Source organism: Aegilops tauschii, chromosome 7, assembly GCF_002575655.3.
Source record: "Aegilops tauschii subsp. strangulata cultivar AL8/78 chromosome 7, Aet v6.0, whole genome shotgun sequence".
In the NCBI taxonomy this organism is placed as follows: domain Eukaryota; kingdom Viridiplantae; phylum Streptophyta; class Magnoliopsida; order Poales; family Poaceae; genus Aegilops; species Aegilops tauschii.
In genome coordinates, this window is record NC_053041.3 from 534,063,400 (window position 1) to 534,135,488 (window position 72,089).

General features: G+C 45.9%; 1 protein-coding gene across 3 annotated transcripts; it reads right to left on the reverse strand.

Annotated features, from left to right (window-relative positions):
* Positions 1 to 25,814: 25,814 nt before the first annotated feature.
* On the reverse strand, positions 25,815 to 35,512 carry LOC109765247 (uncharacterized). Of its 3 annotated transcripts, XM_045230879.2 has the most exons (7): positions 34,874 to 34,962; positions 34,302 to 34,379; positions 34,114 to 34,199; positions 33,923 to 34,012; positions 33,734 to 33,820; positions 27,053 to 28,742; positions 25,815 to 26,432 (listed from the first exon to the last, which is right to left on the reverse strand). In XM_045230879.2, exons 3-7 carry the CDS (start codon positions 34,114 to 34,116, stop codon positions 26,107 to 26,109), a joined length of 2,196 nt encoding a protein of 731 aa, XP_045086814.1. In that variant the 5' UTR covers positions 34,117 to 34,199; positions 34,302 to 34,379; positions 34,874 to 34,962; the 3' UTR covers positions 25,815 to 26,106. The 3 variants fall into 3 exon arrangements, with proteins under 3 accessions (XP_045086814.1, XP_040250485.1, XP_073361128.1); XM_040394551.3 differs by lacking the exons at positions 34,114 to 34,199; positions 34,302 to 34,379 and adding an exon at positions 35,057 to 35,512 and having other exon boundaries at positions 34,874 to 34,960; XM_073505027.1 differs by lacking the exon at positions 34,302 to 34,379 and having other exon boundaries at positions 34,874 to 34,960.
* Between the last annotated feature and the right edge of the window lie 36,577 nt (positions 35,513 to 72,089).

Here is a 72,089-nt window from a genome sequence, read left to right on the forward strand (position 1 = left end):
AGTGTGTGAACACGATTTGGTAAAGGTAGCGGTGAGAGGCCATGTAGGAGTAAATGGTGGGTTGTCTCATTGAAACCGTCCTCGGGAACTGAGTTATGTGTTTGTGATCCAAGAACAGCTACTACCACATGTTGGGCCCTGAAATATAACCCCGCTCGACTTATGAAACCCCCTGTCCTCTGTCCAGGAGTTGCAAGTAGTTTTTGGTGTTTGTAGTGTGCTGGAGGTCGTGCGTAGCGCTGACCGGAGGGGTGGGCTATGATGCAGTAGGCAATTGGTGCGGTGTACTGAGTCGCCCATTTGGTGCCTCGGGAACCCTGCACACATCATTCGGGGCCGTAGTGAAAACCTCGGCCAGACTCCCTGCGGATGGAACCTGAATAGGCGATAAACCTGGACTAGAGACTTGTGTGGTTAGTCAGGTCGTAGTCTACACCCACGTCGGCTTTCGCTTGAAGTCTGCCGAGCACATGTCGTGTACATACGCTAAGTGGTGGAAACATGTGTGCAGAAGTACACCCCTGCAGGGCTATAAATGATATATTCAAATAGCCGCATATGCGGTAATGGACTACTAGGTTGCTTATGTAGTTCATAGACAAGTGAAAGTGAATACTCTAAAATGCGCAAGATAAGCGTGAGTGCTATGGATGGCCTTCTCGTAGGGAGACGGGAGCGGATCCATAGTGGTGTATTGATATGGTGAATATGTGGACTCGTGTGCGCCACCTCAAAAGAGTTACCAGCAGTCGTAGTACAGGATAGCCACTGAGTCAAAGCTGGCTTGCTGCAGTTAAACTCCACCACCCCTTCGTTGATACTGATGCATATGTAGCTAGTTCTGATGTAAGTCTTGCTGGGTACATTTGTACTCACGTTTTCTTAATTTATGTTTTTGCAGAGAGACTTCAGTCTCACTAGTAGTTCCGCGTGGACTTCGACGTATAGCTTGTTACCTCAACTACGATCTTGTACCCTTGGGAGGGTCTTGTAGATAGTCAGGCTTCATATCCTTTTCATTTGTAGTTGTCTGTAGTGAGACATGTTATGCTTCCATTGCTTGTATGCTATGTATGTTGGGTCATGTGACCCCTATTTGTAATAAATGTTATGTGGCTCTTATGGGCCTTTATCTGTATGAGTTGTTGAGTTATGTTGTGCAACACATAATTGCATGTTATGCATACGGGTAACGTGTATTGCTATGTGTGGGATATGACAATCTAGTTATTTATTCTTGGTAGTCTCTCTTATGGGGAAATGTCTCCTAGTGCTTCCACTGAGCCATGGTAGCTTGCTACTGCTCCGGAACACATGGGATGATCGGCATGTGTCCTTCTTTGCTCATGTGTCTGTCCCTTCGAGAAAATGTCATGCGGTGTCTTAATGGAGTCCTTGTAGCTTGCTACGACTCGGTTGCACATGCTGTTGACCGACACGTGCATTGCTGGGTCATGTATGCCTGTCCCTGTAAGTTAGTGCCACCTTGGGTTTACGACTAGTCATGTCGGCCCGGGTTCTCCGTCATATGGATGCTAGCGACACTATCATATACGTGAGCCAAAAGGTGCAAACAGTCTCGGGCCAGGTAAGGTGGCACCCGTGGGGATACCGTGCGTGAGGCCACAAAGCGACATGATGTGTTACATGCTAGATTGATGTGACTTAGGATCGGGGTCCTGACAGCATTGGTATCAGAGCCAGACTGCCTATAGGATTACCAAGCCAAACTGGTCGAAGTCGAGTCTAGAAATGCTTTAGTTATATAAGGGAATTGATTGTGGAAGGGAACATAAGGCTCTTTTTACTCCTTTACCTTATGTCCTTCTGATCTGAGTCATCCGCTTCTTTTCTACGGGGTTAAGTGATGCGTCCATTTTGCATCATGCTTTTATATTGATATGTATCGCATTATGGGCTCTTATTACACGTTATGTCACAATACTTATGCCTCTTCTCTCTTATTTTACAAGGTTTACATGAAGAGGGAGAATGCCGGCAGCTGGAATTCTGGGTTGGAAAAGGAGCAAATATTAGAGACCTATTCTGCACAGCTCCAAAAGTCCTGAAACTTCACGGAAGTCATTTTTGGAATTAATAAAAAATATTGAGCGAAGAAAGTACCAGAGGGGGCCCACACCCTGACCACGAGGGTGGGGGGCGCGCCCTACCCCCCTGGGCGCGCCCCATGCCTCGTGGGCCCCCTGGCAGGCCTTCGGTGCCCATCTTCTGCTATATGAAGCCTTTTACCCTGGAAAAAATCATAAGTAAGCTTTCGGGAAGAAACACCGCCGCCACGAGGCGGAACCAATCTAGGGCTCCGGCAGAGCTGTTCTGCCGGGGAAACTTCCCTCCGGGAGGGGGAAATCATCGCCATCGTCATCATCAACGATCCTCTCATCGGGAGGGGGTCAATCTCCATCAACATCTTCACCAGCACCATCTCCTCTCAAACCCTAGTTCATCTCTTGTATCCAATCTTTGTCCCAAAGCCTCATATTGGTACCTGTGGGTTGCTAGTAGAGTGTTGATTACTCCTTGTAGTTGATGCTAGTTGGTTTATTTGGTGGAAGATCATATGTTCAGATCCTTTATGCATATTAATACCCCTCTGATTATGAACATGAATATGATTTGTGAGTAGTTACGTTTGTTCCTGAGGACATGGGAGAAGTCTTGCTATAAGTAGTCATGTGAATTTGGTATTCGTTCGATATTTTGATGAGATGTATGTTGTATCAACTCTAGTGGTGTTATGTGAACATCGACTACAGGACACTTCACCATTATTTGGGCCTAGAGGAAGGTATTGGGAAGTAATAAATAGATGATGGGTTGCTAGAGTGACAGAAGCTTAAACCCTAGTTTATGTGTTGCTTCGTAAGGGGCTGATTTGGATCCATATGTTTCAAGCTATGGTTAGGTTTACCTTAATACTTCTTTTGTAGTTGTGGATGCTTGCAATAGGAGTTAATCATAAGTGGGATGCTTATCCAAGTAAGGACAGCACCCAAGCACCGGTCCACCCAGATACCAAATTATCAAAGTAACGAATGCGAATCATATGAGCGTGATGAAAACTAGCTTGACGATAATTCCCATGTGTCCATGGGAGCGCTTTTCTCTATATTAGAGTTTGTCCAGGCTTGTCCTTTGCTACAAAAAGGATTGGGCCATCTTGTTGCACCTTGTCTACTTTCATTACTTGTCGCTCGTTACAAATTACCTTATCACAAAACTATCTGTTATTGATAATTTCAGTGCTTGCAGAGAATACCTTGCTGAAAACCGCTTATCATTTCCTTCTGCTCCTTGTTGGGTTCGACACTCTTACTTATCGAAAGGACTACGATAGATCCCCTATACTTGTGGGTCATCATTAAGAAACTAGGCTTCCTCGTCTTTCTATCAGGATCATGTGTTACTAACTCGTAGACTCATAGGATTGATGGTTTCAAGCCTCAATTCAGTTCCTACTACTTCCGTGTGTTCATAGATGGCCTTAGAACCTTGATATTGCGATGTTAAGTGGTTATGCCACCATTTTGCAGGATGTCCCAAATATTTGGAGCATTTACAGCCATTATGCTATCCGAGTCATCCCTGGTTTCCAAATAGTCTGATGCATTTGCAAATCCCTTCTTCCGTTCCCGATGTTCCTCTGGGTCAGATTAACCACACTAACTAGTGTGTTGAGGTACTTCATTGCCTCGGTGTATATGTTGGAGCTATTATTATGACCCTACGTGTCTTAGAGAATCACCTAGTAATCTAGCCATGTTTTGTGTTCCCAGTGTGATGATTCTGGCCGTCATTCTCGAAAGCATCCCATGATGCCATTTAGTTAGTAGGCATTCTATTCCTGGGTTCTTGAACCTGAGATTCACCCTACTTAATTCATGTTGATAGTGTTGGCTAGCTCCTTTAGGATATTAGTAACCTTTTTGATAGTCCTCGAGGTCCGTGGCATATCGTTCTCCCAATACCATGAACCAATATGGCAGAAGTTCTTTTGAACCAAAAGATCACAACCAGAGCGCTCTTGATGAGTTCTCCATTATATTTGTGACTTCCAATCCTACTTTTCTGCATGGGTTATCCCGGAATAAATGTTGAGCTTTGCTCGACATACTAATCTATGCATCCACAACACAGAAAGCTATATGTTCCTTCGAGATGTCCCTTCCTAACTGTATTCCATCCTTAGTCTATCAAGTGATAGTCAAGAGTAGTCACGCATTCGTGTCATCGATGCCTGTTATTCTTATAGCATGTCAAGCCATTCTATTTCATGACTAACTAGGAGAAACAAACTCCAGTACCTCATCCATATCTTGGATTGGGTCAAAGTAGTTGTATTCCATAGATCAAATTGCCAATCCAGCGTCTGTTCTGTTCTACCTTGGAGTGTTGCCCTCTTTATGTCAGGAATGTCATGAGAATTGCACCAACTCTTATGAAATTCTCGATTTAGTGGCACTCTTCGCCATCATTGTTCATTCCTTGGTCCCTGTGCTCTTGCAACCGGGATACCAACAATTGAAATGTGATGTGTGAAATCAATACTCCTAGCAACCCCGTTGCTTGGTAGCTAATGGACAATAATCTCATTCTTAGTGTATTGGTTATTGAATCATCATCCTAAGATTGATCGTGCGACCTAGTCCATTTTCCTGGTGCACACTTCGATCAATGAGTTAGGATTTTGTAAATCCCATGCTTATTTGATCACATCATTGCCTCGAAAGCAAGATTATTCTCGAGCTTAATAACATAGCGGTGGTCCGTGATTTTCTGAATAACAAAACGGATCTACTCAAACATCATAGGATAGCCATACATCATTGGGAAATAATATATAGCGTTGAGCACCATGTTTAAGTAGAGATTATAGCGCGTAAAAGAGGGGTTACACCGCTGCATAGAGGGGGGGAGAGTTGGTGATGACGGCGGTGAAGTTGGTGTAGATTGCAGTGACGATGATGGCCCCGGCGGCGTTCTAGCGCTACGGGAGAGAGGTGGAGAGAGCCCCCCTTCTTCTTCTTCTTCTTCCTTGACCTTCCCCCTAGATGGAAGGGTTTCCCCTCTGGTCCATGGCCTCCATGGTGGCGGAGGGGCGAGAGCCCATCCGAGATTGGATCTCTCTCTGTGTTTCCTTCTGTTTCTCCGCTCCCTGATTCTGACCTTTCACCGTTTCTTAAATTCCCGGAGATCCGTAACTCCGATTCGGCTGAAATTTGGACATGATTTTTATCCAGATATTGGCTTTCTTGCGGCGAAAGAAGGGAACCAACCACCTTACGGAGTGGCCATGAGGGCCCAGGGCGCGCCCTACCCCTTGGGGGGCGCCCCTCACCCTTGTGGGCCCCTCGGGCATCGTCTCACGTTGATTCCACTTCCCAAATTTCACGTATATTCCAAAAAAATCTCCGTAAGTTTTTATCCCGTTTGGACTCCGTTTGATATGGATTTTCTGCGAAACAAAAAACATGCAACAAACAGGAACTCGCACTGGGCAATGGATCAATATGTTAGTCCCAAAAATATAATAAAATGTTTCCAAAAGTATGTAAAAGTTGTAGAATATTGGCATGGAACAATAAAAAGTTATAGATACGACGGAGACGTATCACCGCTCAAAATCACGTCGTGACAAAGACAGCAATACCGGCACCAGAGACAATAATACTCCGGAGAATGCCGAAGACCCTGTCGAGCCAACATCCGAACAGGATGATTGGGAGGATGGGCAAGTTAACCCTGACGGTCCTGCCGGGAACGAGGGCTCGGAGGACAGTAACTACCTACCGATCTCCGAAGAGGATGTGAGCCTCGGCGACGAAGATTTCATCGTGCCGGAGGAACCCCTCGAACAAGAGCGCTTTAAGCGCCGGCTAATCGCCACTGCAAGAAGCCTGAAAAAGAAGCAGCAGCAGCTTCAAGCTGATCAGGATTTACTCAATGACAGATGGACTAATGTTTTGGCAGCAGAGGAATATGGCCTCTAACGCCCAACTAAGAGTTACCCGAAGCGCAAGCTACTACCACAATTTGACGACGAAGCCCTGGAGCCCATACTGCCAATGCATGATGCTGCTGACAGACCTAACTGACCACCACGTGGTGAGGACAGAGCGACAACTCAAGCCGAACACCAGCCCACACCACCTCGCCGTAGAGGCAGAGAAACAGCGGCTCCAGGATACACCTATGACCTACGACAGGACCTGGACAATAGAGCCGGTCAGACCAGATCAATCTACGGATCAAGGGGGCGTGCCCCAGCGCGAGAAGACAGCCATCAGGCCTGGCACGACAAGCACAACCTCGCCCGGGCAGAAAACCGCATACGGGCTTCATCCGAACTACGTCGTGACGTTGCCCGATACAGAGGCGTTGCACACCCCCTATGCTTCACTGATGCGGTGATGGAGCACCAGTTCCCAGAAGGGTTTAAACCCGTTAACATTGAATCATATGATGGTACGACGGATCCCGCAGTCTGGATCAAAGATTTTCTTCTCCACATTCACATGGCTCGCGGCGACGATCTACATGCATCAAATATCTCCCCCTAAAACTTAAGGGACCAGCACGGCACTGGTTAAACAGCCTTCCAGAAAACTCTATCGGCAGCTGGGAAGATTTGGAAGATGCCTTTAGGGACATCTTCCAAGGTACCTATGTACGACCCCCAGACACCGATGACCTCAGTCACATAGTCCAGCAACCCGGAGAGTCGGCCCGGAAACTCTGGACCAGGTTCTTAATTAAAAAGAACCAAATTGTAGATTGTCTGGACGCCGAAGCCCTCGCGATCTTTAAACACAACGTCCGCGATGAATGGCTTGCCAGACACCTCGGCCAAGAAAAGCCGAAGTCCATGGCAGCCCTTACCGCACTCATGACCCGCTTTTGCGCGAGAGAAGACAACTGGCTAGCCCGTAGAAGCAATAGCACCAGCGACCCCGGCACCTCCGAAGCCAGGGACGGCAATGGCAAGCCACGACGCAACAAGCACAAGTATCGAATCAATAATGACGGTACCGAAGACACGGCGGTCAACGCCAGATTCAGTGGCCCTAAATCCGGCCAACGGAAGAAGCCATTCAAAGGAAACAGAGATGGTCCATCTAGTTTGGACAGAATACTCGATCGGCCTTGCCAGATTCACGGCACCCCCGATAAGCCTACCAATCATACCAATAGAAACTGTTGGATTTTGAAACAGACCGGCAAACTCAACGCCGAACACAAGTGGAAAGGGCCGCCCAGCGAGGACGACGATGAAGAGCCTCGTCAACCGAGCACAGGGGGACAGAAGAAATTTCCCCCAAGGTAAAAACGGTGAATATGATATATGTCACACATATCCCTAAGTGGGAGCGCAAGTGTGCATTACGGGACGTTTACGCCATAGAGCCGGTCGCCCCAAAATTCAACCCATGGTCGGCTTGTCCGATCACCTTCGATCAAAAGGACCACCCAACAAGTATCCATCATGGAGGTTTGGCAGCTCTGGTCCTCGATCCAATCATCGACAGATTCCACCTTACGCGAGTCCTTATGGACGGCGGCAGCAGTCTCAACCTGCTTTACCAGGACACTGTCCGCAAAATGGGCATTGATCCGTCAAGAATCAAGCACACTAAAACTACCTTTAAAGGAGTAATACCTGATGTAGAGGCCCGCTGCACGGGCTAAATAACATTGGAAGTCGTCTTCGGTTCGCCAGACAACTTCCGAAGCGAAGACTTGATCTTCGATATCGTCCCCTTCCGCGGCGGATATCACGCACTGCTCGGACGAACTGCTTTTTCCCGTTTTAATGCGGTCCTGCACTACGCTTATTTATAGCTCAAGATGCCCGGCCCACGTGGCGTCATTACAATCAATGGAAACACAGAACGCTCCCTCCATACTGAGGAGCATACCGCGGCCATCGCGGCCGAAGTACAGAGCGGCCCTGTCAAGCCGCATACCTCATCGGCCATCAAGCCGCCAAACTTTATTAAACAAGTCCGGTCAGTTCTGCATGCTAACAGCTCGGTAATTCCAGAGTTGGACTAGCAGTTTCGCCTCCGTCGATCGCCACACACATCCATGAAATTCGTACCGCGCGTGCATAATTATGCACTCAAAATACCTTGGGCATCAGCGGAGGCACAATATGGACAAGCCCATAGTACAGTTCGACCCTATATGGCCTTCCCCTTTTCTTTAATTATTTTTTCTCTTTTACCACTGGTGAATTAAAACCTATTCATCCTACGGACTTACAAGGACTCTTTTCGGGCCCGGTTTTGTATAAATAGCCGAAGACCATTCCTCTCAAGGAATCTCTCTCTCCAAGGCGAAAGCGGCGCAGACGTGCGGCAGGAGGTCCAAAGGATTTTGTAGACCAAAACTTTATTCAAGAACTTGTATAGAGCTTTTTCTCTTCTTCTTAGACCCCCGGCATGTAAAATGGCCTTGGTGATTATGGTGCCCTCTGTAAGATCACGTTTTGACATATCAATCAGATTCCAGTGAAAACAATTTTTATTCGGTATTGCCTTTATTCATAGACTGTATTCCGTCTCCTCAGTTGTCTCACTCACACACCTCGGCACAAAGTGATAGGGGCTCTATATGGCCACACACGTGTTTCCAAACAAAAGCCCGAATAGCTTTATAGCAGAATTCGGCGTCCCGAGCTTGGCATTATATGCATCGGCATCGAATCATGTCTTTGGTCAATAGTTGGGTTCCCCGGCTCCTGTGTTTGCTACCTGACGTTCCGTTTGTTCGGCCAGCGTAGTAAAGGGAGAACTACTGCGATTGTGTTTCTGGTTCGTCCGGTCAAGCACCTCAGTAGAGAAAGCCGAAAACTGACTGTCGTGATGCGGCGAGAGCTGGTCAGCCACTCGGCGACTTATTAAAATCTTTAGCGATTGTTTCTGTATTACACGAAGGACTGTTTTTCCGGTCACATACGTAACGCATCCGCATCCGGATAGCCGTGTACATACCAGGGACTATCTTCTAGCCCCATCGTCAAACTCCTATGGCTAAGTGAGAGTGGTAAAGCCACATAGTCCGATTGCCTGGTTCGCCGCACTGACACCTCCTTCACGGACCAAGACGTTGGGTCAAGTGTGATCATGTGCTATTCTGAACACCCCCATAGTATCTACGTGGGGGCCAAAGCCGACGACTGGAAAACTCTCAGGAATACAAAAACGTCGCACAGGAGGGAAGAACTTTCATACATTGGCACAAATCTATCACAAAGCCTTAATATATAATGAAACCATCCGGGCAGTTCGGGTACATTCATTCGAACATAATGTCCTTTGAGCATTGACCCTCTCGAAAGCGGGCGCCCTCGAGGACGTCTTCTAAGTAGCGCTCCGGCGTGCGGTGGTCCTTGCCTCCGGGAGGGCCCTCAACTGCAATATCGGCGGCCTTCATCTTCGCCTAGTGCATCTTGACGCGGGCGAAGGCCATCCGTGCACCTTCTATGCACATTGACCGCTTGATTGCGTCGATTCAGGGCACTGCATTGACATGTCGCCGCACCAGGCCGAAATAGCTGCTCGGAATGGGTTCGGCTGGCCATAGCCGAACTATGACGTCCTTCATGGCCGCTCCGGACATCTTATGCAGCTCGGCCCACTGCGCCATTTGGACGTTTAGCAGCGCCGAGCGCTCCTACACCGCGAGCTATGACCAGAACAGCTTCTCCATCGCATGTCCCTCCTGAGCCTGGAAGAATTGCGCGGCGTCGGCAGCACTCTTCGGAAGATCCACAAAAGCGTCTGGAGAAATCCAGAGTCGATTAAGCAAGGCATATCTCTGATCGCCAAACTTAGTCTGTAAAAGAAAGGGCTTACCAGCCGCTATCTGTCCGGCCTGCCGGATCTCCTCGCGAGCCGCTCTAGATTCGGACCACGCGTCTTTGGCCTCCTGAAGGGCTTTGGCGAGTTTGGCTGCATTGGCTTTATCCTCCTTCTCGAAGGACTCGCACTTGCGGGCAGCATCCTTGAGCTCTTGCTCTACTGCAGATATCTGCTCCTCGAACTAGCGCCGTGTGGCCTATTCGGCCTTCAAATCTGCAGCCGCCTTATCAGCGGCGGCATTGCTCACCCTGGCCTGCTCCTCGGCCCGGGCAAGTTCACCCGTGAGGGTCTCGACCTCGGCAGCGCCATCTGCAATTATGCACATAACAGCGTCTAATTTTCAACCTAGTGTTCGCACATTCATATAGGCACAAACGGTATGTTCGAAACATACCTTGCGCCTCGTCGAGCCGCTTGTTAATGAGGACAATGTCCTCATCGGCCAGCTTCAGTTTCTGCTTTAGTTCGGAAACCTCCGTGGCCTGGGCAGTTGCCGCTAACAGTGAAGCCTGTTTTTTCAATCAAATAAGTATGTTACTTCCTGCGGATCTATAGATCCTCGGTTCGCCCTTCTTCATGGGCTGACCAGAGTCTCAGGGGCTACTATCTATATACAGGCGTATTGTTCATATGGAAAGTGGCTAAAGACATTACATCGCATACCTCGAAGCCTATTAGTAGGCTCGTGAAGGCTTCATTCAGCCCACTTTTAGCGTACTGAATCTTCTCAACCACCGTACCCATCAAGGTACGGTGCTCCTCCAGTATGGACACACTTTGCAGTACATCCATCAGAGTGTACAGCGCCTCCGGATTCATAGAGGTCGTCGTAGGAATAGGCGCTCCCCCCTCCCTTGAAGGGGGCCGCTCACCCGACTCCGGATCCGTCTCCGGAGCGGTATTCGGTTGGGGGCCGAACAACCCAGGACCCCCATCCCCGGTTTTCAAGGGGGTCGCGCCCCCCGTGTCCCCAGCGGTCGAGGTATTACCCTCTAGCGCCGTATTGGTGGTCCCCTGCACCTCTTGATGATCCGTAGAAATCCTCTGGGATGACACCTCGATGTCATACGCCCTAGGGGGCGAGGAAACTTGTGGAGGCGTCTCGCTCTCCATCATCTCTGGCAGCAAATCCCCTGACGAGGAGGATTGTTGAGGGAGATCGCGGGCATGACTGAAACACATGATTTAATATTATTCCCACAATTCGTAAAGGAGTGGATGTATGTAAAGCATCCTCAGGTACTTACGATTCGGCAAGGGGCTTGGTCCGGGGGCGGGGCTTGGGCATATCCTCGGCGTTCGAATCCGAGTCATCTGAAAGGGATAACTTTCCCCTCTTGGGTGCCCTCGCCTCCGAGTTTGCGGAGGCCGCCCTCTTTTTCCCTTTGAGAGGAGGGTTATCTTCTTCCTCCTCCTCCTCCTCGTCCTTGTTTTCATCTCCCTCGTGAGAGGAGGGAGCCTCGGTCCCTCCGAACATAGCGTCCGAGGTGCCTTCGTGGTGGAGGCCACTTTCTTCCTCCTTGTTCTTCTTCTTCTTGTCCTTCTTTACAGGCACTTGGTATGGCGCCGGGACCAGCATCCTCATTAGGAGAGGATCGGCTAAGTCTTTGGGAAGGGGGGCCGGACACCTGATCCGCTCCGCCTTATTTGTCTAGACCTGTTTAAAGGGTGGAATTGTTAGTGTATCCCCTGGGATTAACGAACCAAGCTATAGGCGGAAGCTTAGCCCTTACCGGGAGGGATGGTTGCAGTCAAGGCCAATGTCTTCGGACGTCTCCGGCCATGACTTTTGAGATTTAAAGAGCAATTTCCAGATCTCTTTGTGCGTCATGTCGAAGAATCGTTGCAGAGTTCGCGGTCCTTCCGGATTAAACTCCCACAAATGGAGAGGCCATCGCTGGCAGGGAAGAGTTCGGCGGATGAGCATCACCCGAACCACGTCAGTGAGGCAGGTGTTCTTCTCTATGATACTTTTGATGCACTTTTGCAGCATCAGCACCTCATCGGTTGATCCCCAGTCTGGACCCTTGTTGGTCCATGACGCGAGTCGTAGAGGGGGTCCGGATCTGAATGCAGGAGTGGCCGCCCACTTGGTACCACGGGGTTCGGTGATATAGAACCACTCCTGCTACTATGTCTTGATGGTGTCCACAAAGGCCCCTTTAGGCTAGATAGCATGAGGAAGCTTGCTCACCATGGCCCCGCCGCAATCCGCGTGCTCCCCGTCGACCACCTTCAGCTTCACGTTGAAGACCTTGAGCCATTGGCTGAAGTGTGGGGGGATGCGAAGAAATGCCTCGCACATGACGATGAACGCCGAGATGTGGAGGAAGGAGTTCAGGGCTAGATTGTGAAAATCTGACCCATAATAGAACATGAGGCCATGAGCAAAGGGGTGAAGGGGAAAACCTAACCCACGAAGGAAGTGAGGGATGAACATGACCCTCTCGCCAGGCTCTGGAGTAGGGATGACTTGCCCCTTAGCCGGGAGCCTGTGTCGATTTCCACGGTTAAGTACCTCGCCTCCCGGAGTCCCTGGATATCCTTCTTCGTCACGGAATAGGCCACCCACTTGCCCTAAGAGCCGGATGCGGACATGGTCGGAGAACGTGGTGGCAATGGAGAAAGATTGAGACTTGGGCGCTGGAGCTCAAAGATGGGAGGACTAAGGAGGGAGAAGGCGTGGGGTAAAAGACGGGTCCTTATCCCTTTATAAAGGCGACGAATATCAAGCGACCTCGCGCAAGCCTTAAAATTTTCCTATTCCCAAGGGGTCGGGTGGATGGCATGGTTGGATTACCCAAGCCCTCATTGATGAAAATCCCGCAATAAGGGGACACGATCTCTGCCTTGACAAGACGTGTCACTGGAAGTTGCGTCTCGAAACACGAAACGGGAGGTTGAAAACGATTCTAAATAATGAAGTGGCCAGACATAATGTCTCACCGAAAAAGCTGTCAGAAGACATGACCCATTTTTGTTTAAGTATTTTGCCCTTGTGATTCAGGGTTGTGACTATTGTACAGAGCCGGATATAGTTTCTTTTGGTCAAACTACTTTGAAGTGTTTGGAGGAGGAACCCGCCTTGTAATGCCGAAGACGATCTGCGCGCCGGACACATCATCATTGAAGCCTAGTTCAGGGGCTACTGAGGGAGTCATGGATTATGGGGTCCTCGGGTCTTCGGGCTATGTGACATGGGCCAGACTGGTGGGCCGTGAAGATACAGAATAGAAGGCTTCCCCCTGAGTCCAGATGGGACTCTCCTTGACGTGGAAGGCAAGCTTGGCGTTCGGATATGAAGATTCCTTTCTCTGTAAACCGACTCTGTACAACCCTAGCCCCCTCCGGTGTCTATATAAAGCGGGGGGTTTAGTCCTTAGAGCCAATCATAATCATACAGGCTAGACATCTAGGGTTTAGCCATTACGATCTCGGGGTAGATCAACTCCTGTAACCCCTATACTCATCAAAGTCAATCAAGCAGGAAGTAGGGTATTACCTCCATTAAGACCGAACCTGGGTAAACAATGTGTCCCCTGCATCGTGTTACCTTTGATCCTTAGACGCATAGTTCGGGACCCCCTACCCGAGATCTGCCGGTTTTGACACCGACAACGACTTGGTCCTCTTTTTTTCTTCCAAACAAATCTCACTTCGTACATACAACCCTACCTCGCGCTTTGGCCTGACACTAGTGGAGAAAAGCCTAGCTATGGCATGCCAAAAATAGCCTTGGTGGCGTGGACACCCGACTCCACCAATATGGCGCCAGTGTTAAAAATTAGCGCTGGCGTTGGCACCTACGACATCAGTATTTTGGACGGTAATGGCGTGGCCTGTTTTCCACGCCAGCAATATTAGTCATCAATTATGACGTTCCATGTTTTACCGATGCTAGTATTTTGATTTTCAAATTTGAAATAAAAGCTCTACATCAGCGATTTCATCCACAATGATAGCATAATCTAGTTTCAGAATAGTCACTAAATCAACTATATATAAATAGTCCCAATGACAGCATTTAAGTTCAAAAATGCACTTGTTGATATAGTTCAACAAAGTAGGCAAAGTAGCATACATATGAATGTACAAGTTCAAATAAATAGAGGTGATAATAACATGATTTATATCTTCCATGCAAGCCAACTAGATTACTATGACTTTTCGGCAGGCGGAGTCAGGGTCATAGTCCGGAGTAAGTGCACCATCATCGTTGTCAGCAGGCTTGTAGTCGTAGTTGAGGTAGAACATGGCTCTCTCCCCAACTTCCATCTCGTAAGCATCTGCAAGGGCTTTCCAACCAGGGCAACCGAAGTAGGTGTGGTTTGCATCATTGGTGACAAGACAATTGAATTTTTGGGTCGTCAGCATCTTCATGAGGGTGCACTGAAATGTGATGGTGGCATCAACTGGAACTTTAAAGTTCTCTAAGAAGTCACGCCTTGCCCCGCAAGATGACCTGAGCAAAATTGAAAGAAAGAAAGATGTAACTAGCTAGTTACACAATTGTCTTGTCATGCATGAAACTCAATCAAAACATGTTCAAACTAAAACATACCGTCCTAGTGAGGAAGTCATTCGGCAGATCTATGAAGAACTTCTTATCACTTTGGCATCTCACCAAACCACAGGTCTCACATGGGGCATCCATTTACTGCTTCATGCATGAAGTTGAGAAAAATAAGCATACATAAGATGCACATAAATATAATGCAACATAATAAGCAGTTAGTACGAACTAGCGCTATCCGCCCACTAGTTATTAACACATACGTACGTACTTGTAATAAAACAGTTCTACAAACCATGTGTAGTTCAAACATAAAACATGCATAAAGTTAAACTGTTCATATGAAATAGGTAGCGCGCTAAGCTACTGGCCAGAGGGACCGGCCTCATGGTCGTGCCTAGTCGACCTACGACGACACCCCTGCTGACCCTCCTCCTCACGCTCCAAGGCATCCCAGTCCATGGGATCCTCCTCTGCGCTCTTCCTGGCTGCATACTGAAGTAACATCATCTTGTTGGCCTCCACGAGTTTGTCATCTCTCGCAAGCTCGCTCACCAATGGGTCGAAGAACTGCATCTCGGCCTCTTTACTCTCCTTCTCCTCAACCCTAGTGCATATCCTCATGTCCTCGGGCGCGAGGAACAGCGCGAACTCACGTCACTCAGGGAAGTTCAGATTCCCCCTTCCTGAAAGAACTCTACTGCCACGGCATCATAAGCGCGCGCCGCTAACTCCGGGGTGTCCCAACGGCCAAGTTCATGGACGACATTGTCCTTCCTAATGGTGGCATAGTACTTATTTCCCTTGTGTCGCACACCACGAAACTTCAAGGCCATCTGTGATGATGCATATACATATATAACTAAACAAGTTAGTAAAAATGGGCATATTAACGAGAAATACAATAGTCTACAACTACACACTATACATTATTTCACCACAAGTACACTACTAGAAATACAATAAAATTACACTATCTAAAATCATAGTCTACAAGTACACTACATTATTTCACCACAAGTACACTACTAGAAATTTAATAAAATTACACTATTTAAAATCATAGTCTACAACTACACTACATTATTTCACCACAAGTACACTACTAGAAATTTAATAAAATTACACAACCTAAAATCATAGTCTACAACTACACTAAAATTTTACACTACTCGTATACACAAAATTCTATTTTTTTCTACACTACTATTACACTACACTAAGTAGAACTCACCCGTGGCGGCGGTAGACAGCGAGGAGGCATTGCGGGCGACGGGGCCGGGGGCTGTGGCAGGGGTGGATGCGGAGGCGACGGCGGCAGGGACGGAGGCGGTGGCCGGGGTGGATGCGGAGGCGACGACGACGGGGGCGGGGACTTCGGCGGTGGAGGCGGGGGCGACGGCGACGGGGGCTTCGGCGATGGAGGCGGAGGCGACGGGGACTTCCGCGGTGGAGGCGAAGGCGGTGGAAGCAGCGGAGGCGAGGGCGACCGGGGAGGGGCGGCGATTTAATGGGGATCGCGGGTTGTGGGTTGGGGGGCTTAATTTAATCAATATCTCCTGCGGGGGGTGGCGGGGTAATTGCTGGCGTTGGCCTACGCGGCCAACACCATTGCTATCTTATTGTTTAGTTTATTAATATAGATGTTTAGTCTATTGTTTTATTGTTTTATTTTCCTATTGTTTATTATACTGTTATTTTTACTAATTATTTTATTTTCCTATTGTTTATTATTTTATTGTTTTATTTTCCAACATCGATCGATCTCATTAATCTAGCATAGATACATAATAGTTGAAGGATTAAAATAATAACACATATATATAACTTTCTAGTACTACACACTCTTGATCTAGACTAAGAACATCATCAGTGTAATGATTCCCATGAGAAAAAAAGCTGGCACCGATCCAGCAGGGAGAACGAGGCCAAGCATAACACCACCTAAAAGGGAATACTGAAGCATCTAGAATTTTTGGATTTGGCCGCGCATCACATTAGTCTTCAGCTGTATCTCATCTATCTGTTGTCTTAGTTCACCAATGGAGTACTAGAACAACTCGCTCATGTACTTCTGCACGAGATCAACCCATATCCGTGTGTAGCAATATTTTGTCCCTAACACCTATGGATCACAATATACACACACATATATTAATGATCACGAATTGTGCAAATTAGCAGAATATCGAGGTATTTTCTGTCATATTACGTACCTTTCCACGGTTACTGCAGTTGTAGAACTCTCGCTCTGTATTACTTTGTGTGTGCGACATATGCTTATCAGCAGGTCGTCCACAACCGCAAAAAAGCAACACAGGTGCCCTCGCTCGATTCCTGGCAGCTTCGGCGCCGGTGGCATAGCTGCCGAATCATCGAAGGGACGTCCCGCTGCAGCGGGATGGTTCGCCAGACAGGGCTGGCTGCATTGGCCGTGGAGAGCGCATGTCGTGGCCAACCGGGCGAGATGAGAGCTCAGCCAAGGCGGCGGAGTCCCAAACTTGTGAGCCACGCTGACGTGGGCTCGAACTGGCGGCTCCTGCCGATTCAGCAAGCTCCGGTGGGTCCATTGTTACCAAAGCAGCTGACTAAGAGGGAGTAGAATTTTGTGGAGAATGGAAGTGAATGTGATAAGAAGGGCCAACACATCTATATATAGGCACAACTTAGTGTTGGCGTTCCGGGCAAAGACACGACACCACAATGTAAAGTATCTAGGGCGTGTTTATAAATCAAACGACAACAATATGCTGCAACTGGTCACGATAACTGGGCCCACATAGTAGTGGCGCAAGATGTATTGCCAGCATCAGCAATAGCAGTTTATAGCTGGTGTACCAATTTGGCATACGCCAGCACTATTTGAAAAAAGTAGTGCTGGTGTTGATGAGAAATGGCGCGCCACAAACGGAACTTGTGGCTAGCCGTTTTTCCACTAGTGTCGTGCCGCTAGCCCCACCTGGACCAGCTTGCCAGATGGGTTGCTTGCCCGGACCGCTGCTCTACAGCGCCAGCCAAACATGGGCGTTGCCCGCCTTGCACCAGCGCCCTGTCTGACCTCCGCGTGGCCTGCCACGCTACGCGCGCCATCCGTCTGTACTGGGTTTGCCGCCGGAATTCCCTATTGGACACACGTTGCGTCAAAGTGTCGACTTTTCGCACAGAGACCTGGTGTTCGAGCGATGACTTGGGCCGGCCCATTAAAGCGTTGCAGCGATTCTAGTCTTGGGAACCTTCTAGAGTTTCCCAGCCGCTTTTTCTGGTTTTGGAAACCTTCTAGAAGGTTCTCCGAACCGTTTTTTTGTTTCTTTTTTATTTTTCTTTTTTCTTTTTAGTTTTTCTGTTTATTCTTCTTTCTTTTCTTTTCCTTTTGTTGTTTCTTTCTTGTTTTTGTTTTTTTAATTTCCTCCATTTTTTTTCTTTTCCTTTTTCAAGTTGATATTTGTTTTTATAATTTATTTATTTTAGATTTTGAAAAATGTTCACCTTTTAAAATATGTTCACAAATTCAAAAAATGTACATAACTTTCAAAAAATGTTCATGTATTTCAAAATTTGTTCAGAAATTAACAAAATGTTCATATTTCAAAAAAAAAACTCCTGGAACTGCAAAAAATGTTTGCGGTTGCAAAATTTGGTCCAAAATTTCAAATATGTTCGTGTTTGAAAACTTGTTCAGGAATTTTTTTAAATGTTCGTCGTTTCAATTTTTTTAGATATTTCATGAAGTTGAAAAAATGTACAGGACTTTTGAAAAATGTTCATGTATTCCAAAATTTATTCACAAATTTAGAAAATGATCATATTTCAAAAAAACTTCTGGAATTGCAAAAAATTGTTTGCGGTTGCAAAATTTGGTCTGAAATTTTAAAAATGTGCGCGTTTGAAAACTTGTTCAGGAATTTTTGAAAATGTTCGTGGTTTCAATTTTTTGTTAGATATTCCATGAAGTTCCATTTTCAACTTTTTGTTCAAAAATTCAAAAAGTGTTCAAGATTTCCATTTTTTGTAATTTCATGAAATGTTCCATTTTTTAAATCTTTGTTTAAAAATTGAAGAAAAAATGCGTTTAAAATTTTGTTTGGAATTTCACAATTTGTTCGTTACTTCAAAGAATGGTTCACGTTTTTCAAAAACATTTCCCGCGATTTCGAATTTTTTGTTCGCATATGCAAAAAAATGTTCCCGTCTACGAAAATTGGTTCAGAAATTCAAAAAATGTTTGCACTTTTTCAAAATATACACCTTCAGAAAAAAATGTGCACTTTTTTTAAGATGTTCCCCTCTACAGTAACTAATTCTGATTCAATACAGTAGACATGTTCGGTTGTACGGGTGTGCTAAGTTATTTCAGATGCGCGATGTTTTACTGCAAGCAATGCTTGTCAGTTGGAGTGGCTGGGAGCACGCGTTCGTAAGTCGTTGGTCGCTGGTTCGAGCCCTGCCATCGCGCATGCCTTTCCTTTTGCTTTCTTTTCCTTACAACGGTACAGCGCAATGGGCCGGCCTAGTCAGCCTACTTCCTTGTGCGTGGCAACGCCAGTTTTGACGCAAAAGCGTCCAATAGGTGCTCCCTTTGCCGCCGCCCGTACGCTACCGATCCGATCTCGACGGAAGTCGAACGTATTGAGGATTTCCGCTGTACGTTGCACTGACGACGTCAGATCACTACCGTCCGCTGCGACCATGTTGACAATAATCATGACATCCAATCTCCTCCTCTAGGCGAACGCCTCACACCTAGCTTTAATACCACGTTTTATAATAAAACCGAGACATTACCAAGGACCAAGCAATCACACCAACACGACATCGAGATTTGTTAACGAGTTTCAGTGATATGGCTATATCCCGGGGCCTGACTATAGGCGCTCCTCCCCGTGACACCGACACAATACCGTACACCGGACGCCAGCACACGCCGCCAGCTCCCCCTGTTTGGTTCAGTTCGGTTCTCTCCGCGTCTGCATGTGCATGCTTTCTCCCTCTGACGATGATTGGCTCCGTGAGTGTGTGTGTCGACATGCAGGGGTGGAGGGCGTGGCCGTGGAGGTGGACAAGGGACCCATGACTATCGTCGGCCGCTTCGACGCCAAGAAGCTTAGGGACCGCGTCGCCTCGAAGACCAGGAAGAAGGTCTAGCTCGTCGGCGGCAAAGACAACAAGGGTGGCGGTGGTGGGGACAAGAACAAGTGTGCCGACGGCGAGGGCAAGCAGGTGCCTGACAAGAAGGAGGAGGAGAAGGAGCAGGACGACCGGCAATGTCGGGAAGGGGAAGGGCGGCAAGGACAACAAGAAGCCAGCCATGTTTTGTCCTTGAATCCTATCTATTCTCTTCAGTCGACTCGCATCATGTCCCGCTCCCATCTGTTGCAGTGTTTTGCTGATGAGATTGCCCTGCTCGACTGATCGTTCGATTTGGTTCATGGCAGCCGGTGATCGTCACGGTGGTGCTCACCGCCGGCCTCCACTGCGCCGGCTGCATGCACCACATCCGCTGCAAGCTCTTCAAGATCAAAGGTATCCGCAGCTCCTCCTCCACTTGCCTCGTCCTGCATGCACGCTAGGTTCTCGACTGAATTCCCCGTTCGTGCGCATTCACATCGCCGAGCACGCAAACTCCACGGAGGGGGTCCGACCTGCTCCAGGGCGCGTTCGGCTCCCTCGTCTCGGCCACAGCTTCACCTGCCCGCTCGAGACCGGCTCCTCCTCCACGGCCGTTGCTGGGGCCGCGTGGTAGCGCCGTGCAGGCGGCCTTCGCCAACGCCTCTGTTCTCGTCACTCGCCGCGGGGGGCTCCCGAGCGTGCGGCATGGTGTCTGCTTGGTGCTCTGCTCCAGCTCGGGCGCGGGCGGGCTCCCATAGAGCGACCTCGACCCCCACAGGCTCGCCGTTGGCAACTCACACGCGTGCGGGCTCCGCGGCGCGACCACACCGCAGTGTGCTAGAGCCGAGGACACCCTTTTATTTGTCCCACTCCAGCAGCCAGCTGACAGGTGGGCCTTTGTGTGCAGGGATTTTTTGCAAAATGTGATGCCACGTTGTGCACAGTCATCGCCGCGTGGTGATTGACCAGTCAACCATATGCCAGTCCACAAAAAACGTACACAAAATCGTACATGGGACCGTCCTTTAACAAGTTTAGCGACCATATTTCGGGTATTTTGATGTATATACAAGTACTAAAGTGGGTTCCAGCACAAGTTTAGGGATCGCACGTGAAATTTTCTCATCCATATTACGCTGAAGAAAAAGGCTAATCCACTGCCTGAAAATAAAACTAACTAGAAGAACGCCCGTGCGTTGCAACGGGGCCACATTAACTTTAAAAGTTCAATATCAATTATGTTAATATTACATTTAATATTCTCATACATATTAAGTGACACTGACGACCTTTTTTACCATTAAATTCTCACACACACACACCTTCTCCCTCCCTCTTCCTCACTCTCTCTCCCCCTCTCCCTCACTCGGGAGGTGGGACGAAAATAAACCCGGAACGGAGACTACCAACTGAGACATTAGGAGTAGAGATCATTTAGTTGATAAGAATAAATAGAAAACGGTGTTAAAAAGGAGAAACAGATTAGAATATATTGAAAAACCAAAAGGACGATGTAAAAGGGGATTCGCCCTGCCCCCCTGGCCTTGCCACCGAGCCGGCTCAGCGGTCCAGTCCCCGCGCGGTCGTCTTCTCCTGTTCCCCGAGCCGCGTCGCTACAGAGTCGGTATCCCGCCCGACCACCTCGCTGGCATCGAAGGGGAATGGATAAGGGTGACGCCCTTCCTTCCCTGCCCCCATGGCCTCACTCCTCCTCGACGTCCCCTCCCAAATCCACTTCTCCTCCTCGCTCGCTCAATTCCGTCGATCTGGACGAAGTCAGATGCCACGGCCACCATGACCGACCCCGTCAACATGGCCACTGCCCTCCCTGCGGGCTAGGAGCTTGTCGAGGAGCTCCGAGCGCCTTCGCTACTTCGTCTGCACCAACGAGATCAAGTCCAGCACCCCCGCATCGATGTCGCTGCTGTCTTCCTCAACCTTGGGCCACCGCGACATTGCCGTTCGATCCGCGCCGCCCCGAGCTCCCATGTCTTCCCCTAGGGCGCCATTGACACCGCCATGATCTCCTCTTGCCTTTTCCCTATTTCCCCTCTCGTTTGCTCTCGTTAGGTATTTCGCCATGGCCGAGAACCGCCGTCCGCCATGGCCATTGCAGGGGTAGCCACCGAGCTCCTCGGATTGACCCCGTGGCACATGCCCGCTCCTATGCACGCCCATGCCCGAGCCTGCCGCTCTTCTTCCATGCCCGCGGGGCCACTCCCTCTCCAGGCCCACGGCCGTGCTACACCGCGTCGGTCGCGCCCGCCGCTGCCGTCGCGCTCGCCGCAGCCACCGCACCATTGTGCCCCGCGCGACACACACCATGGCCGCGCGACACACTCTCGCTGGCTGCGCTCCCCCCGTCTGCTGCCGCCTATCCCTTCGCTCGCCCTGCTGTCACGCCCCTGCCTCGCGCCGCCTCCAGTCGTGGCCATCTTCTGCCGGCCGCCCCCTCCGCCACGTCGGCCGCATCTCTGCCCTCCACTGTCGGCCGCTCGCCTCGCCTACTGCGTGTTGCTTCCTTGAAAGAACATGCGGTGCCCCCATGTTTGGTTTTGGTAATTGATGACAATCTCTATGGACTAATGGTTGCCTTGAGTTATATTTGAAGGTTTTGTCCATAGGCTTTTCTTGGAGTACATTTGTTGGTTTCAAGGAGAGTTTGTGATGACCAAGGTGCTATTCAAGGAATTACCTAAAGATTGGTCTTGTGAGAGGTTGATCAAGACTAAGTAAAAAGAGTGAATCAAGTTGATCAACACACAAAGCGTAGAAGATGTACCGAGAGGGATCAAGCGATCCCATGGTATGGTAAGCATTGTCAATTACACTTTGTGTACTAACCCATGATCTTCGTGAGAGTTCTTTGTGGGGTTAGGTTGCGGTGTGCAAGTTCAAGGAAGCATCACGAAGAGATCAAATGCTTGAAGCTTGTCGTCCATTGTGGTGACAATGGACTTGTGAAGATGTGCGGAAGAGTGGCTCACCCATAGTGGAGTATGGGGGAGCAATCAACTAGTCTTCATCGAGCCAACGCAATCAAGAAAGGTGGTCCAACTTGAGGGAGTCAAGATCGTCTTCATCTAGCTCAAGTGGACCATGTGCAAGGCAAATGTTTGCCCTTGATAGGTTTTCTATTTTACCGGTCTCATGATGGTAGTTGGGAGACCGGGTTATAGGATCGATTGCCGTACAATCAAGGGGGACTCTCGATGAGTAGCTTGATCATATCATTCGTAGAGAGCTTAAACCATTGCATCCTTGCATCATCTTTCTTGGTTCTTGTTTGCTTCTCTTTGTGAGTTTTGGAGCTTTTGGTCATCTTGTTGACAAGCTCGAGTTCATCGAAAACGGAGTTCACTTGCATCTTCTATGATGTTTTCGATGTTGGAGGTTATGCCGGTTCTTCTCTGTTGGAGGTTTCACTCCTCTATGTGTTAGGTTTCACTCCTCGCTGTTTTGATGCCACTTGTTGTCTTGTATCCAACAAGCTTGAGTTTGCTCAATTCGGAGCTCATTTGCAGAAGTTATGGCAGTTCTGGTTTTATTGGATCCATCTGTTGTCTTTAGCTGCGTTTTGAAGGCATCCAAGTGCTAAAGCCTCTGTGGCGTGCGGTAGTACTGCTCAAGGGAGCGGCAGTACCGCAGGGGCCAGCAGTAGTACCGCTCCTGTGAGCGGTAGTACCGCTGCCTCTAGCCCAGAACGCTGGCGCGCACGGAAGTAGGCGCAGAAGTAACTTTTTTACTTCCGCGTCCTACGCGGTAGTACCGCTCCTGGTGAGCGGTAGTACCGCTGCCTCGCATCCTATCGCTGATTGCGTGCGGTAGTAGGCGCGGATGTAATTTTTTACATCCGCCCCTGCGCAGTAGTACCGCTCCCTGTGAGCGGTAGTACCGTGCCGCCTTTTTCTCGTAGCTAGCTCCAGCGGTTGTAGGCGCGGCAGTTATTTTTACTTCCATGGTCGCGCGGTAGTTCCGCAAGGGCAGGCGGTAGTACTGCTCCTGCAGTAGTACCGCCCTGTTGCCCATTTGCAGTGTTGTTTCATTGGGCTTCTGCCGCCGTAGCGGTAGTACCGCTCGGTGCGGGCTGTGAGCATAACGGTTGGATTTTCCCCCTCCTATAAAAGGGGGTCTTCTTCCCCAATGAACCTTATCCTTTGAGCTCGTGTTCTTCCCCCATTGTTGACCTTCTTCGAGCTTGCTAACTCTCAATCCCTCCATGGATTCTTGCTAGTTTTTGAGGGAAGAGAGAGAGGAGATCTAGATCCACATTTCCACCAATCACTTTCTCCTCTATGTGAGGGGAACCCCTTGGATCTAGATCTTGGAGTTCTTGGTGTTCTCCTTCTTGTTCTTCCTCTCATTTTCCTCCCTAGCATTAGTTGCTTCGGTGGGATTTGAGAGAGAAGGACTTGGGCACTTCGTGTGCCCTTGCCATTGCATTTGGTGCAACGGTTTGAGTTCTCCACGGTGATACGTGGAAGTTACAAGTTGAGAAGCTTATTACTCTTGGGGTGCTTGGTACCCTTGAGCTTGTTCCTCTTGGGTGCTTGGGCGCCCTAGACGGTTGGTGGTGTTCGGAGCTCAATCATTGTGGTGTAAAGCTCCGGGCAAGCGTCGGGGTCTCCAATTAGGTTGTGGAGATCGCCCCGAGCAATTTGACGGGTTCCGGTGACCGCCCCCAAGAGTTGCCAAAGTGTACGGTTCGGTGACCGCCCCCAAGGGTTGCCATTTGTACGGGTTCGGTGATCGCCCTCAAGGGTCCCTTAGTGGAATCACGACATCTTGCATTGTGCGAGGGCGTGAGGAGATTACGGTGGCCCTAGTGGCTTCTTGGGGAGCATTGTGCCTCCACACTGCTCCAAACGGAGATTAGCATCCGCAAGGGTGTGAACTTTGGGATACATCGTCGTCTCCGTGTGCCTCGGTTATCTCTTACCCGAGCCCTTTACTTATGCACTTTACTTTGTGATAGCCATATTGTTTCTTGTCATATATCTTGCTATCACCTAAGTAGTTTTTCTTGCTTAGCATAAGTTGTTGGTGCACATAGGTGAGCCTAGTAGGTTTTGTGCTTGACAAATTAACCGCTAGGTTTATTCCGCATTTGTTCAAGCCTCAACCGTAATTATTTTAAAGCGCCTATTCACCCCCCCCCCCTTTGGGCGACATCCACGATCTTTCATTCCTGCTGCTATGCGCTGCTCTACCGCTGGTACGCTGTTGTGCCATGCCCTCGACACCGCCGTGGACAAATGTGGCGGAGGGATTGTTAATGGAGTACGAGAAGGAGGTGGCGGAGAAGGTGTGGAGAGGCAGGAGGTCTGGGGCGGTGTCACCTGGCTGTGGTGGAGGTGTTTATGCGAGAAGGAGCCGGAGTGGAAGGAGAGGTCACAATTGGAAAGAATCGCAAAAAAAATTCATAACCCGGAGATCTCAGTTCAAAAAAATGCTAATATCGATGGAGGGGTGATTTCCTTCAATATGTGGAAAACATAGGAAATATTGGTTGTTATCAAGCAAAGGTAAAAATTTAGGAAAGTTAGGATTTTTAAACTGATTTCTATGCAAATGGGGTTTTATTGTTTGATAACGTGATATCAGTACCCGCCCATTTGTGACGTGTCTGATTAGGAAAGTTTGCAAATGTAAGAAACTATTTATTGGGAGGGAAGTTGTGACGTGTCTGTTATTTGTTTCCTCAAACAAATTTCACTAATAAGAGAAATCGATTGATTTAGATAAGTTAGGAAAGTTAGATTAAAATGTATTATTTGTTTTCTGAAAATCTGTTATTTGTTTCCTAAGACAAATTGAACCAATAAAAGGAATCGATTGATTTGCATAATTTATGGAAGTTAGATTAAAATGTATTATTTGTTTCCTGAAAATCTGTTATTTGTTTCCTAAGACAAATTGAACCAATAAAAGGAATCGATTGATTTGCATAATTTAAGGAAGTTAGATCCGTGATTTGTTATACGTTAGGAAAGTTCTGGTTGTAATAAAGAGTGGAGAGAAAAATAAATTGATGGACCAGGGTGAGAGGAGGTGGTGGGAGGAGAGACGAAAAAAACAAGCAAAAATAAACCATGGACCAGGGAGGGAGGGGGTGGTGGGAGGAGAGACGAAAAAAAACCAGTGAAAATAAACCGCGGAGACGATTCACCAACTCGTCCATTAGAAGTAGAGATTTACAATAGAATATACTACTCACCTTGGCGACATATTTTTATAGAAGAAACAACTTGAGTCCGAGACTTGAACCTAGGTGGGCTCACTGCACACCCGCACAGCTTACTAACAGAGCGACATTATGTTTTCCAAACATAGTTATAATAACTTGGAAATTCATCAGGGTTTCTCCGCACATACAGAACTTGGAAATTCAGCAGGGTTTCAACAACATAACAAACTTGGTTCCAGCAGGAGTTCAAGAAATAAAAAACCCTGGAGATTCAGCAGACCACGACAGTACCAAAGGGAATGCCACTAGTGAGCATCTGACAGATTACTGCTGCACACCATTACAGCAGCATACACACACATACACATAACAGAACGGAGGAGAGGCGAAAGCATCGCTCCAGGCACAACTGAAGGCCGTCACTCAGTCAGTGGCGACCCAGCGGCTTGTTTCTGCGGCCTGATCCAGTCGTGCAGCACCAAGGTGACCCTGCCGTGCTGCTTCATGGAGGAGCCGTGCAGGAGGGGGGAGGCGCGCGCGAGGACGCTGTTGTAGTGGACGTACTCCTTCTGCCGGAACATCTCTTGCTCGGGCAGCGTCATCTCGTCCCACTCGGCGTGCAGCTTCTCCGACAGGCTCCAGTCGATGTTGTACCTGGTGGCGCCGAAGCACGTCTGGCTCAGGACGCGCCTCGCCAGGGTCTGCAGGTCGGGCACGCGAGCCCCGTGCGTCGACCACCATTGAACTGCAATGGGGTGAGAAACGTGGTAAGAAGATAGTAATTCATGTAGTATGTTGTGAACTGATGAATGAAATGGTGATGATCTCAGTGTGGGTAAGCTTGGGTTTGAAAGTTGAAGTGAAAACAGAAGAAAAGAAGGCTCCTGTACAGTTTAAGAAAAGAAGGCTCCTGTACAGTTTAAGCAAACCATAGACCCCAGTTTGCAACTTGCAACATACTCCTATGCTATAGAAATGCAGTTGAGAAGCTAGGCTATTGCAGAGAAGTAATCGTTCCACACATTCATCTGTTAACCTTTTAACTTCCATGCTACTATTATTTAAACAACCATGTTGATAAGTTAGTCTAATGCAGAGAAGTCGAACATTCTACACATGCCGAGTTTGAATACAAGTGCATTGTGACATGATATGTTTGTGCCATGTTCACATACTAACTAAATATGTTTGGCGCACTGTATGTTACAGTGCACAAATGCGCATATCAGATTACTTGGAGGGCCTCGTGACACTATTCCAGCTCGCTCTAAAGATTGAATACAAGTACATATGACACACAAAGGCACTACTATCAGTGGCTTGTTAGGGAGTGGGCATTTTGCAAGAGGTTAGGGTGTAGCTTACCTTGTGGTAATTCCATGATTTGCTGCATTGCTGGATCTGTGTCAAAATAGCCCAACTTCTTCTCATACACTTTCAATTGTGCAGATGCTTTTCTGGCATTGTAATGAGCCTTGCCCAGTTGGATTGTACAGGCCGCGATGCCGCTGCTGATCTCAGTATCAGGCTTGAATCCAGCTGTGTAAAAGATCCTTGGGTTTAGCATCTGACCAGCAGCATGGAGAGGACTATGCAAGTAATCATCCCATATCCGATCAATCATACACCAATAAAAGTCACTTTCATCTCCGATATTGAGAGATATCTCTTCTTTTGCTCTATCCATGGCTTCATACAAGATACCCATCGGACAGATATCATATTCGAGTTTATACAACACACCGACAAGTGGGTGTGTAACCTTGATGACTTTTGCAGCAGCATGCCAAAATTCATCGTCTGTCTTTACTATGCTCTGGATACGCTCGAACAAATCAAGACAAGCCCAACCAGAGGAAATCCATTTAGGCGAGTTTAACATCTGCAACAGATCTACTCTTGCAGAAACTAACCTCTCTAATGTGACGAACATTGCCACAAATTTTAAATAAGAACTGCTCAAAATCTCCTCCTGAACATACCTTCCTTTCAGTTTCATTGGCAGTGCATGGTCATATAAAAACCTTGTAATTTCCCTTGCCTTCATCAGGACTTCACTGACATGCTCGAGCGCTGCTATTTTCTCAAGCAGAAGGTTGATGCAATGGTCAGCACATAGTGTGAAGAAAAAACTATCATATTTATTTAGCACATACTGCCGTGCCATCTGCATATGGGGTGACACGTCATTCATGACAATCTGAACAATGTTATGAGCACCAACATCTTCAACCACGCGAGAAAGCATTGATTCTAGCTCATCAAAGTCCTCAGTGATTTCAGAGACGTCAATGGATCTCAGGAACAGCGTACCTTTGCTGCAGTGCACCAGGACACTTACGAAGCTTTTGGTACACTTGCTCTTCCAACTATGCACAATTACAGTGCAGCCACTTGTTTGCCACTCTTGCTTGAGTTCCTTTGCGCGGTTCTCAGTTTCTCTTAGTTGCTCCTGCAGAACAGCTTCGTACGTAGGCATTACAGCCCCAGGCCCATGGGAAAACACAACCATCTCCTTCAAAGATGATGAATGGAGAACACCAGGCTCAGGTGCAGCTTCGGAGAAGAACTTGCCTATTGACTTTGCCAACTGAGAATCGAAGTAATCACTTGTCTCAACCTTGGGTTTCGGTTGACAAGAACTATATGTGATTTCCTTGGCCTGCGTCAGATCCGGTTGATAATGAACAAAGCAACGGTTGTTATTGGACACAGTTGGTTGTAGCTGTGGTTGCTGGACTTGAGGAGATGGAAGGGCTGGATTTGTGTGAGGAACCTCATCATGTTCTTGCTTCAGTCTCTTCGTTTTTCCGAGCATCTGATCTTTCTTGCGATCCACAAGTGAACTCCTTAAGCTTGTCCTGACACTGTCCGGTACTAGGTTGCATGGACGAACATTGCCCCTGATGCCTGCTAAATGTTCCTCTAGACGGCTGTAACCACAAACCACCTCACCGCAGTAATTGCAGCTCATTCTGCTGCCTTCCTCATCAATGGTTTTGCCATGCCTTTCTTTTCCATGATTACTTGTCTGAGGACCTTGTGTGGAAAAAACCTGAAGAAAAGCAATGAGAGATACTTCAGTAGTGCAAAAATTAAAATGTCAAATTCCCAAAACATGAGTGCAACATTTCACCAATGATGAGATTTCATCTGCTTCCTGTTAATGACAGCACATAATGTACTGCTATTGATGAATTTACCACATGTGAACAGAGAAGACTGTGATCCAACTAAACACTGTTAAACATAGTGTCACTGGGTGAAACAGTTTGTTCTGTATTTTTTTTCCGATAAAGAACAGTTTGTCTGTATAACTCTTCAAGAAGAGCACAGAGAGGCGTGGTCAATGGCTCATAGTATATTTACCAACAGACTGGAGGCATGAGCTTGTTCACAAATTACAAGTTCAGGGCAACAAATCTCTGGGCACCCATGCAATGAATTAACAATAACTTCAACAGGGCAGTCAACAATTGGCCATTTTCACCATGGTACACTCCAGAAACATGTAACTGTAACTAGATTAGACAGTTGTTCCTCACAAACAGACTAAATTCGATGCTTACAATCCTGAAGGATTCGAATGAACCATACGAAATATAGTTCGGTGCAAGTAGAAGGTTAACTATTTCGGTACTATCCCACAGGACAATTGGAGTAATATTTACTTTTTCAAAGATCAGTGATATGGTATAAACATAAGACTGCATGATGATCTTACCCCCTCTGAGACCAATGGCGAGCAGCGACTCTTTTTTCCCGATACTAAAATCCGACAAAATCATAGCGCCTCCCCTCAAAGTTTTAGCAATTCCTTCGAATCGGCTTCAACGCCTTTCGAAATCCAACATGACGCTACCCAACTCCCAAAATCAGACAAAACCTAAAGCGGAGAAAGGGGGATTCTTCCTCGGCAGAAAGCCCTGAACAGCATCGCGGGTCACAGCCCACTGCTTATTTCCCTCTCGCCGGCTTCATTCCAGAACAGAAGATCGTGAGGAATTTCCATTACTTACCATTTTTGTCCCCTCCGGCGCGAGAACAAGGAGGGGTTCGCAGCAGGCCGCCGCCGCGCCGCGCAGCACCTCGACCTGCCTCCGAGGCGCTGGGGGCGTCGTCGACGGAGTAGCCGGGGTTTGACGGCGATGAGCCCGATCTCGCGCCCCGCCTCCTCTCCTTGCTGCGCTGCGCGTCGTGGTCTCTGCTGCGCTCTGGCTTTTGCTTTTATGATCAGCGGGTGGCAGAGAGGAGGGAGGAGGCGGCGAGGGCGACTAGGGAACTCGGGTTTTTGGGGAGAGATGGAAAAGACTATGACTGTATGCCGTTTCTGGAAACTGACGAGACGATGCGTTTCAATCGCTGGACATTCACATTGGTGGGTGAGTGGGTGGGTGGGCAACAAATTTTGTTTTTCTCGTACATACCTATATACGGAGCAAAATGAGTGAATCTATATTCTAAAATATGTCTATATACATCCGTATGTGGTAGCCAATTTAAAATCTCTAAAAAGACTTATATTTAAAAACGGTGGGAGTACATTCATCCTTATCAAAACACGCATGTAAATCTTACTCGTATGAGCACCTAATTATCAGGAACGTCACCTCCCACCTAACGCAAATCATCGGAAGGTTTAGAATAAATCCATGAAAATGCAAGCACCACTCTCAAGTCTGAGACTTGAACTCTGTCCATTGGACAAAGGATATTATTGTTCTCCTAATTATCCAACCACACGTTGGTTCGCGAAACAAATTTTATTGGACAACAACATATCATTATTTGCGAACCAATCTGTGGTTGGATGGTTAGGTGGACAGTGGTATCCCCAGCCCATCAGGGTTCAAGTCCTAATGCTTGCTTCAGGATTTTCGGCGATACGCGTTCAATGTGAGGAGACGTTCCCGTCGACTACGAGGCGTCTATGATGACTTCGTAAAATCGCAAGATGATATGCCGGCTCAGTCTCTCAGAGGTGCTCAAAAGGATAGGGTGTGCATGTGTGCATTCATAGAGGTAAGTGTATGCGCGTAGATATGAGCGCTTGTGTTGATGTTAAAAAACATTTCATTCTTTGTGAACCAACATGTGGTTGGATGATTAGAGGTAGTGGTATCTCCAGCTCATCAAGGTACAAGTCTTGGTGCTCGCATTATTCATGAATTTATTTTAGGATTTCCGGCGATGCGCTTTCAGTCGGAGGAGACATTCACATCGACGTCGAGGAGCCTACGATGACTTCGTAAATCTCAAGATGATATGTCAGCTCAGTCTCTCAAGGTGCTCATAGGGGTAGGATGTGCGTGTGTGCGTTCATAGAGGTGAGTGTATATGCATGTATATGAGCGCTTGTGTCTATACTGATATTCAAAAAACATGTTTCACTCTTCTTTACCATAATAATAATAATACACTTTTAATACTTACATCAGCAAATATTCATGAAATCGTGATTGCTTTGAAATTAGACAGGATATTAATTGCGCGCATATATTAGGTAGGATATTATATACGCATTAATTGTATGACCAGCGCTCATGTTGATACTTGGTATAATATGAATTGGGCGTTGAACACGTCAAACGCTCACCATTGGGGCGATGTAGGTCGTTGATTGAACTGGTTTGATGGTCAAGATTGATTTGATACGTCCTTTTGGGTCTTTTATATTGGTATATCTCAACTACTTCAAAAGAACGTAAGATTTCCATTTCACCTCTTTTTCATCCAACTTTTTTTATATACATCTCACTCTTTTCTTCTCCTCTTTGATTTTTCCCCTCCCATTTGTGATTTTTATCCTATCAATTCTCCCTAAAAATAGAATCAATCGTCTCATGTTTTATTAACTTACCATAAGAAAAAACATATTCTGTTTGGTAAGCCATTAAATTCTTAGCAAATAAGTACTTAACAATAAAATATATATCTTCTCTACTTACTTAAAAAGAACGTAAGGTTCTCATTTCACCTATTTTTTGTTCAACTTTCCTTATATACGTCCCACTCTTTCCTTCTCCTCTTTGATTTTTTCCTCCCATCTTTGATTTTTCTCCTATCCATCATCCATAAAATAGAATCAATTGTCTCATGTTTTATTAACTTACCATAATAAAAACATATTATGTTTGGTAAGTCATTAAATTCTTAGCAAATCAGTGCTTAACAATAAAATGGCAGGTAAATCATGACGATTGCATAAAAAAATGCTAGTAACTAGGCCAAAGATGATTGACTTCATGCCATTGGTGGATTTCTTGGAAAGAAGAATGACAACAAGTTCCTCCTTCCTCAATCAGGGTGAAAGATTGCAGTTTCTAAACTCTGCTTTGTCCTCTATGCCCATATTCTATCTTGGCAGTTTGTTAGCCCCCCCTAGAATTTTAACAACTGGAGAGAATCCAGAGACAATGTCTATGGAGAAAGCATAGAGATGAGCCCTCTCCATCTTTAGCAGCATGGGACCTGATCTGTAGGCCTAAAAGCAAGGGGGGGGGGGTAGGGATTTTGAACTTTGGGTCCAGAATATTGCTCAGTTGCTCAAGCATATGCATAAGTTTTTGAACAAGATGGATCTGCCATGGGTATCTCTTGTTTGGAATACATATTATCATGGGAGGGTACTAGAGGGTACTGCCAGCTGTGGATCTTTTTGGTGGAAAGATATATGCAAAATGCTGGATCATTTCAGAAACACAACTTGGGCGCAAATTAACTCTAGAAATTCAGTTCTATTTTGTTCTGACAGATGGAAGCTTGGTGATTCTATGACAACCTTGCAATCAAGGTTTCCAAGGCTATTTTCTTATGTGTAAGATCCATGGATAACTGTAGCTGAAGCCTTTCAAGCACATGATATCTCAGAGATGTTTCATTTACATGTGTCTGAATAGGCATATCATGAATATATGGCAATTCAGGCAATGATGACCACTCACAATAGAGATTTCGATGCAAATGATATATGGTACTGGCAGGGGACATGCAATGCTTTTAAACCTAAGATATTCTATTCCTTCATGCATTCTACCTTGTCATTTAATCCTCTACTGCTATGGATCTAGAAATCATCATGCACAATGAAAATAAAAGTGTTTGCTTGGATGTTGATCATGGACAGGCTTAACACTAAAGATATGGTTGATATGAGGCATTGGCATATGGATGATGGGGTTAATTGTGTTCTTTGTCCTCTGCTGACAAGGGAAACCAGAGGCCATCTTTTCTTCCACTGTAATTTTAGTGTGAGAGTCTGGAATTATCTTCAAATATGTTTGCCACAAGGAGATGGTATGAGCAACATTGTGTTGCAAGCTAAACGAGATTTTGCAAAAGCTTTCTTCACTAAGGTGGTTTTTATTGCCTGCTGGAACATCTGGATAGTCAGAAATGCTAAGGTGTTCAGTCACGAAAGGCCTAGCTTTAATAAATGGAGAAGTGCTTTCATCCATGGTATTACTCTCATGCACCATAGAATCAAACATGTCTTTAGAGATGAGTTATTGAGATGGATTTCTTTTCTGCCTCCTTAAGGTATTGTCTTGTAGTTCACTAGTTTTTTTGTTCTCTAGTCTTTTACTTTACCACTTTGATTACCTCTTGTAATCCATGTAATCTGTAACTCTTTTTGGCAATAAAGTAAAAGTGCTAGGGGGGGTTCCCTACAGTTTACAGTCAAAAAATAATAATACACTGAATTAGAAGCTAGTAACAATAGGCTGAATTTTTCAGTGAATCCCAAGTGAGGTGGTTGTTGTGTTGGATAGATGTGCCCTTGATTGGTTACTTCATACAACTTCATCAACATAGACACATAATTCAAAATATCACCTTGGAATAATTCTAGTCACGCATAATTCAAAGGATCACCTTGGTATAATTCTAGTCGAATATCTTAACGCACTTACTGCACTTGAACAATAAGATTTTCACAGAAGCCTAGAAAATAGGCATTTAGTTCTAATACGATCCTTGGAAAAAACAAATATGGTATCAACAAAAACCTTTTATGCTCCTACTAAATAAATTTCTTTCCCTTACCTTTGACTTTAGACATCGTATTCTCCATTCCAAAAGTGGCATCTTAAAGCACTTACTACACTTGAACAATGCGATTTTCACGAAAGCCTGTAAAATAGGAATTTAGTTCTTATATGCTCCCTAGAAAAAGCAAAAATGGTATCAACAAAAAACCTTTATGCTCCTACTGAATAAATTACTTTTCCTTACCTTTGAATTTAGACCTCTTCTTCTCCGTTCCAAAAGTGGTACCTTAACACACTTGCTATACTTGAACAATAATGAGATTTTCGCAGAAGCCTGGAAAATAGGCATTTAGTTCTAATATTCTCCCTAGGAAAAACAAAAATGATATCAACAGAAACCTTTATGCACCTAATGAACAAATTATTTTTCTTTACCATTGATCTAGATTTCGTCTTCTCCGCTCCAAAAGTGGCATCATAATGGACTTACTACACTTGAACAATGATATTTTCACGGAAGCCTATAAAATAGGAATTTAGTTCTAATACGCTCCCTAGAAACGACGAAAATGATATCAACAGAAACCTTTTATGCTCGTACTGAATAAATTACTTTTCCTAACCTTTGATTTTAGATCTCGTTCCAAAAGTGGAGTCTTAACGCACTTAGTGCACTTGAACAATAAGATTTTCATAGAAGCCTGGAAAATAGGCATTTAGTTCTAATATGCTCCCTAGGAAAAACAAAAATGATATCAACAGAAACCTTTATGCTCCTAGTGAATAAATTACTTTGTCCTATGTTTTATTTTAGACCTCGTGTTCTTCGTTCCAAAAGTGGCATCTTAACGCACTTACTGCACTTGAACAATGAGATTTTCACAGAAGCCTGGAAAATAGGCATTTAGTTCTAATATGCTCCCTAGAAAAAACAAATATGGTATCAAGACAAAAATGATATCAACAGAAACCTTTATGCTCCTAGTGAATAAATTACTTTTTCTATGTTTTATTTTAGACCTCGTGTTCACCGTTCCAAAAGTGGCATCTTAACGCACTTACTGCACTTGAACAATGAGATTTTCACAGAAGCCTGGAAAATAGGCATTTAGTTCTAATATGCTCCCTAGAAAAAACAAATATGGTATCAAGACAAACCTTTTATGCTCCTAATGAGTAAATTACTTTTCCTTACCTTGGATTTTAGACCTTGCCTTCTCCGTTTCAAAAGTGGCATCTTAACGCGCTTACTGCACTTGAATAATGAGATTTCCGCAGAATCCTGGGTAACATGCATTTAGTTCTAATTTGCTCCCTATAAAAAATTGTATGAGTAGAAACCTTTTTTGCTCCTAGTGAATAAATTAATTTTCCTTACCTTTGAATTTGGATCTCGTTGTCTTAGTTCGAGATGTAAATGGAGCATGGCCTAATAGTTGGGCAGCGACTGTGGTTCGTCGGGAATACGCGAATGGTGCAGTGCGTAGGTGCCTTGGAATACCACATATCTGAACTAAGAGGAAAACATAGACGATGGATCACAATTATTAGGGAAAACATATCAAGAGAGTGGCGGTGGCAGCAGTGGGTGGAGGAGAAGATAGTTAGATCTAGAGAATGTTCGTGGTTGCGGTGGAGGAGAAGATTGTTTGGTCTAAAGAGTGGGGGTGGCGGCAAAGGGTGGAGGAGAAGATTGTTAGGTCTAAAGAGTGGTGGTGGCGGCGAAGGGTGGAGGAGAAGATGATTAGATCTAAGAGAATATTGGTGGTTGAGGTTGGAGGAGAAGATAGTTAGGTCTCGAGAGTGGTGGCAGCGGCGGGCGGGGGAGAAAATAGTTAGGTCTAATGTTGATGGTTGTGTCATGTGGGGCGAGGTGGCTTTATAGCTGTGCGGTCTGGGACTAGGAGCGCGGCTGCGATCCGTGTGATGCGGGGTGCGGGGCGTCGAGTGAGAGATGGGTGGCGGGGAATGGTAAAAAGGGCTGCGCGGATACATGACGTGGCGGGGGAGGTGTGTTTCATTTTTTAGGGTGAGGCGGGGTGTGGTGATGCGAGGAGGACGTGCATCTCGGGTAGGTGGATGAGAGGTAGGACCAAATGGTTTTTGGATGGATTGTGTTTGCGCACGGCGTTGCTCGGTGCCACAAATTTTCTGATGGATTTCTGGTTCGTGGGCCCATGTGGTGTGTGCCTGTGATGAGACTAGTGCGAAGGTGTAAACTTGGGTTATTGCTAGAACAATTTGGAAAGCATATTTCTATATCTTCCATGATCAATTGATATCACTGCGTTTCTTTCAAGTATTGTATAACACACCTCAACAAAAAGGCTACTCCATCTGTTCAATTGATATTGGGGTGTTTTGCAACTAGCGGCTGATAGACGTCAAACGGATCTATAATTTTTGTTGTTCTATGATGTTATATTATCACTTTTGTATACTTTTTATACCATTTATATTGTTAATCTGGACTAACCCATTAATTTAGTGCCTACTGTTAGTTCCTTGTTTCTGCATGATTTTGGTTTTACAGGAAATCAATATCTACGGAGGTCAAAATAACTTGTTGATTTAATTTGATTTTCTGGGTTACAAAGGACCCAAGAAGCTTTGGGGGAGATCGCGAGGAGCCACAGGGGGGCACATAACCACCTGGCGTGCCTTAGCCCTAGGGCGCGCCCTAGGTCATGTGGGGCCCACCTTAATCGCCCTTTGTCCATTCCACCGCTATAAATTCCTACGAAACCCTCTACCATATTTATAGAAGAATTTTTCTGCCACCGCAAGTTCCCGTTTGATGAAAATCCAGTCTGGAGGCCTATTCCGGAGATCTGCCGGAAGGGGAATCCATTGTCGGAGGCTCCTTCATCAACCTTGCGGCCTCCATGACTATGTGTGAGTAGTTCCATGAGGACCTTAGGGTCCATATAGTAGCTAGATGAATCTATCTCTTTTTGGATCTTCAATACCACCAGATGACCCATTGCGCCAATTGGCCTAGAGACCAACTCCAACCTACAAGTTAAGCGAACTATACGAAACCTAGAATGGAAGTCAAGTGAACTATTTGAAGAGACCAAGAAGATAAGCAACTAATACAACAAAAAATAGGTGAATTGTTTGATGGTGCAAAGACCAACTGCAGCCGGAAATTAAATGAGATATATGAAACGTAAAATGGAAGTTAAGTAAACTATTTGAAGGAAGTTTGTCATGAATGGTCTGATTATGGTTTTGTTTGTATTGCATTGTTTCTACCTGAAAGTGTGTTATATCGAGTAGAGGGGGGTTAATAGGCGATTTTTACAAATTCGTCACTGAGGAAATTCAACTTGAGGAATTTCCTAAGTAAGGAACTACAAGCAGCGGAATAAGTACTTAGGTGCATGCATAAGAAAGCAGTAGCATAGTCATCATGATGAAATGAAACATACATAGAGCACAGGTAGCATGTAAACAGGATAAGCAGGCAGAACACAAGATGACTGAAGAATTAGGATTGAGGAAATTGAGAAAGTCTTTAGTCAAAGCCTTCAAACAGTAACAACCAAGTTCATCAACACATGAATGAGGAAATGAAAGGGTTGAGGAAATAGAACCAGTAGCTTGGTGCAGACGATGATTTGTTAGACCAGTTCCAACTGCTGTGACAGTCGTACGTCTGGTTGGAGCGGCTAGGTATTTAAACCTGAGGACACATAGTCCTCACCGTATTCTCCTTGAGATAAGGTCACACAGACCTCGCCCAATTACTCGTGGTAAGTTTCAGGTGACTTCCAAACCTTCACAGACTCGGTCACTCGGCGATCCACAATTCCTCTTGGATGCTCTAGACCATGACGCCTAACCGTTTGGAGGATGCACAGTCCTCAAAGGCAACAAGCGTCGGTTCCACACAGGAACAATCTCTTCAGTGATGCTCAATCACATTGGGTTGTAGGTGTTTGGGTTTGGGTTTTTCCTCACTGATGATTTTCGCTCAAAGTCCTCGGAGGAGGGGATGCTCTCAATGACAAGTGTCAGTTTCTCTCGGAGCAGCCAACCAACTAGTGGTTGTAGGGGGCGGCTATTTATATAGCCTAGGGAGCAGCCCGACATGATAGGACATAAATGCCCTTCAATTATATGACCGTTAGGTGGATAAGATATTTTGGGATAGCTAGCGCATAGCACAACAACGGTCGGAAATTTGAGCTCTCAAATTCCTCGGGGCTATCATGTTCCTCACTTGTAGGCAATCCGCACTGGCGAATTCCTAACTCCTCAGTTAGAACAAATTCCCCAGAGACCAGAAGATCTTCGTCTCTGTCACTAAAGAAATTGGCTAAACTGTATGAGATTTCCAATGGCTTCACTCTAAAGGATTGGGTAGGTGTAGGATTTTGAGATGAGCATCACTTGGAAACTTTTCCTTAGTTTTACCTCGACCCCCTTTAACAGTACGGTGTTTCGTATGAGTCAAGAAAGAGAAAATGAAACTATGAAAACAAAAAGTCTTCATGCTTCATAATCCTCACATCAATATCGAAGTGTTCAAGGTCACACCAATTTCCTCACTTTCAAAGGCTTCAAGAAAACCAAAGTCTTCAACTGAAGACATTCATTTTTAGGGTTCGACTTTCATCGTAAATATCAAACTCCTCATAGACTTATAGAACCTATGTACACTCACAAACACATTAGTCCCTTAACCTATAAGTCTTCAATACACCAAAATCACTAAGGGGCACTAGATGCACTTACAATCTCTCCCTTTTTGGTGATTGATGACAAATAGGTTAAGTTTTCAATGGGGATAAACATATGAAGTGTAAATAATGATATTGAGGAATTTGATTGCAAGATATAGAAGAACTCCCCCTGAAGATGTGCATATTTGAGGAATTTGCTTTGGATAGCAAATGCACATTGTAGAGTAATATCATGGAGATCTCCCCCTATATCTTGTAATTCATACATGCATTTGACATATAATATGAAGAATTTGAAATGCATGATGAAATATGGTGTCTGACGAATTCAACATGCGTGCATTAAGTTACTTGAGGCAATAAGCATGCAGAAAAATAGTTCAAATGTATCAGACCACCATAGGACTTAAGTTTACAACTCATCCGAGCAAACACCTCAGAAGAGCAAGAGTTGTAACTTAACGAAAAACGCCCATATATAAGACCCGCTTGAACACTAACTCAAATTTCTCCCCATTTGTCATCGAATGACCAAAAGGGACGAAAAATGAGGACTAACGCCCCTGAAGAATACCATCATGATGTTGATGGAGGAGCGCCAGCATTGTTGGGGTCGTCCGTTGAGGTAGGGCCTACCATAGTGTCGTTCAAGTCTTCAGCTTCATCCGTCTCGCGTGATGAAGAATAGGAACTGGGGACGAGCTGAGGAAATTTGACCTTGTTTAATTTCTTCGAAGGAGGCTGAGACCAGTCAAAGTCCTGTTGGAAGCCCATCTGCTTGAGATCTTCATCACCGTAGAGGTGAGACAATATGGCCCAAGTGCGATCAAAGAATTCATGCAAGTAGTAATGGTTTTTCTTCACAATGTTTTGCGTGACAGTCATGTTCAGAAGAGTTGAGCTAAACTGACACTTGAACCACTTGTGATTTCGATCGACCTTCTGATGAAGACTTAAGAGAAGCTCACGATCAGTCATCACTCGTGGAGCAGTGGCTTGAGGATTTTGCTTTGAAGCTTTTGCGGCAGAATCTTGAGTTGCAGAGTCATCATTGGTGGAATAAGATGTAACTTTGCGAAACTGTCCATCCAATGGACGATTGCCTTCATCAATAACAGCAGCTTTGCCTTTCTCATCAGCTGAGGAAATAGTCCTTTTGAGGACTTTCATAGGAGGCAAATAGCTGAGATGATTTTGATAATCAACCTTGTAATGAATTGAAGACCTTGATCTGATGAATTTCATGATCCAGGGAGCATAAGGCTTCAACTCAAAAGGTGACAAGCAGCATTAGCCAAAGTCCTCATGAAGAAATCATGGTAGTTGATAGGAATGCCATGTATGATATTGAACAACAGATTCTTCATGATGCCAACAACCTCTTCTTCATCAGAGTTATGGCCCTTGATTGCACTGACGGTTTTTGTCAGAATGCGATATGCTGTCCTTGGCACATATAGCAATTCCTTCACGAGGAATGTGGTCCTTGGAGCTTGGCCAGCCTTCAAAGGCTTTATCAGCACTTGCATCAGATGCTTTAAAAGTTCAGGTTCCTCATATATGAGCCTTCCACCTTCAGCAGGAGGACTAACTGGAATGGCATGAAGTAATTTGGAGGTCGGGGCTTTGTAATGCGTATTCTTAGTCATCCAATCAAGCACCCATGAATTCACATCATCCACATTTCCAGTGAGGTGCAATGTAGCATAGAATTGAAGAATTAGCTCTTCATTCCAATTGCAGATGTCAGCACAGAACTTTAAAAGCCCAGTGTCATGAAGAACACTTAGGACAGGTTGGAAGCATAAGAGAGACTCCATATCCGCATGAGGAATTTGACGGTGCTAAAATACTTTGTCCTTATCAAATAAGAGTGATGAATAGAAGTTCATCTGACTGTCTATCCAGAACCGCTTGCGGCGAATTCTTACTGATTCATAGGGATTGAAATTCGTGAAGAAATGGTGCTCAGCAAAGAAATCATCGGCCTTGAATTTCTACTTCTTTGTATGAGGATTTAGTGGCTTGGGCTGAAGATTTACATTTGAAGACTTCACAGCCTATTGGCGCACAACCTCTGGAGCTACAAACTGAGGAATTTCAGCGGCAGTTTCAGTAGCAGTAGTCTTGGTCTCCATTTCATCAGCTGCAGTAGCTGGAATTTCTTCTGGAATGGAAAGAAGTGAAGTTTGACGTTCTTCAGACCCCGTATGAATTTCTTCAGTTTGCACAGGGGACTGAGGAATTTGATGCAGAGGAGTGGTCAATGGTGAATTGGGGTGAAGTCTTTCCCAATAGTCATCATTCAGAACTGGTGTAGTAGAACCAATGTCCACATCCTCATCTTCTTCTACTAATTCTTCAAGGCATGCCTCTTCAATTGTGAATTGAGGCATGGGCGATGATATCAGTGGAGTTGAAGGGATACCATCCACTTCAATTTCTTCATCCAACTGCTCTGAAGAAGCAGCAGAAGGATTCTCTTCATCTGTGTCATCTGGTATGACATATTCCTCACCATAAGGAATGAGTTCCTTGGAAGGTACAACAGAGATTGGAACAACATCAATTGGGTTAGTGAAGGAACTTGTCAAAGTCTTCACTTTCTTGGGAGCTGAAGACTCTGCAGTCATTGATGCTTTCCTTTTCTTCACAGCTTCCTTCTCCGCAGCTTTTGTTTTCTTCACTTCTGATGCAAAATGAAGGTTGACTTGCCTCACCTTAGATGGTTTGGCAGGAGGAGCAGATGAAGTGAGTTCATTTTCTTCAGGCACAACTGATGCAGTTGCCCTGTCTTGTTCAGTTTCTTCAGGCGCAGCAGCAGATTCTTCAGCTGGCCTGGGTTGTTCTTCAGGTGCAACATTGGTGGTTGCCCCGGCAGTTTCTTCAGAAACTAGAATCTCTTCAGCAGCCCTGGTACTCTCAGTGTCATCAACAGTCTGATTTTCATCAGTTGTGCTAGCATTTTCTTCAGTAGGCTGAGCAGATGCTACAGCCTGAGGAATTTCTTGTTGCGATGGAGTTTGCAACATTGAGCTTGAGGGATTTGGAGAGTGTGACGAATCTGACTTTGGCACCTAGCCAATCTGCACGGTATCTGTCAAATTCATCACTGAGGTCTTTGATCTCCTTTTGCAGAGCCACAAGTTCTTCAGGAGACATGTATACAACATTTTTCTTCAGAAAGCGCTCCTTCTTGTACTGAGCCTTAACTTGTCTGGCCTTCTCAAATTTCCATTTTTCTTCATTGATGAAGGCTTTTAACATGTGACCTTGACCATAAGTGAGGTTCAAGTCAGGCAGAGGAGTGTTCGGATCCTTGTGCCATAGATCAATGAACTCAAGGATCTTCTTCGGATCCAGCATGAGAGGCACATCACTGCCTTTGGCTCTAGTGGCCCTTTCTTTCCTGTTTATGATAATCTCAGCAAGTTCTTGATCATCAGCTTCATCATCATTAGACGGGACTTGAAAAACAACTTGCTTCTTGTGAGGACTTGGCCTCGAGCCATGTCCAACAGTGGCCTTTTTCTTCAACAAGGATGGGCCAGTTGAGGACTGTGGTGGAGCTGAGGAACTTGCAGATGCTCCTGAAGCAATAGAAAGTCCTGCGGTCCTTTGACACGTTGCAAGATGCACATGTGTTGATGACTTTGCAGCAGCAGTTGAGGATTTTGTGGCAACAGAGGGAATTGGGGTTGCCCTTGAAGAGGTTGCGTGAGGAATTGGCCGTGAGGGCTTTGTACTTGGCTGTGAGGGATTGCTGTTGAGGAACTCGGCTTCACAGCTAATTTCTTTGGCAAAGCCTTCTTAGGATTGCTAGCATAGGCCTCAGCAGCAACAACAGCAGCAGAATCTTCATTGAATTTCTTCACTGCTTCCTTTGCCAATTTAGCAACTTGGCTTGGCGCTTGGACCATTCCTTGGGAAATTCACCACCTCGCCTGATGCTTGAGGGATCAACTTTTTGGCCTGGAACCAATGGAGGTCTTGGGCATGGAGGGTGTACAACGAATTTCTTCATGTACTTTGGAGTAACATATCAATATTCCCTCCATTCCCTTGCCCATCTCCTCTCAATCCTCTGAATGCGCACCTTGCGCTGATTTTTGTTTTCTTTGCCATGTGTGGCTTCATCAGGTGTGCAATACTCAGCATAAATGTCTTCAGGGATTTCAAACGCAGTGTTTGTCTCTGGCCTCTTTCCTCCCTTCTGAGGTCTTTTACTATCAGCCTTTTCTTCACTTGAGGATTTTGAACAATTGGTGTTTCTGAGGAAGTATGCAATTTATCTTTGAGGAATGCTATAAATGAGTTAAGTTGGTGAGAACCTAGTGATTCAGCAGCTGACATTTTGTACCTGTGAACAGAGTATAGGTGCGAAGAATTTGGAGAGGTCATATGTGTTCTCAGAAATTTTTCAAATGAATCAAGTTTGAGGAATTTGACCATGGGAGTCTTGACGAATTTCACTAAGCGTTCTTGACTTAGGTTCCAGAGTTGTATAGATTTGACAATCCACACAATTGAGGAATCTTGAAGAAAAACATAGCTTAGAGAAACAAATCAAGAGCAGATGCAACTGTGTGTTTAAGGGTAGGGAAGTTGAAGAATAAACACCTTTTGAAGATTTTGTGGAAATCATGAGAATCAAAGTAGGGAAGTAAAATTAGATTTTAATTACCCTTGACGAAGAAAACGACGAACTGGGAGTGGAAGTGGAGAGGTTCGTCAGTTTAGATCTCCCACGCCCTAACTTGGCGGTGGGAGACATCTACGGCGGCGGCGGAGTGAAGATTTCCGGGGCCGGCGCGAGTACGATGGCGACGAGGTCGAGGCAGTGAAGCTCTTCCTCACCGGCGACGATGGAGTGTAGCGGCGGCGCTAGGTCTGAGAGCTCAAGCGAGGAGAGGTCGAGCGGAGTAAATGAGGTATGAGGAAGGGAGGGGGTATTTATAGCCACGGTGAAAAACTGCCCGTCCGACGAATTTGGACGAACATGCCCCTGCCCTTGCCATCCTAGCGACATGTGTCACCCACGTATAGAGAGGTGGAGATTGTGATAGAACGTGGGTGAGTAGTTTAATCTTATCGTGGGATGCGGAACGGTTTGAACGCCAAAAGCCGAAAATTCAGATATGAAAATTTTAACGTTTCGTTCGCAAATTCTTCAGCTGACAAGGACACAGTGAAGATTTTGAACGGGTTTCAAATAGAACGCACATGAAGAATTTGTGAACAGACTGGGTTGAGTTTATCATAGAGGAGGAATGGGTCCGATCACATTCACTTCGAAAAAAATCAACTTGAAGAATTAGCAATAAGTGAATGTTGTTGAGGACATGAAAAACGCAAATATACATATATATATATAGGGTAGCACTATTCTGATCCTGGGATCAGAATAGTCATTTGGATCACGATGCGCCCTATATAGGAGCTGATACGATATTCCCGAGCTCCCGAACCCAGTGGAACAAAGAAAAAAACACGACCGGTGGTCCCCCACCTCCCGCACTCCATCCATCCCCAACTCCCGCACTCCAACTCCTCGGTGCCCCCACCCACCAGGCACTAGCCCCCGGAACCGCCGCCGTCATCACCTGTAACCTCGCGCGTGCACCCTACGAGCCAGGATCTGTCCGCCATCCACCCATCGCCTCCGCCGGCTGCTCCCCGTCGATCTCCGCGCGCTGCCACCCCACCTTCCCGGTCATCCCCTCCGTGCGCCGCCGCCCCACCTCACCTTCCCCGCGCAACCCTACCCGGCCACCAACCGGCGCTGGAACCCCGGCGCTGCCCGGCCCCCACCCGCCCCAACCGGCAAGGCCGTCGTCGCGTTGCCCCAACTGGCACCGCCGCCGCAGCCCCTCCCCAACATTGCGCATCGCCAACGGCCGCACCGCATCGCCGATGCCGGAGGACATCACACGCCTTCACCTCCTGCGTCAACGGATGCCACCGACCACCGGCTCTCGCAGTGCCTCACTCCCGCGGCATGTGTCCAGGTGCAGCAACATCAGTATTCCAATCTCACGACTGTTTTATTTTCTGAATTTTTGCTAGTACGGACACCCACAGAGGAAGAGAAGCACCTCTAAATCTGAAGTTTACATGAAACTAAACTTCTACCTCTTTGTCACAGGAGGGGTCATCGGAGTCCTTAATCGCTTGCACTACTTGCTTTTAGCATCGTGTCCATGGAGTCAAGGCACTGTGTGGTGTGCGATCTCGTTTTTGGATGGGGCACATAAATCTCGCCTTTTGCTCATGTAGCAGAAATCTCGCTTCCCTGCTGCTGTTATGACCATGTATTGTTTCAAAATTACCTTTTGTCTGAAGTTCGGTAGTATCTGTTGGTGCAAAAAAGGTGCTTCAGTTTCATGGGTCCTTCAAAAAATGAATGGGAAAAAGGAGTTTTCGTCTCCAAAATGCATCACTGCTCTGAAGTGCTAATTCTTCTTGTGTGCTTCTATCGAGGCTTGTGTTTCATGGAGACAGAGACATAGAAATTGTGGAAATCATTAATGTTTCCTTTCTGTCTATGTACTTCAGAAACATTTTGTGTGAGAAAAAAAGGTTAATGACACATTCTTTTGAGAGATACAGAGTGCTTTGGGATCCAATGCTTTTCTACACAAAATTGTGCATTTGTGTCTCGCCAATGTAGATGGCAACACATACTTTGTACAATAAAAACATTAGTTTCATGTGAGAAGTTCAAATATAAAATAAGGACAAGTTCACGTATAGTAAAATTAGTGCAAATAAAAAAATGTAGTGAGCCATGTGTTGTTGATATTTTTTTAAACAAAAATTAAAATTAAAATAACAAAGGTGTTTGATGTTCTACTTGTGGCATATTATTTGTTATAACTGCGTCTGCTCTGCTTGTTTCTTCCCAGCATCTCCTTGGTTGTTGTAATGTTGCTTCGTTTTGGTTGTAAAATATATGCGGTCTATTGTTTGTTATATGTTTGAAAGATAGTGCAAATCCGGGTGGGGGTGTTCCTCACATATGTATGTTCTCGACATAGTTGAAGCTTCATAGAATTTTTTCCTTTTCAAATGTGAGAAGTTCACTTGTGCAAAAAAGGTTCCTTAACCTCATTTACAGGAGAAAGTACACATAAATCATGAGGTTAAATTTTTTAAACTACAATTGTTTGTGTTCTAAAGAACAAGTGCACACAAGTTCAGAATTGGTAAAAATAGAATAAACATCAACACTAAGGAAACCTTCAAAAAAAGTTTGTTGAACCCCCCCTTATTTTGAAAGTTAGCGCTAAAAAAATCCATGAAGTTCAAATAATTTTAAATTAAAATAATAGACAACAACTCATATTTACAAAAAGAAGGATCTTCCATTTTTAAAAAATAAAAAAGGAGCCTCAAATTACAAAAGGCGAGCAGTTCAATGTTAATATAACAATAAGATTTTTCTCCTATCTAAAACTGAAACCAAGAATAATTTTTATGGATTTAAAGGCTAGAGGTTCAAATTTAAAAATACGAAGAAGTTCAATGTTTATTAGAAACCATAAGAAGATCCAATTAAAAAAACATCTCAAAAAATTTCATATAAAAAGCGATTATCTCTGTTAAAAAAACTTAGAAGTTTATTTTTAAAATACGGAATAGGTCGATATTTATTAAGAAACTAGGATTTTTTTCCGTTACTAAAAGAAAAAACACCAAGTCCAAATTAAAAAAACCAAGAAGTTTAGTTTTTAAAAATAGAATACTTTAATGTATATGAAAAACCCAAATTTTCCTCGTTAGTAAATAATAAAACAAGAAGTTCAATTTCAAAAAGTGGAGCGGTTTGATATTTATTACAAAAACTCAAATTTTTCCCGTTACTAGCAAAACGATTCTCCTCCCCGTAGTTGTTATGCATCTACTATAGAAACAATACATCGACCATAGAAGTTCACATATAGCTGGGAAGGAACAACTATAGCTCTGTGTGTGCACATGTTGTGTTTGGAGAGGCACGGTTTTGATTTTGATTTTGGGCTTGGATGTACAAGGTGTATGATGAAGGTGAGACAACTAAGTGAAGTCCATTTGGACATGTGAAATTCAGTGAGCCGTATGAAAGGGAATAAGATCATTTGTTTATTTGGCCCCCATTTGTACATTGGGTTATCTAATTTCTTGTTTTGTATTGTTTCATGAAGTTCAATAGTATGCATTGATGCAAAAAATGCGCTTTTAGTATGTTGGTTTAATGTAAAAAAAGCTATAAAAAAGTGAATCCCCGAACAAGTTCAAAAACTATGACACAGAGACGTCCAAAATAGTGAGAAGTTCAACTACTACACGAAATGCGTTTCAAATGAGAATAAAAAAGTTAGAGCGGTTCAATGTCTATAAAAACTCAGATTTTTTACGTTACTAAAGAGAAGCAGAGAGAAGTTCAAATTGATAAGAGCCAGAAGTTCACGTACTACATGGTGTGAATTTGTATTAAAAAGATTGAAAAAGAAAATGCTAAAAAATTTGTTGCTAGAAGTTCAAGTGCTCTACCCGAGAAAGTTAAAAAATTCTTGTGAGAGAGGTTGAACAAAAATACGTGACAGAAGTTCAAGGTGAAAATAGCGGGAAGTTCAACTACTTCATTTCATAAGAGAATAAAAGAATACAAAACTAAAAGCCTAAAAGGTTTGTTGCAAGAAGTTCACGTGCTCCACCCTGCACGATTCTAAAATTATATTTGTGAGATGTCCGTCGTTCATTTACATGTTGTTTTAAAAACCAAAAAACAATGTTGTTTTGCCATTTTAAAAACTACTCTCAAACGGCAACTAAAAGCTTAAAAGGTTTGTTGAAAGAAGTTCGAGTGCCCTATCCGGAGAAGTTCAAAAATTCTCGTGAGAGAGGTTCACCTTATATTTCCATGTTTGATTTTTCCGTATAAAAATCAAATACAATTCTTTACTCAAAATATAAAAAGGTGAGTTCAAATTGAAATAACAGAGAAGTTCAGAGTTTATTAAAACCTAGGATTTACCTGTTCAAAAAATAAAGAAACACAACGCCATTTTTTGCACTTTTAAAAACAACTCATAAACGAAAAAATGGTTGCTAGAAGTTCAAGTGCTCGCCGAGGAAAAGTTCAAAAAATTCTTGTGAGAGAGGTTCACCGTGTATTTTAATGTCCAAAATACATTAAAAATATGTTGTTTTTTGTGTTTTAAAATAATTCTCTCAAACGAGAGAGAAGTTCAAAGTGATAATTAACAACCGGAAGTTCACGTACTACGTGGTGTGTATTTCATATAAGAAAAAGACAATAAAGTGAAACAGAGTGAAGTTCAAACAGACATGCCCGAGAAGTTCAACTACTTCACGCAGTGCAAAAAACAGCACGTCAAAAACAGAGTGAAGTTCAAACAGACATGCCCAAGAAGTTCAACTACTTCACGCAGTGCATTTCCATTCGCGATGAAGGCAGAAATCATGATCTCTTCATTTTCTAATTTACTTCAAAATGGCAGGAATATCATTTGTGTAAGTTCAAGTCCTCGGTCGGAGAAAGTTAAAAATATATTGTGAGAGATGTTTGTACAAAAAGAATATCATTTGTGTAACACTGACGAAATGGATGAGAAGATTACGAACGAAAATATGTCACAGAAGTTCAACGTGAAAATAGCAGGAAGTTCACCAACTACACTGAATGAATTTCAGATGAAAAACTTTTAAAATCGTCGCGAGTATGAAAAAGCATCAACACAGGAAAGTTGCATGTTTAAAGCAGATTTCTATCGGTATATCACTTGCACAATTCCGGTGAGTGGATGGAGAGCTACGAGCAAAAAAAGCACGTGAAAAAATAGAGTGGAGTTCAAGTAGACATGCCGAGAAGTTCAAGTTCTTCACGCGGTGCATTTTCGACGAATCTGTTTCGCGGTAAAGGCAGAACAAATGATCTCGCCGTTTTCGAAATTAATTTAAAACGACTTAGGACCACAGAAAATTATCAACATGAGTAAGTTTTGCATTTTCCGTAGCTTTTTAGTGGTATATTATTTGCGCCATTCTGATAAAGTTTGTAGAAATTATGGCGAAAATATGTTTTTAGCCATTTTCAAAATTGACTTAAAATTGTAAGGAATTGGGAGAAACAATCTATACCAAAAAGTTTTGCATTTCCTCAGGATTTCCAACGCCATATCATTTGCTGCATTCGGACGTAAGGTTCAAAAATTAGCTCAAAAATACGAACTCGGTGGAACTTGTATCGTTTTCTAAATTACTTTTAAACCGTTCAAAATTAGAAAAACCTTTTAACATAAAAAAGTAGCGCATTTTCATAAGCTTTTCAATGCCATATCATTTGCCTCAATTGGATTTGAAGGAAATATGCCCTAGAGGCGATAATAAAGTTGTTATTTATATTTCCTTATATCATGATAAATGTTTATTATTCATGCTAGAATTGTATTAACCGGAAACTTAGTACATGTGTGAATATATAGACAAACAGAGTGTCACTAGTATGCCTCTACTTGACTAGCTCGTTAATCAAAGATGGTTAAGTTTCCTAGCCATAGACAAGGGTTGTCATTTGATGAACGGGATCACATCATTAGAGAATGATGTGATTGACTTGACCCATCCATTAGCTTAGCACGATGATCGTTTAGTTTGTTTCTATTGCTTTCTTGATAACTTATACATGTTCCTATGACTATGAGATTATGCAACTCCCGAATACCGGAGGAACACTTAGTGTGCTATCAAACATCACAACGTAACTGGGTGATTATAAAGATGCTCTACAGGTGTCTCCGATGGTGTTTGTTGAGTTGGCATAGATCGAGATTAGGATTTGTCACTCCGATTGTTGGAGAGGTATCCCTGGGCCCTCTCGGTAATGCACATCACTATAAGCCTTGCAAGCAATGTGACTAATGAGTTAGTTGCGGGATGATGCATTACAGAACGAGTAAAGAGACTTGCCGGTAACGAGATTGAACTAGGTATTGAGATACCGACGATCGAATCTCGGGCAAGTAACATACCGATGACAAAGGGAAGAACGTATGTTGTTATGCGGTTTGACCGATAAAGATTTCGTAGAATATGTAGGAACCAATATGAGCATCCAGGTCCTGCTATTGGTTGTTGACCGGAAGTGAGTCTCGGTCACGTCTACATAGTTCTCAAACCCGTAGGGTCCGCACGCTTAACGTTCGGTGATGATTCGTATTATGAGTTTATGTGTTTTGATGTACTGAAGGTTGTTTGGAGTTTCGGATGTGATCACAGACATGACGAGGAGTCTCGAAATGGTCGAGACATAAAGATCGATATATTGGAAGGCTATGTTTGGACATCAGAGTGGTTCCGGGTGAGTTCGGGCATTTATTGGAGTACCGTGGGGTTACCGAAACCCCCCGGGGAGTCAATGGGCCTTATTGGGCCTTAGTGGGAGAGAGGAGGAGGCGGCCAAGGTGGGGGTGCCCCCCAAGCTCAATCCGAATTGGGAGGGGGCTGGCCCCCCTTTCCTTCTCTCCCTCTCCCTCTTCCTTCTTCTCCTACTCCTACTAGGGAAAGGGGGAAACCTACTCCTACTGGGAGTAGGACTCCCCCCCTTGGGCGCGCCATGAGAGGGCCGGCCCTCCCCTCCTCCACTCCTTTATATACGGGGGAAGGGGGCACCCCATAGACACACAAGTTGTTTGTTTAGCTGTTTGCGGTGCCCCCTCCACAGATTTCCACCTCGGTCATATTGTCGCAGTGCTTAGGCGAAGCCCTGAGCCGGTAGCTTCATCATCACCGTCACCACGCCATCGTGCTGACGGAACTCTCCCTCAACCTCAGCTGGATCTAGAGTTCGTGAGACGTCACCGAGCTGAACGTGTGCAGATCGCGGAGGTGTCGTACCTTCGGTGCTAGGATCGGTCGGATCGTGAAGACGTACGACTACATGAACCGCGTTGTCATAACGCTTCCGCTTACGGTCTACAAGGGTACGTAGACAACACTCTCCCCTATCGTTGCTATGCATCACCTAGATGGATCTTGCGTGTGCGTAGGATTTTTTTTGAAATTACTGTGTTCCCCAACAGTGGCATCCGAGCCAGGTCTATGCGTAGATGTTATATGCACGAGTAGAATACAAATAGTTGTGGGCGATAATAGTCATACTGCTTACCAGCATGTCATACTTTGATTCGGCGGTATTGTTGGATGAAGCGGCTCAGACCGACATTACGCGTACGCTTACGCGAGACTGGTTCTACCGACGTGCTTCACACACAGGTGACTAGTGGGTGTCTGTTTCTCCAACTTTAGTTGAATCAAGTGTGACTACGCCCGGTCCTTGATGAAGGTTAAAACAGCATACTTGACAAAAAATCGTTGTGGTTTTGATGCGTAGGTAAGAACGGTTCTTGCCCAGCCCATGGCAGCCACATAAAACTTGCAACAACAAAGTAGAGGACGTCTAACTTGTTTTTGCAGGGTATGTTGTGATGTGATATGGTCAAGACATGATGCTAAATTTTATTGTATGAGATGATCATGTTTTGTAAAAGAGTTATCGGCAACTGGCAGGAGCCATATGGTTGTCACTTTAGTGTATGCAATGCAATCGCCCTGTAATTATTTTTACTTTATCACTAAGCGGTAGCAATAGTCGTAGAAGCAATAGTTGGCGACATGACAATGATGCTTCGATGGAGATCAAGGTGTCAAGCCGGTGACGATGGTGATCATGACGGTGCTTTGGAGATGGAGATCAAAGACACAAGATGATGATGGCCATATCATATCACTTATATTGATTGCATGTGATGTTTTTCCTTTATGCATCTTATTTTGCTTAGTTCGGATGTAGCATTATAAGATGATCTCTCACTAAATTTCAAGGTATAATTGTTCTCCCTGAGTATGCACCGTTGCGACAGTTCATCATGCCGAGACACCACGTGATGATCGGGTGTGATAAGCTCTACGTTCACATACAATGGGTGCAAGCCAGTTTTGCACATGCAGAATACTCGGGTTAAACTTGACGAGCCTAGCATATGCAGATATGGCCTCAGAACACTGAGACCGAAAGGTCGAGCGTGAATCATATAGTAGATATGATCAACATAGTGATGTTCACCATTGAAAACTACTCCATCTCACGTGATGATCGGACATGGTTTAGTTGATATGGATCACGTGATCACGTAGATGATTAGAGGGATGTTTATCTAAGTGGGAGTTCTTAAGTAATATGATTAATTGAACTTCAATTTATCATGAACTTAGTACTTGATAGTATTTTGCATGTCTATGTTGTTGTAGATAGATGGCCTGTGCTGTTGTTCCGTGGAATTTTAATGCGTTCATAGAGAATGCTAAGTTGAAAGACGATGGTAGCAATTACACGGACTGGGTCCGTAACTTGAGGATTATCCTCATTGCTGCATAGAAGAATTACGTCCTGGAAGCACCGCTAGGTGACAAACCCGGTGCAGGAGCAACGCCAGATGTTATGAACGTCTGGCAGAGCAAAGCTGATGACTACTCGATAGTTCAGTGTGCCATGCTTTACGGCTTAGAACCGGGACTTCAACGACGTTTTGAACGTCATGGAGCATATGAGATGTTCCAGGTGTTGAAGTTAATATTTCAAGCAAATGCCCGGATTGAGAGATATGAAGTCTTGATACGTCTCCAATGTATCTATAATTTTTGATTGCTCCATGCTATTATATATTCTGTTTTGGATGTTTAATGGGCTTATTTATCCACTTTTATATTATTTTTGGGACTAACCTATTAACCCAAGGCCCAGTGCAAATTGCTGTTTTTGCCTATTTCAGTGTTTCATAGAAAAGGAATATCAAATGGAGTCCAAACGGAATGAAACCTTCGGGAGCGTGATTTTTGGAACAAACGTGATCCAGGGGACTTGGAGTGGACGTCAAGAAATCAACGAGGAGGCCACGAGGCAGGGGGCGCGCCTACCCCCCTGGGCGCGCCCTCCACCCTCGTGGGCCCCTCGTGGCTCCACTGACCTACTTCTTCCTCCTATATATACCTACGTACCCCGAAACCTTCTGTACCCGTGAGATCCCATCTTGGGGCCTTTTCCGGCGCTCTGCCGGAGGGGGCATCAATCACGGAGGGCTTCTACATCAACACCATAGCCTCTCCGATGATGTGTGAGTAGTTTACCACAGACCTTTGGGTCCATAGTTATTAGCTAGATGGCTTCTTCTCTCTCTTTGGATCTCAATACAAAGTTCTCCTTGATCTTCTTGGAGATCTATTTGATGTAACTCTTTTTGCAAGTCTCTTCGAATTATCAGTTTGGTTTGGCCTACTAGATTGATCTTTCTTGCAATGGGAGAAGTGCTTAGCTTTGGTTTCAACCATGCGGTGCTCGATCCTAGTGATAGTAGGGGAAACGACACGTATTGTATTGTTGCCATCGAGGATAAAAAGATGGGGTTTATATCATATTGCTTGAGTTTATCCCTCTACATCATGTCATCTTACCTAATGCGTTACTCTGTCCTAATGTTGTAATGTTACTGTCTACAAAGCTCGACTTGTTGTGAAAGGTTTTCGACAAGTTCAAGGAGTTGACTACGATGAGACCTTCTCACCCATAGCGATGCTAAAGTCCGTCCGAATCATGTTAGCAATTGCCACATTTTATGATTATGAAATTTGGCAAATGGATGTCAAAACTGCATTCCTTAATGGATATCTTAAAGAAGAGTTGTATATGATGCAACCAGCATGTTTTGTCGATCCAAAAGGTGCTAACAAAGTGTGCAATCTCCAGCGATCCATTTATGGACTGGTGCAAGCCTCTCGGAGTTGGAATATACGCTTTGATAGTGTGATCAAAGCATATGGTTTTATACAGACTTTTGGAGAAGCCTGTATTTACAAGAAAGTGAGTGGGAGCTCTTTAGCATTTCTGATATTATATGTGGATGACGTATTGTTGATCGGAAATGATACTAAATTTTTGAACAACATAAAAGGATACTTGAATAAGAATTTTTCAATGAAAGACCTCGGTGAAGCTGCTTATATATTGGGCATCAAGATCTATAGAGATAGATCAAGACGCTTAATTGGACTTTCACAAGGTCTGAAGTTGAGTCAGACTCAATGCCCGACCACTACAGAAGATAGAGAGAAAATGAAAGTCATTCCCTATGCTTCAGCCATAGGTTCTATCATGTATGCAATGCTGTGTACCAGACCTGATGCGTGCCTTGCTATTAGTTTAGCAGGAAGGTACCAAAGTAATCCAGGAGTGGATCACTAGACAGCGGTCAAGAACATCCTGAAATACCTGAAAAGGACTAAGGATATGTTTCTCATTTATGGAGGTGACAAAGAGCTCGTCGTAAATGGTTACATCGATGCAAGCTTTGGCACTGATCCGGATGACTCTAAGTCACAAACCGGATATGTATTTTTATTGAATGGTGGAGCTGTCAGTTGGTGTAGTTCCAAGCAGAGCGTCATGGCGGGATCTATGTGTGAAGCGGAGTACATAGCTGCTTCGGAAGCAGCAAATGAAGGAGTTCATATCCGATCTAGGTGTCATACCCAGTGCATCGGGTCCAATGAAAATCTTTTGTGACAATACTGGTGCACTTGCCTTGTCAAAGGAATCCAGATTTCACAAGAGAACCAAGCACATCAAGAGACGCTTCAATTCCATCCGCGACCAAGTCAAGGAGGGAGACATAGAGATTTGCAAGATACATACGGATCTGAATGTTGCAGACCCGTTGACTAAGCCTCTCTCACGAGCAAAACATGATCAACACCAAGACTCCATGGGTGTTAGAATCATTACAATGTAATCTAGATTATTAACTCTAGTGCAAGTGGGAGACTAAAGGAAATATGCCCTAGAGGCAATAATAAAGTTGTTATTTATATTTCCTTATATCATGATAAATGTTTATTATTCATGCTAGAATTGTATTAACCGGAAACTTAGTACATGTGTGAATATATAGACAAACAGAGTGTCACTAGTATGCCTCTACTTGACTGGCTCGTTAATCAAAGATGGTTAAGTTTCCTAGCCATAGACAAGAGTTGTCATTTGATGAATGGGATCACATCATTAGAGAATGATGTGATTGACTTGACCCATCCGTTAGCTTAGCACGATGATCGTTTAGTTTGTGGCTATTGCTTTCTTGATAACTTATACATGTTCCTATGACTATGAGATTATGCAACTCCCGAATACCGGAGGAACACTTAGTGTGCTATCAAACATCACAACGTAACTGGGTGATTATAAATATGCTCTACAGGTGTCTCCGATGGTGTTTGTTGAGTTGGCATAGATCGAGATTAGGATTTGTCACTCTGATTGTCGGAGAGGTATCTCTGGGCCCTCTCGGAATTCACATCACTATAAGCCTTGCAAGCAATGTGACTAATGAGTTAGTTGCGGGATGATGCTTTACGGAACGAGTAAAGAGACTTGCCGGTAACGAGATTGAACTAGGTATTGAGATACCGACGATAGAATCTCGGGCAAGTAACATACCAATGACAAAGGGAACAACGTATGTTGTTGTGCGGTTTGACCGATAAAGATCTTCGTAGAATATGTAGGAACCAATATGAGCATCCAGGTTCCGCTATTGGTTATTGACCGGAAGTGTGTCTCGGTCATTTCTAGATAGTTCCATAGGGTCCGCACGCTTAACGTTTGGTGACGATCGGTATTATGAGTTTATGTATTTTGATGTACCGAAGGTTGTTCGGAGTTCCGGATGTGACCACGGACATGACGAGGAGTCTCGAAATGGTCAAGACATAAAGATCGATATATTGGAAGGCTATGTTTGGACATCGGAATGGTTCCGGATGAGTTCGGGCATTTACCGGAGTACCGGGGGGGGGGGGGGGTTACCGGAACCCCCCGGGGAGTCAATGGGCCTTATTGGGCCTTAGTGGGAGAGAGGAGGAGGCAGACAAGGTGGGGCACCCCCAAGCCCAATCCAAATTGGGAGGGGGGCCGACCCCCTTTCCTTCTCTCCCTCTCCCTCTTCCTTCTTCTCCTACTCTTACTAGGGAAAGGGGGAAACCTACTCCTATTGGGAGTAGGACTCCCCCCTTGGGCGCGCCATGAGAGGGCCGGCCCTCCCCTCCTCCACTCCTTTATATACGGGGGAAGGGGGCACCCCATAGACACACAAGTTGATTGTTTAGCCGTGTGCGGTGCCCCCCTCCACAGATTTCCACCTCGGTCATATCGTTGCAGTGCTTAGGCGAAGCCCTGCGCCGGTAGCTTCATCACCACCGTCACCACGCCGTCGTGCTGACGGAACTCTCCCTCGACGTCAGCTGGATCTAGAGTTCGTTGGACGTCACCGAGCTGAACGTGTGCAGATCACGGAGGTGTCATACCTTCGGTGCTAGGATCGGTCGGATCGTGAAGATGTACGACTACATCAACCGCGTTGTCATAACGCTTCCGCTTACGGTCTACGAGGGTACGTAGACAACACTCTCCCCTCACGTTGCTATGCATCACCTAGATGTATCTTGCATGTGCGTAGGATTTTTTTTGAAATTACTGCGTTCCCCAACAGGATTAGCCATTTAGAAATGACATAGAAAATACGAACTTGGCTGTTCGGTCTGCAAAATTCTATGATTTTCCAAATTACTCTTTATCCATAATGAATTAGAGAAAACTTTCAACATGTGGAAGGAACAGTTTTGCAGCAGCTTTCCAATGCCATATTATTTGCCTCATTCCGATAAATGGTTTAGAAATGCGATTGAAAATACGATTCACGTTTTTCGTGTGAAGAAAAAACAGTTTTCAAAACTGCTTTTAAACCGCTTACATTTTGCCAAAATTTTAACTTGGGTCATGATACTTGTGTCCATAGCTTTCCAATGGTATATAGTAAGCCCCATTTGGGTAATATTTGCGGAATTTCAACCTAGCACTGGGGGAAGTTCAACGTACTACTGCCTGGGCAGGTCAAGTTGGGCTCAGAATAATATTCTCATCCCGTGATCATAATAGTGTTTATATATATATATATATATAGGCAATGAATAACATCAATGGAAAAGGTGAAGACTTTGCAAAGTTGAAGAATTTGACCAATTGAGGAATTTGAAAATTTGAAGAATTTGCAAAATGATGAAGAACTCAATTTGAAGATTTTCAACTTTTGTTGGTGGCGTGACCCACCGTATAAGAATGATGATTTCAGACGCCCCGTACAATTGTCGTAGGGCTATGAGAATTAAATTCTTCATTAGTTTCTTCACACTTGGAGGGTTAGTCTTCATTGATTGAAGAAAAACGTTACTTCTTGTGTTGCACATCTAAGTCATCAGTTTTGCATAAGTGTTAGGATGGTTGTCCTTTCGAAGAACATTCGAAGATTCTAAGATATTTAGCTCACACCGCAACTTGCTAAATCTCTTCTCATCCAAGGGCTTTGTGAAGATATCTGCTAGCTGTTCTTCAATTTTCACGTACTCGAAAGAGATGCCGCCCTTCAACACATGATGACGAAGAAAAAGATGACGAATGTGGATGTGCTTAGCCTTCGAGTGCTGAACTGGGTTATGAGCAATTTTGATGGCACTCTCGTTGTTGCAGTAGAGTTGCACATTCTTCATGTTGATGCCGTAGTTCTTGAGGGTTTGCTTCATCCATAGCAATTGAGCACAACAAGAACCAGCAGCAATGTACTCAGCTTCAGAAGTAGACAGTGATACGCAGTTCTGCTTCTTCGAGGACCAACATACCAAGGATCATCCGAGGAAATGGCATGTGCCTGATGTTGACTTGCAATCCACTCGATCACCAACATAGTTAGAGTCAAAATATCCAAATGAGATCAAAAGCCGAGCCCTTGGGATACCATAGTCCAAGTGTTCGAGTGTGAGCTAGATATCGAAGAATATGTTTCATAGCCTTATGGTGTGATTCCTTCAGTGTAGCTTGAAAACGTGCACACATGCAAACACTAAGCATAATATCTGGCCTAGATGCACATAGATACAATAAAGAGCCAATCCTGGAGCGGTATACCTTTTGATCGAAGTCTTTACCATTTTCATCAGTGCATAGATGGCCACACTACAAAAAAATACACTTCCGTGATGATATGTGTTTGTCACAGTAGGTCACGTTTTCTGTCATGCATGTACATCCTTGACAAATTTATGACAGAATGAAGATAGTCATACGTGTGCTGTCGTAGAAGTGTTCCATGACATTACCAAAATTATCATCACGAAAGTGTCCACTTCCATGACGATAAATCACGCGTCATAGAAGTGCTTTCGTTAAGGGTGACCGACACGTGGCATCCACCGTAACGGGACGCCGTTAAGCTATCGGGGCCGGTTTTGGATCCGATAACCCGCTAACAGCCACGACCAATGCTGATTTTCCAGGTGTAAAATTCTCACTGGCCGACGGAACCACGCGTCAGCTCCGCGTTGGCACAGGTGTCACTCATCCAACGGTCGAGATGGGCCTATGATATGTGGGCACGTGGACGGTCCCAAAAGTGGTCCATAATGATGGGCCGGCCCAACTATAGGCCCACAAGATTTAGCGGACCATAATGGGCCGACCCAGCTAAAGGCCCACAAGATTTTGCAGACCATAATGGGCCGGCCCAGCTAAAGGCCCACAAGATTTAGCGGACCACAATGGGCCAGCCCAGCTAAAGGCCCGCAAGATTTTGCAGACCATAATGGGCCGGCCCAGCAAAAGGCCAAACATTCTCAGTTAAGGCCCGTACGGCTAGTGTCAAATCGGCCCGTCAACGTCCTGTCCTAAACTTGTCATCATCGCGGCCCATGGTCACTTCTGGCCCGTTAACAGTTTGCTAAGTATATGGGCCAAATTACGGCCCGGTGTATTTTCGGCCTGTTAAAGGTCCTGCTTCATTTGGGCCCATTTGCAGGCCATTGAAACTTTCGGTCCATAAACGACCGTGAAGGATTGTCATATTCGGCCATGTCTGACATTCGGCCTGTTAGAGGCCCACTATAGATTTGGGCCACTTTCGGCCTGTTGTGATTTTCGGCCTGTTAACATCGGACGAAATCCATGGGCCATATGTGGCCCAACGTCACATCGGGCCCATTAACGGCCCATATAAAAATGACGATAATCTAGCCCGACCGAACTTCCGGCCTGTAAAAGGACCGTGTATTAGGTCGGCGCATTTACGGCCCGTCCGAATTTCGGCCAGTGAAAGATCCGCATCGTAAATGGGCCACCATTTCGGCCTGCTAAGACCAGTGGGTTATTTGGCACAATCAGGGCCCAATCTCACTTTTGGTCTATTAAAGGCCCAAGTTTTTATGGGCTCGAGATATTTACACCTGTAAATGGCTTATTGTTAGTGAGGGCCCAAATTATGTTTAGGCCTGTTAAAGGCCCACTATGGGCGCAGGCCTACCAGAAAAATATGAAAGCTTATGCTGATTTAGGCCCAGATATTTTTAGTGGGCTACATCCAAATTTCGGCCCATAATCGTTTTTAGCTCAATTGGAATGGGCCCGACGTACTGTCTATTTCCTCACATTCGTTGACATCTAAGGATAAAGAGACATGGTTTAAAGTAGGATGAACATAGTATGACATCATTCATATCATGGGCAAACGGATATAAAACAAACAGGCTATTTTATCATTGTGTGTGCACGTGAACATAACAACTAGATTACAGATCAAGACCAAAAGAATATCCTTCATCTCTTTTAAACCATGTAAGGTGAAATGATACGTTAAGACAACTGTGTATAAAAGTGAACAGAGTAACTGACATTGGCTGCAAACCAAGTAGTTAAATGAACACATCACAGTACCAATCAGTTCAAAGGCAAGAGGAGTAAGGACTTACAACAGCGGCTTGAACTGGTGTGCTCATGCCCTTCATCTTGCTGGTGTGGCAATCCTTGAAGATTTGCACTTCATTCGGTTCAGGTTCTTTTTGGTCCACACAGGCTTTCCTTTGTATTTGGAACAAGTCAATATAGATACGATAATATGGCACAGAAAAAGAAGGAAGTAGCAGCTATTTACAAGAGCCTCGCAGTGTGCAATATAGCTACGAGATCCTGTTGTCTGTTGGAATTTCACTTTAGAACGGTTGGTCTTGTTCTTCAAACAGTTAGCCTAGAAGAAGATACACTTGTAAGGCACATACATAAATACAAGTTCAATATGCGGTCTGATCAAATACATATAGCCTACCTGATACTTTGGACCAGACCAGTGTTTAACGAGGGCTGTCTAGTCTTCATCTGTAATATATTCCACAGGAGATGTTTGGGCGATTTCATTGTTAGCCTTGCCTTCAAAGTGATATTTTCTAAGGTGGTACCGATACCGTCGCAGAGCAGACTGAAAAACATGAGTGCATGCTTGTTTAGTTGCATCATCTTTCGGATCCAACTTGAACCTCATCTGTTGAAAAAAGAATGTGAGTCTTATTAGGAGGAAGCTAGAAAGTAAGGGACAGAGCAAGACAATATTACTAACTGCGATGAATAACATTGCTTACGGATAAATGGTCAAGGTAGGTGTTAAACTGGGTATTGTCTTTCTCATTCCTGTACTGGATCCACGTTGGGAGGATACGTGCATGACACCTAACGGCAACGGCTGCCTCTGATAGTAACTTGGCTGACTCTATAGCATCACGTGGCCTTTTTAAACCTGCCTCAAAATGGATCTCCATTCTTCCTCCTTTAGATTTTGTTAATCTGTCAAGCATTATCCCTGATGTTTGTTTCCGCTTGCGCGATGGTGCTAGTTCAACAACGAATATGGAAAGTGTTAGTGTACATCAAACTGTGAGTGTACATATAAAGGAGCATGCAACTGCAACTTGACTCGGTCAGGTACCGTCTTTGTGTTGATGCTCATGAGGTTCATCTGATCTTGCCAAGTCCTGTTGTGTCAGCAGCGCTTCGGAAGTAGTGTTAGGTGTGAAGGCAGCTTGGGAACTGGCCAGTTCCGGAGCAAACGAACGAGTAACTCGTTGAGATGCTGGTACAGTTGAAGCGGATGCTGCAGCTGGTGGAGTAGCTGATACTGTGCTTGTAGATTTAGCCGGTTGACTTGGACCTTCTACTGCAATATAAGTACCAGCAGAATCTGGACGGCAGATCCTTTTCCGTTTCACCCGACGAGTAACACCACTCCCTACTATATTATTTTCCTTGCTCTTTTTTGACTTTGCCATGTCAAGCCGTACCCACAACACAAAAGAATAAAATCGCTCTTCAGAACTCACTGATGCATGATACAGACAAGCAATACTTTGATGTAAGACAACTGTATGAGGATGGAGTATGTAAGAAAAACAGGACGACATGACATATTCACAGCTACGATTTGTTAACTAAGCAGAAGGATTTTCAAGAAAAAAGAAGTAATGCAAGCTAGACACCATATGAAAGATGCAACTAATATTACTCTGCCAAGTTAAAAGTGTCTTGTCATAAGTGGCAATTCGAAAAATTAGAAGCAGTACAACGTATAAATCAATGCAAGATGCAACCACTATCAAACTGCCATGTTAAAAGCGTCCAATCATGAGTGACTGATGCGGGATACACAACAACAGTACTTTGATCTATGAGACGCCCCCGATTCAATCATACACTAATCATGCACGCAAACGTGTACGATCAAGATCAGGGACTCACGGGAAGATATCACAACACAACTCTAAAACATAAATAAGTCATACAAGCATCATAATACAAGCCAGGGGCCTCGAGGGCTCGAATACAAGTGCTCGATCATAGACGAGTCAGCGGAAGCAACAATATCTGAGTACAGACATAAGTTAAACAAGTTTGCCTTAAGAAGGCTAGCACAAACGGGGATACAGATCAAAAGAGGCGCAGGCCTCCTGCCTGGGATCCTCCTAACTACTCCCGGTCGTCGTCAGCGGCCTGCATGTAGTAGTAGGCACCTCTAGTGTAGTAGGAGTCATCGTCGACGGTGGCGTCTGGCTCCTGGACTCCAGCATCTGGTTGCGACAACCAGGTAGAAAGGAAAGGGGGAAAAGAGGGAGAAAAGCAACCGTGAGTACTCATCCAAAGTACTCGCAAGCAAGGAGCTACACTACATATGCATGGGTATATGTGTAAAGGGCCATATCAGTGGACTGAACTGCAGAATGCCAGAATAAGAGGGGGATAGCTAATCCCGTCGAAGACTACGCTTCTGGCAGCCTCCATCTTGCAGCATGTAGAAGAGAGTAGATTGAAGTCCTCCAAGTAGCATCACATAGCATAATCCTACCCGGCGATCCCCTCCTCGTCGCCCTGTTAGAGAGCGATCACCGGGTTATATCTGGCACTTGGAAGGGTGTATTTTATTAAGTATCCGGTTCTAGTTGTCATAAGGTCAAGGTACAACTCCGGGTCGTCCTTTTACCGAGGGACACGACTATTCGAATAGATAAAATTCCCTGCAGGTGTGCACCACATAACCCAACACGTTCGATCCCATTTGGCCGCACACACTTTTCTGGGTCATGCCCGGCCGTGGAAGATCAACACGTCGCAGCCACACCTAGGCACAACAGTGAGGTCAGCACGCCGGTCTAAATCCTATGCGCACAGGGGTCTGGGCCCATCGCCCATTGCACACCTGCACGTTGCGTACGCGGCCGGAAGCAGACCTAGCCCCCTTAATACAAGTGCGAGCTTACGGTCCAATGCGGCGCGCGCCGCTCGGTCGCCGACGTCATGAAGGCTTCGGCTGATACCACGACGTCGAGTGCCCATAACTGTTCCCACGTAGTTGGTTAGTGCGTATAGACCAAATGGCCAGACTCAGATCAAATACCAAGAACTCGTTAAGCGTGTTATTTTGAAGTAACCGCGGACGCCGTCCAGGGCCAGGCCCACCTCTCGCCTAGGTGGTCTCAACCTGCCCTATCGCTCCACCACAAGATCCACTCGCGGGTACTCCTACGAGCCGACCCGACTTTAGTCACCATAGGTATCATGTATAGAGTAGATAAGTATATACCCGTGATCGCCGCCCAAGTGATCACCGCCCGATAGTATAGCACAGCAGACAGACAAGAATGTAGGGCCACTGATGGAAAACTAGCATCCTATACTAAGCATGTAGGATTGCAGGTAAAGGTAACAACAGTAGTAGCAAGGACAGGCTATGCATCAGGATAGGATTAACGGAAAGCAGTAACATGCTACACTACTCTAATGCAAGCAGTATTAGAGAAGAATAGGCGATATCTGGTGATCAAGGGGGGGGCTTGCCTGAATGCTCTGGCAAGAAGGAGGGGTCATCAACAACGTAGTCGGTCGGGGCACCAGCAGCGGCGTCGGTCTCGTAGTCTACCAGAGAGAAGAGGGGGAAGAAACAATGAATACAATGCAAACAGATGCATGACGATGCAAGACATGACAAAGCATGATGCTAGGTGTGCCCTAACGCGGTAGTAGGTGATACCGGCGAAGGGGGGGGGACATCCGGGAAAGTATTCCCGATGTTTCGCGTTTTCGGACAAATGGACCGGAGGTGAAATGTTGCAGGTTCACTATGCTAGGGACGTGTGGTGAATGAACGGGCCGCATATCCGGATTCGTCTCGTCGTTCTGAGCAACTTTCATGTAGAAAGTATTTTCATCCGAGTTACGGATTATTTTATATGATTTTCTAAAGATTTAATCATTTTCTGGAATTACTCAAATTAACAAAAAAGGAATATGACGTCAGCATGACATATGAGTGATGTCAGCAGTCAACAGTGCGGTTGACTGGTCAAAACTGACACGGGGGACCCACCTATCATAGACAGTGGGTTAAACAGAGTTCAAACTAATCTAATTTAGGGCGTGTTCAGGAGCCCTCCCGCTTCTCAAATTCTCAACTCCACGTGAGGAGTGCAGCCGAACGGTCGAAATCCCAGCTATGGGCGAGAGAAGCTGGCGACCAGCGCAGTGCAAATTTCGCGGAGTCGAGGAGTTGGAAAACCCGTGCTCTCCAAAAACTGCGAAGTAGGAGTTGAGGGAAATTACGCGCGTATGCCACCGCAAAGTGAACTTGCAGCGTATCGGTTCGCTAGCTATTCCTCTCCCCGAGCCCCGACACAGCGCCTCGGCCACCATTCCTCTCCCGACGAGCAAACCCTAGGCGTCGCACGCCACCGCGAGGAGGCAGTCGCCACGCTGCTCTCGCCCTTCTCTGCCCCCACCAGCACGAGCTCGGCCGCGAGGTGGCAGTCTGCACGCTACCCTCGCCGTCGTCCGTACGGCCGGAACCGCGTCAAGATCGTCGGCACCGGTGCGGTGCCGGCGCTCGTGGAGCTGTTGCTGGACGAACTCGAACGGCGGGTCTGCGAGCTCGCGCCAGCCGTGCTACAGGAGATGGCACAGGCCGGCGCCGTGGTCTGCCTGCTCAGTCGTCGTCTCCAATCCAGATGGGATCGGCTGATGCTAATTTCCTTCCTTGTTGGGTTGAAAGCCCATGGTGCTTCCCTCCCGAGCCAGGCCACATCAAAGCCAAATGGGCCAAAATTGCTCACTTTGGGCTTCCAGCCTTTTTAGTATGCCCAGGAGAGAAGCTGCCCAGCCGAACGGATCGCTAACTCCTGGCGATTTGGAGAGAAGCTGGCAGCTGGTTATGGGCGACGGAGTTGAGGAGTTTCCAGCCACAGAGGGCTACCGAACACGCCCTTAGTTAGTAAAACTACTGGGCCCACCTGTCAGTGTCTAATTAACTAAACTAATTAGTTTTAATTATTAAAATGTTTTAATTAGAGGATTAAGAGGTGGGACCCGCACGTCAGTCTCACTGGGCAGCCCAGTCAGCACATTGACTGGGTCAACCCAGTCAACGGGGCCACCATGGCCCACTGGCAGTGACCCAGGGGTGGGGCCCGCCTAGCCACGTCGGCGGACGGCGCCGGAACGACGCCGGCGAGGCAAAACGTGGCGGCGCGGCTCGGGAGGTGGCCGGAAAACACCTAGAGGGCACCGTTCGTGGAGTTTTTGGGCGCGTTCGAAAGCTACGGCTGCGCCGCGTCCAACGGTGGTGGTTGTGGCGGCAGGGGTGACCGAAATCGAGCGCGGCGAGCTCATCGGCGGACCATCGGAGTCGGACGCGAGAGGAAACGGCGACGCAGCACGCTAGCGAGCGAACTGAGAGGCTAGGCGAGACATGCGTTAGGCGGCGAATGCAACGGGCGCTGGCCCGTGACCATGTCACTGGAGGCACGCCGGCGATGAGCGCAGGCGGCAGCACGTTTGGGACCTCGACAGAGGCTATGCTAGGAGGCACGGGGAGGCACGTGCTCGGGCTCATTGGGCTCCTGGGAGTTCTAGGAGTTCGGCTACGAGCTCGGACGCGAGCTCGGGCCACGGTGGCCACGACGGCGAGGTGATCTGCGGCGGCGAGCTCAAACCAACGGCGACGAGCTAGCTAGGGAGACTCACGCAGTGCGAGGGGAGGAATGGAGGGAGGGAGGAGCTCACCGAGCGGCTACGAAAAGCCTGCGACAGCTTAGGAGCGCAGAGGTGGCCGGAGACGACGGCAGTCACCGGCGACAGAGAAGATGGGGACGAGCTCGATCCCGACCGTGCGGTGCTCCTCGAGCTCGATGGCGAGGCGTGGACGTGCTGGCGAGGCGCGGGGTGGCCGGTGGCTGCGGCTATGGCGCAGCCATGGCGACGGCGGCGCTCGGTGAGGCGCGGCAGAGGTGGATCTGGAGGGGAGTGGGAGAGACGCAGGAACCAAGGCGAGAGTGGGGGCGAGTGGGAGGCGGGATCGAGGAGGCGGGGGCGTGGCGGCCTTATCCTCCCCGGCGTCGGTGCCGGCGAGGTGGTTGGGCGGGAGCTCGCCCTTGTTCCGACCTGGGTCGGGGGAACAGGGAAGGGAGGCGGCAGGGGGAGGCGGGCCGGGCCGGCTGGGCCGATCGGCTGGCTGGCTATTAGCTGGGCCGTCTGGTCCAAGAGGGGGGGTCGTTTCCTTTTGTTTTATTTTCATTTTTTCCTTTTATTTATTTTCTTTTCTGTTTTAACTCAATTTAAGTATTTAGACATTTTCTAAAAATGTATTTACTTCACCATAATTACCTATGCAATATTTGGCACCCACCAAACATTTTTGTTTTGACTTTTCAAAACTTTGGGTGTTTGTCACTAATTCATTTTTTTGAATATGAGATGTTTTGAACTAACACTTGATTTGCAACAGTAACAGAGATGGCATGGCATCATCAAGAGAGTTTTACTGTAGCCTAATTATCCAGGCGTTACGAATCTCCTCGACTACAAGAAATCTTGTCCCGAGATTTAGGAGGTAGAAGGAAACAGTGCGGGGTATTCATCACGCAGGCGATCCTCGCATTCCCAAGTGGCTTCATCTTCAGAATGGTGCGACCACTGGACTTTGAGGAACTTGATCGCCTTCTGATGTGTGCGGTGTTCAGCTTGGTCGAGAATGCGGACCGGATGCTCTTTATAGGAGAGGTCCTGCTGCAATTCGAGCACTTCATGATCCACTGCTCGGATTGGGTCCTTGAAGCAACGGCGGAGCTGTGACACATGGAACACATCGTGAACCTGAGAAAGGTTCGGCGGAAGCTCCAGTTGGTATGCCACTTTTCCACGCCTTTCAAGAAAAGTGAATGGGCCAATATAGCGAGGAGCTAGTTTGCCCTTGATTCCGAAGCGGTGAGCACCCTTCATTGGTGTGACTCGAAGATAAGCCTCTTCGCCAGGTTGATAGACCATGTCTTTATGATGACGGTCATACTGACTCTTCTGACGTGACTGAGCAGTCTTGAGATTCTCGTGAATAATACGGACTTGTTCTTCGGCGTGTTGGATAATATCCGGACCGAAGAGTGGACGTTCCCCAGTTTCTGACCAATTCAGAGGGGTTCGGCACTTTCGTCCATCTAACACTTCGAAGGGGGCCATCTTCAGACTAGCTTGACAGCTATTATTATAAGAGAACTCACCATACGGGAGATATTCCTCCCATTTCTTGCCGAAGGAAATAACACAAGCTCGAAGCATGTCTTCGAGAACTTGGTTGACACGTTCAACTTGCCCTTGCGACTGAGGATGAAACGCGGTACTGAATGACAGATGAGTTCCCATAGCTTCTTGGAAACTTGCCCAGAATCTTGAAGTGAATAAGCTGCCACGGTCTGAGCTGATAACCAATGGAATACCATGGAGTGAAACAATCCTGGACATATAGAGCATTGCCAGCTGACTAGCAGTGATCGTCTCTTTGACCGCCAGAAAATGTGCAACTTTGGAAAGTCGGTCAATGACGACAAGAATAGCATCATTACCTTTCTGTGATTTGGGAAATCCAATGATGAAGTCCATCTCAACATGGTCCCATTTCCATTCAGGAATAGAGATAGGTTGTAGAGTTCCAGCAGGCCTTTGATGTTCTGCTTTGATACGACGGCAAACGTCACACTCAGCAACATAACGAGCAATGTCTTGCTCCATATTAGACCACCAGAATCTCTGACGGATGTCTTGGTACATCTTTGTACTACCAGGATGGATACATAGAGGCGTATCATGAGCTTCTTTCATAACTTCCTGAGTCATATTCAAGTTTTTCTCTGCACATGGCACCACTAGGCGGCCCTTGAAGTACAAAGTGCCATCATCAGCAATAGTGAAGAATGAGGGCTTTCCTTCTGCGAGGTAGCGCTTAATCTTGTGGGCTTCAGAGTCATATCCCTTTATTCCCTTGATGGAGTCCAAGAGATCTGGTTCGACAGCCAGGGTATTGAGGGAACCCTGGGAAACAACACGGAGGTTCATCTTGCGAAACTCCTTAGGAGGGGGAGCGAGTGCACCCGGAGGAACAATATGGAGGTTCAGCTTTCTGAATTCTTCAACAAGCGAGGGCTGAACTTTGTGAACCTGGAAGTGGTTGCACTAAGACTTGCGGCTCAAGGCATCAGCCAGTACATTAGCCTTGCCTGGCGTATAGGAAATACCCAAGTCAAAGTCTGCAACAATCTCCATCCATCTCTGCTGACGGAGGTTCAGGTCTGGCTGAGTAAACAGATACTTCAGACTTTGGTGGTTAGTGAAGATCTTGCAACGATTACCGAGCAGGTAATGTCGCCACTGCTTCAGTGCATGAATGACAGCAGCAAGCTCGAGGTCGTGAACTAGGTAGTTCTCTTCGTGAGGGCGCGATTGCCGAGAGGCATAAGCAATCACTTTGCGGTCTTGCATTAGGACACAGCCTAATCCTTGACAGGAAGCGTCGCAGTAAATGACGAAGTCCTTCTTAGTATCAGGTGGAGCAAGCACTGGAGCAGAAGTCAACTTGTCTTTGAGTGCTTGGAAACTTTCCTGACATTTGTCTGTCCATTGGAACTTGACGCCCTTATGCAACAGGTTAGTCAGAGGCCTGGCGATCTTGGAGAAGTTCTCGACGAATTGACGGCAATAGCTGGCTAGACCGAGAAAACTTCTAACTTGCTTAACGTTCTTGGGAGGAGTCCAATCAAGGATAGCCTGGACTCGTTCAGGGTTGACGGCAATACCATCCTTAGAGATGACATGCCCAAGATAGGTTACTTCGGGTAGCCAGAATTCACATTTGGAGAACTTGGCATACAGTTGATGCTCTCGTAGCTTTTCCAGCACAAGACGAAGATGTTCAGCATGTTCCTCTTCGTTCTTGGAAAATACCAGGATATCATCCAGATAAACCACGACGAACTTGTTGAGGTAATCCATGAATATATAGTTCATCAGACGAGAGAAGGTGGCTGGAGCATTGGTTAAACCGAAAGACATGACGGTGTACTCGTATGAACCATATTGAGTCACGAAGGCGGTCTTTGGGATACGCTCTTCACGAACACGGATCTGGTGGTAACCCAACCTCAAGTCAAGTTTAGAGAACACTGACGAACGAGCCAGTTGATCATACAAAACATTGATATGAGGAAGAGGATACTTATTCTGAATGGTAGCTTGGTTTATAGGACAGTAGTCTTGGACCAATCGGTTTGTCCCATCCTTCTTCTTGACAAAGAGAGAAGGTGCTCCCCAAGGAGAGCAACTTGGGCGAATGAATCCTTTGTGAAGAGATTTGTTGATTTCCTCCTTAAGCTCAAGGAGTTCATGCGGCGGCATCTTGTAGGGTTGCTTGGCTATAGGAGTGGTGCCTGGTTTCAAGTCGATGATGAATTCGACAGCTCTAGCAGGGGGAATCCCTGGAAGTTCTTCAGGAAAAACGTCGAGGAATTCACGCACGACGGGAATGTTTTCAATGCCCTCGAGTGGTGCAGCGTTCAATGCATTCAATGCATAGAGCCTAGCCTCAGCATTTTGCACTAGATGAGCTTGGTAAGTAACTATTTCATCTGAAGGGTGAAGTAGATGGACGGTCTTAGTGGTGCAAACTATAAAAGCAGTACGCGCTTTCAACCAATCCATCCCCAAAATGAGGTCGATGTTAGACGACTTCAGGATAATGGGAGAGGCATAGAATTCCAGCCCTTCGATTTCCACGGGGACGTCGATGCCAACCATGGAGGTTTGACACTGTCCCACGGGGGTTTTGACCACTACCAAGGTGTTCATCTCCTCACATTTAACGTCGTGCTTGTATGCAAAATCTTCTGACATGAATGAATGCGATGCACCCGTATCAAATAAAACGGATGCTGGTACTGAATTTATGAGGAGTGTACCCATCACAGTAGCAGGCTGGTCTTGAGCTTCGTTCAGATCAACGTGGTTGGCATGAGCACGACCATAAGACTTAGCATTGTTGTTGCGGGGCTGGTTGTTACCACGGCCAGCTGCCGGAAGGGCAAGTTGATTCTGATTCTGATTGCAGTCCCTGGGACGGTGACCTGGTTGACCACACCTGTAGCACAGACCATTATTGGGAGTGGGAACAGGAGCTTGGGATGGTGGAGCTGGAAGTCTTGGCTGCCTAGATGGTGGTGGAGGCAGAGGAGGTGCAGCATAGGTCTGCCTTGGGGCAGATGCATTTGGACGGTACATGCTGTTCGGGATCCATATCTTACGCTTCTGCGAGGGCGGGCCCGAAGATGAGCCCGTGTCACGGTTGCGCCTGTGAGAGCTCTGGTATACCTGCAGACCAGTTTCGACATTGATGGCCTTGTTCACCAAGGTGGCGAAATCAGCAAAGTCATGCACTAGAAGTGCGAGCTTGATGTCAGCTTGAAGGCCGTCACGGAACTTCTCCTGTCTACGGGCATCAGTTGCGATGTCCTCTTCAGCATAGCGGGACAAGTCCAGAAACTCCCGCCGATAAGCTTCAACAGTTTTGTTGCCTTGGGTGAGGTTGCGGAACTCACGCTTCTTCCGGTCCATGACTCCCTGAGGAATGAAGCGGGCACGGAAAGCAGCTTGGAAGTCTGGCCAGGTGATGATTGTTCCAGCTGGCAGAGTACGCCTGTGGCTATCCCACCATTGAGCTGCGGGTCCCTTCAGGAAGAAGGAAGCAAAGGTGACATAGCTGGCACGGGCTACATCAGCAGACTCCATCTCATAGGTGATGTCACGGAGCCAGTCATCAGCATCCAGAGGCTGAGTTGAGCTGCGGTACACAGTTGGGTTGAGGCGCAAGAATTCCTGCAGAGTTACTGGGGTTGGCTACTGGTTCACATTGGGTCGAGGAAACTGAGCCATCATATTTTCCATGAATTGGCGATTCAGTTCGAACTGTTGGATCATACCAGCCATGTACTCAAGCGGTGGTGGGGCGTTGCCACCACTACCACGACCACCTGGTCTAACCATCCTGCTAATATGTAACAGGGGTTGTTCAGCATTGAGAAATTTGCAAAGACAAGAATCATTCATGATGAAACATGCATAATGAAAGGAGCACGATAGCTATTACATAGTAGTCGGCATAACTTACAAAAGGGGTCATGCATAGAGTTCTGTACACAAAGATCAGTACATAGACTAAAACACCATAGGCGGCACACAGGCTCGCGGCGAATGCATCTAACACTAACAAGGAAGCCTACATCAGTCCCAAGAGGTACTGTGGAGGTAGGTGTAGCCTGAAAGCTGGTAGTGTCACATCGGGAACTCCATGTCAGCAACCTGGGGTCCGCGAATACTCTGGTGCAGAACCTGACGCTCAGGTGGCAGAAGAGGACCAAGTGCGGGAGAGTAGCCTCCCACATCTGGCCAGCCGACACCCTGGGGCATCACAGTCCTGGCTGGGTAGATCACAGAACGGGGCAGCTCTCTAGATCGGACAAAGGGGTGCAACAGCGTCAGAGCACGGTAAAGGTGCTGACGGGTGGTGTACAACTCGTGGCGAAGAGCTCGGTTAGCTCGATCCAGCCCATCAGCATGCAGAACCAGGTTCTGATGGTAGAAGGGCTCTCGGGTGACAGTGGAGTAGGCAGCAGTATAGTATCCCTCCGCACCAACATCAGATGCGATAGCAATGTGCCTGAAAGGGGAGGTGTCCAACTCCCGATACTCTCCACAAAGACGTGTCAGAGCAGCATAAGCAGCATCATGGACAGCCATATCGATGGTCCCTCCAACACCATGAGCGGTGTGCAACACAGTAGTGGAGTCATACTCCCGAGAGTAGAGGTGGACGATGGCACGGTACTGCTCTTGGTTAAAGTCCTGGTACTCCTCGTAGACGGTGTACTCAGGGTGCCAGCGATAACCCAGATAGGTCATCATCTCAGCTAGCACAGTAGGTGATCCCGAGGCACCAATGGCCGTCGTGTGGCGCACGACCTGCCTCGTGGGTTCCATCTGAAAGCAAAGATGTTTCAAAGGAGTCAAATGACAGTGTGGGAATTGTTCAAAATACTATTCTAAGAAATAACTATGGCCTATCCAACTTTGGGGTGAATGCGGTCACGGGAACCTAGTGTTAGAGTTAGTAAATTCGTTTAACCCGAGTAGAAGAGAGTTCAGAGTCCCAGAGTAAAGGTCGAGGAGTAAAAGATCCTAGTACCACCCAATTGCGACGTGGACCCATAAGACACACAGCCATGTTAGTAAAAGTTTTGTAATGTCTAGACTCGACTTCGGCCAAGGAGTGTGGCAAGGGGGATTCCTACAGGCAGTCGGCTCTGATACCAACTTGTGACGCCCCCGATTCAATCGTACACTAATCATGCACGCAAACGTGTACGATCAAGATTAGGAACTCACGGGAAGATATCACAACACAACTCTAAAACATAAATAAGTCATACAAGCATCCTAATACAAGCCAGGGGCCTCGAGGGCTCGAATACAAGTGCTCGATCATAGACGAGTCAGCGGAAGCAACAATATCTGAGTACAGACATAAGTTAAACAAGTTTGCCTTAAGAAGGCTAGCACAAACGGGGATACAGATCGAAAGAGGCGCATGCCTCCTGCCTGGGATCCTCTTAACTACTCCTGGCCATCGTCAGCGGCCTGCACGTAGTAGTAGGCACCTCCAGTGTAGTAGGAGTCGTCGTCGACTGTGGCGTCTGGCTCCTGGACTCCAGCATCTAGTTGCGACAACCAGGTAGAAAGGAAAGGGGGAAAAGAGGGAGAAAAGCAACCGTGAGTACTCATCCAAAGTACTCGCAAGCAAGGAGCTACACTACATATGCATGGGTATATGTGTAAAGGGCCATATCAGTGGACTGAACTGCAGAATGCCAGAATAAGAGGGGGAT

What these genes read in the sequence shown, in the direction of transcription:
- LOC109765247 (XM_040394551.3), bottom strand. Translation starts at nt 35,104, where the DNA reads ATGCTCCATTTACATCTCGAACTAAGACAACGAGATCCAAATTCAAAG. An exon ending in AACGAGATCCAAATTCAAAG is followed by an intron (nt 34,961 to 35,056) that starts GTAAGGAAAATT and finishes CATGTTACCCAG; the next exon opens with GATTCTGCGGAAATCTCATT. An exon ending in GAAGAGGTCTAAATTCAAAG is followed by an intron (nt 33,821 to 33,922) that starts GTAAGGAAAAGT and finishes CCTATTTTACAG; the next exon opens with GCTTTCGTGAAAATCGCATT.